This window comes from Corvus cornix, chromosome 2 (genome assembly GCF_000738735.6).
Source record: "Corvus cornix cornix isolate S_Up_H32 chromosome 2, ASM73873v5, whole genome shotgun sequence".
NCBI classification, from domain to species: Eukaryota; Metazoa; Chordata; class Aves; order Passeriformes; family Corvidae; genus Corvus; species Corvus cornix.
This window is the reverse complement of record NC_046333.1, coordinates 87050285-87122373: the sequence shown is the minus strand read 5'-3', so window position 1 is coordinate 87122373 and position 72089 is coordinate 87050285. Positions and strand designations below refer to the sequence as shown.

General features: G+C 41.7%; 1 protein-coding gene across 1 annotated transcript; it reads right to left on the bottom strand.

The window, feature by feature from the left end:
* Positions 1–38027: 38027 nt before the first annotated feature.
* Positions 38028–68509, bottom strand: INO80C (INO80 complex subunit C). The gene is given in 7 exon segments (XM_039550173.1): positions 38028–38802; positions 43083–43150; positions 44838–44949; positions 47875–47985; positions 67970–68122; positions 68124–68201; positions 68204–68509. Coding segments are annotated over 7 exon segments (954 nt in total). The 5' UTR covers positions 68504–68509; the 3' UTR covers positions 38028–38670.
* Positions 68510–72089: the final 3580 nt, after the last annotated feature.

Genomic DNA, 72089 nt, shown 5'->3' with positions numbered 1-72089 from the left:
GCAACTGGGTTCCTCTGGAGCCACCTTCTTGTTTCAGGTATCTCATAAGATTATAACCACACCTTAACTAAACTTCAGCAATTTAGGATTTTTGGAAACCCTTTTGATCCACTCTTTTACCTTATGAAACCTTATTGCTGTTAATGCTGGAGAGATGTCAGCAGTTGTCTGAGTGAGAGCTCTTGCTTATTTTCTTATTTATTCCTAATCATCTTGGCTTCCTTTGGTTTGTTTTGAGTCACAGGCACCAGAGCACCTCAGTCTGTGGAAGGCCGAATCATTTCCACGACTTGGAGAAGCACAAATGAGAAGGATTGCTATGGGGAGAGGGGTTCTGGCCAGGTAGCCCGTGTGCTACCAGAACAGACTGCAGACAGCAAGAGGACCAGACAGAGCAGTAGTCAGTGCCTTGAATGTTGGCCTTTTAAGAGGGAGAGTAGTGAATGGACTGAAAGGGAAAAGCAGTGTGCTTTGTGATGATGGGAGAGGGAGGATGCAGGTGAGCACAGAGGTGGTGGCAAGGTGGGACCTTGGGGTAAGCAAGGGCAAGGAATGCAAGGCGGGATTGTCTGATCAAGAATAGGTGGCTTTCATTGAAATTCTTTGTTTTTTAGCTCTGTTAGAGCCAAGTCTTCCTAGTGGACTTTCTCCTCCATATTATCCGCTAGAATGCATTATAATTCCCTAAGGAAGCTATGTCACAGAGACACCAAGGCTTCCTGAGTAGTGACACTCACCTGCCAGAACTCCTACCTTCTGCAGACTTTCTCTCAGTGTGCTGGTCGGCTTCTGCCATGGACCTTACTTTAGAAAGATTTGCTCCTTTTAATCGTGTCGAACGAACAATCCCAGATCTGATAATCGGTTATTGATTCCCCTGGATCCATACTGTTTTTCTGTAATACATTGTGGTGTTGCCCGTAATACAAAACTGAAAAGTGGGTCTTGGTGTCTCAGTGTCTTGGCTCAGTCACTTTACCACAAACAGTCCCTCTTGCATCAGTCTGTGCTGATGGCTTCCACAAAGGGGAAGTTTCTTCAACAGGTACAGCAAGTTTGGAAGCTGAGTTTTAGCTCCTGTCTCCCACTAACAGACCATGGTTAGAAGTAAGGCACAATGTGTTTGGTCTGTGCACAGCTGGAGTTATAAGCAGCATAAATGATAAGTGATACAGATGGATTAAAGTGAAGTTTGCCCTCATTTTACAGCACAGTGCTCAAGCACAGCTTAACTAGATCTTGGGGTGCTTGTCTGCATTCTCACAGTTTCTGCTTCAGGGTCCTCCAGAACCTCAGCGCTGTTTGTGCCACTTCTGTGTGGGTATTATAAATAACACTGTTCTAGGACCTCTTTGGTTTCGGCACCTTCTTGAAATTTGATTTTAATTTTATATTCCTAACAGATTAGTGTTGCCATGGCTTTTACCCATGCTTCCTGAAGGTAAAAATTATGCTTTTATTAGGGCAGCTATCAGGATGACAACATCTTGACAACTTGAAAACTCTTCTGTTTGTTAAGGGTTCTTCTATCATAAACTCATTTTAACGAGTCCGGAGCATGGAGAGAATAGCAGCCTTGAATTTTCTGTCAGCTGCAGAATCTCATTGCAAGGATGCAGTAACAGGTAAGGGCAACAAGGGTGGGAAGTCCTGGGTGGAGCTTTAATTCTTTCCAGACACCATACTACTGACAATTCCAGATCACAGCAAATATTTTAAGTGACATCTATGATGCCACCATGGCAAATGAAAGCAGATGCATCTGATCATAAAGCCATGTGTCTGCTCCAGGAGGGCGACCACAAACAGTAGGACTTCTTTCTAAGCATGTTACACTAAAACCAGACATTTAATAAGGGTTTGCTGGTTTGGATTTTTTTACTTAATTCAAACCCAGGCATTATCAGTTAACAGCTGTTTTACAAGACTTGATTTAAGGGTTTTTTTATTTCAACATGTTGTTCCTGTGCCTATGTAACTGAGGAGGAGAACGCAGTGGAATTGACTTTTTAGCGTATTTTAGGCTGAGAAACATAGTGGATAGAAGAAGCACGTGTGTACATGTTTGTACCTGGAAAGTAGATAAGCCATTTCTCAGCTGGATCTGATCAATAATTAAATCCAATAGCATGATAGGGACTGGAGTATATTGTGAACAACCTCGTCCTGACTACAGGTCACTTTCTCTTCTGGTAGGTATGGCACCAAATCTGTTGTAAGGACACTGGAATTCATTCAAATGATCAAGTGATGAAACTTGTTTAAATTAATAAAATAAGCATGCTTTTAAAACTACACACGAGGTGCTTCTGAATGCTGCCACTAAGCCTACAGGCTGGGAATCAGGGAACATCTGATAGTTTATTAAAACTTCAAGAAAGGAAGAAGAATGATGATAAGACAGGAAAAAGCAGGTCCACAGTTGTTTTGGTTAGCTCTTGGGTTGCAAACTATTCAGTGTGTTGTTCTGAAAAAGTCTTTAAGCAAAGAATTGACCTCAGTTGTGAACTCTGTGACCCTCAATGATAATCACAGGGTTGTTGTAAGAGACAAAATTGTTGGGTATTTTTTTTACAAAATAACACAAACGGTGGTGTGTTACTCACAGTATGAACTGTTGATAGAAGCACCTACCTGCATCACTGGTTTGTGGACTGGTGAGGGACTTAACATTCTAATGTTTGAAAAAGGAACTCATTGTTATGTGAATCTAAAATTATACATTTTACTTTCCATAGTTCTTTGGTCTTAAAAATAAGCATGGCCTGCAATTTATAATTTATGGCCATCTTCCAATAAACAGTTTTCATTTTTTATTCTAAACCCCAGGTATTAAAACAAGAATATTAAAAGGGAGGAGGGAGGCCGATAATTGTTTTTATTTCAGTGTTAGCTTTAATTAAAGTAATACAGGTAGAGTTACAGTGTTAGTAACAATAAAATAGGTAAGCAAATAAAAAAATGTCATGCCAGATTTGTCTGTCCTGGGGCTATATATGTGTGTGTGTGTATGTATGTATGTCTGCAGTGGGTTGACCTTAATTCTATTTTCAACTTAAAAATATGCTCATCCTGATATCTCCCAAGGCCAGGATTTCCAAAAAGTTAAAGCTACAAGTTTCTGAGTGACTGCAGCTGACCTTGCCTGCAATGAGGAACAAAAGTAATCAATAGCCAGACACCTGCAAGGTTCATGTACCTGCTATGCAAAAAGCTCCATGAGCTGGGAGAAGGCCCTGCAGTGTCAAACCCAGTCTTTAATGCTCTCACCATCTGGAGGGTGCTCTCAGTTTCATATTCAGAATGAGAGTCATACCCAACACATCTTCTCCTTAGGCTGACCTCTTTAAAACTAAGTTTTTATAAAGGAAAATTAAAGTGATCACATTGTTCTGAGTGTAGTGTGCCCCTCTTTTGCTTCTACTCCACTGCAATTATGTGGGTGAGATTTACATACTGTAAGCTGCAGCTACCATGCTTCCCATAGTCTGAGGAAAATTTAATCATTTACTGGTGTAATGGATCTCAAACAGAGGATTCAGGCTTTTCCTGAAGCTTGGTAACACTGAGCACTTTCATTTTCTGCCTTCAAATATATGATTACTGCTCAAGCACTTTTTTTGTGGGAAATTCTTCATCCATTTTTATGTGATGGTAGTACAAAGATCCTGGCCTATCATCAAGTTAATATGTGAGAGATGTGATTTCAGCTATGTAATTTGTGTGCCTGCAGGAAATCATTTTCCTAGGAGTACCAGAGGCAGTTCTAGGCAGCCGTACCTTAAAGCCTACCTGCACTTTCTAATTTAAAGATAAAGAAAGAAGGCAGTTGATGGCAATTCGTGCCTTAAAGCTGGTACTTCAAAGGACAGGGTGAAACCTTTAGTGTTAAAAGTCTCTCAGGTCTCATCCCTTTGTGTGATATCATGTGTTTATTCTTGAAATATGTTTTACTTTATATGTATAAATGTGTAAGTTTGTACACATATATTTGCAACAAAGATGTTGAAAAGGATGAAAGTCTATGGACTTCAGATAATGAAACTATAAAGAGAACATATCACCCAGCAGTCATTTTATAATCACCTCAAAGTCAACAATATCTAAAAGAAAACAAAGCAAAATATTGCTAATTTCTCTTGGTCTTGACTCAAAACCTAGCTCTGGAGTTTTTCAAAGGCTTCTTCTATTAATAAAAAGCAGTTGTAGCTTTTTATTCATCTAGTAAGTTCTAATTTCTTCATCGTTTTATCTTAAGAGGTAACTGTTAGAGAACCTCCACCATGCTCATCCTCCGGGAACAGAGATCACTGCAACCTGAGCTTCCAGACTCATTGTGTTCCCAAATGCTGGGTGTTCTGAAATGAGACGAGTACATTTACAGTGCTTTTGAAGGGTGTGCAAATGAAATGAAGAAATAAATGAAGCAGCTGAATGAGTTTAGAGAAACAGCCCTGCTAAAATGAACCCTTGCCCCAGTCTCGAGGTGGGTCAGGTGCAGGGGGAGGCTGGGCCAGGCTGGACCCCATCACTGCATAAGGCTGTTGCTGCTCTTCTGTGACAAGAGCGCCGAAGTATCCATGCACAGAATGCAGAGCACACAGCTTAGGCTTAACCCACCCAGCCTAGGATCTGCAGTGATCTCGCCATTCAAACTTTGGCTGCAGAGGCTCCACAAGGAATTATCGAGGTTGGGTGTGATGCTTGAACTGGCCTGCTTGCCTGTGACCCATATAAACTGCAGTCTCAGCATTCCTGCAGCACACAAAGCTGGAAAGCACTGTATCTGCTTCTAATGAATGTAGGCTCTGTCCACACTTGGCAGGTTTCTTCAGCCGGTTAGACTAATAGAAGATATTATCTCTATGAGTTTTACCTCACTTATATCCTGAGATTATCACAGCTCTGCCACTTGGAGGTCAGACAGAGTAACTTTCTGAGATTAGGCAAAGCTACAGTGATATCAGAGGAAATAACCTGAAAATTACGTTCTTAAACCAACACAAAGCTTAAGGCCAGGGAGTGGGTGGTTGACAGGGCTTTGTAGTCCCTCAGGGTGCTCTGGTTTCATTTAGTGTCACAATGCACTGCCAGAGGCTTTCTACCAGTGAACTCCTTTGGCATCATGCTATGGAGTGTTTCTTCCTGGGGTGTGTGCTGTGTCTGGTCTTGGGCAGGAGCTGTTGTTTCTTTTATAAAAACCTGCCTATTTTTGCTGGACTTTGAAGCAAGCTGGTCTTAGAACAATACTGGCGTGATCTCTTGAAAGAATTTCTGTGGACGGAGGGGAATTTTGAAAGCTATTGTGTGCATTTGTTGCATGGATTTTACCTCTCTCTGCTTCCTCCTTGCTAAATCATAACAAATAGAGGATTGTGTTTCATACTCTTCACTGACTCGGTCATATTTTCAAAAGCTGTTTATTTTTAATGTAAACAAATGAAACGACCTGCCTTGCCTTTTCATATCTACAATCCCCCCTCCTCTCCGTGTTTGCAAAACACTGCAGCAGCCTAACAAAATACAGTGTGTGGTGTTTCCTGCTGTGACTCAAAATACCTCCTCGTGCTCTAGCCCAGCCATGCAGGTTTGCTGCTTTTGGCTACGAGCGGTGAATGCTTTATGGCAGTTAACTATTATATTCCACAGACGCACATTATCCCATCCACATTCCCTGCCAAGGCAGTTTCCTCTTGCAAAACTTCCTTTGTCATTTTCCCACATCTTTCCCATACTTTTTTTTTGGTTTCCTCTTATCCAGCACAATTATCCGGTGTTTTGAAACGCAAAACCAGCCCATTACTTGTAAACATTTCTTTTTTTTCTCTTCTGGTGCACCTCTGTTGGATTTGATATTTGTAAGTCCTCTTTTCCTACATTTTATTTGTCATACTTAATTTCTGACACACCTGTAGTTCATGTGTCTTGCAGAGCCATGAGCTATTTGTGCTATTATCTTGTTCAATACCTTTTTCATTTCTATCTTTGCCCACTTTTTTAGTAAGAGACAGTGGTTTGCAAGCATTACAGTAACAACTCAGCTTAAATGCACAGTATTATCTGACTTGGAAATGGGTGGATTTCCAGGCATGTTCTTTCATCAGGCTTATGTCTCAATATTCTGGTAAAAGTCTTTATAGTACGATGTGTCATATAAATGGCATCCTGCTTTTCCATCCCATGCCAATATTTGTTGTCCATTATAAAAAAAATAGAAAAACCAAAATAACAACACAAAAAAAAACCCCAAAGAAAATCAAAACCAGCTGTCAGTGAGCTTGTTGCAAGTTAGCAGTAGTCAAACCTCATACAAAGCAACAGTTTGCAATGTCTGTTATAGGTAGGATACGAAGTTTTTTCCAGGTGTGCTCTCCTTTGAATTGAGTTAGGCAATGGAATGGGAATTATTGGCTAAAATAATTTGTCCTATTATGGTGAGTTGCAGAGGTCTAAGCCATGTTCAGTCCTCTGCATGGGGATGGGTGTGGGAGGACTGGCCATAGACAAGAGAGCTGGAAGTTGCCTGTGCGGAGTGGCACACTTTCTTGAGGTAATCAGACATCAGGTTTCACTGGTGTTTCCCAATCCTCTCAATTTTAACTTTTTTTTATATAGTTCTTTAAGTTACCAAAACAAAACCCACGTCTCAAACTTCTTATGTGTTACAAAGCTGCTGGAGTAGAGAGAGTACATCAAGCATGTGTACTAAGTAAGGGGAGAGGAGGAAGAAGAGTGAGAGAGGCATAATCACAAATACATTCCCAATTTTTATTTGGAATAATATTTTTATTAATACATAAAATACATAAAATATTCTGATAAATTAATAATAAGTGTGCAGATTGAAAAGTCAAACCAATGTATTAGAAAAACTGAAATATTTTGTGAAACATGAGATGGAATTTGTAAGTGGTGGGAAAGTTAATTTCATACCAATTTTCAATTGATTGCAGAGCAATGGTGTTACAAAGTCTGTAGATGCAAGTCAAAAAAAATTATATGGGCGTTGCACAGGTCAGAACTGTTTTAGTCGTGAATTCTGAGCAGAAAAGAAATCAGACTGTAACACAAAAGCCCTCCACAACTTCAGTTAGGCAGTAAAACCAGAGATCAACAAAAGGAATGTCTGAGTCCTGGCTATCTTACATCCTGTGTCATTTGCACTGGTGCTAAATCAGAATGAAAATTTGTCAGTTTGGATTATTCTGTCCATTTCTCAGAGCTTCAGCAAGTAACACATTGTGTTATACACTAGCAGTTTCTACACCAGAATTTCAGATTCATTGTACCTTGCCTGTGAATTGTGCTTAATCTTAGAAATGGGATCCCAGATTCTGGATCTCTGTTTCCAGAGCGGTGAGGTGCCCTAGGAAATAAAATTGGAACTCCCTGTTCATCATTTTTGTCCCATTCAGTTACAGGGGCCAAGAGAAGGCAAAGTGAAGTGGGTTTCTTTTGCTGTGTGCCACAAAGCCCAACCAGACGTGCAAGGAAATCTAAGCCTCGCAGTAGCAAAATCCTTTCTGGTTTTACTGGCCGGAGGGGCAGAGGAGAGGCATGCCATGCCAGCAGCATTGTGCTGTGGGGCCTCAGCAAGATCTGGGGTCACTGAGAAATTTGCAGAACTGAAAGTCAGCACATCCTCCCCCCTGTACTGTGGTGTTTATGTGTGGTGGGGACGACAGTGTCTGTACATACAGGCTGATATACTGACTTTGCTTGCCAGATATCTAAAGATTTTGTACTTCAAGGCTTCAAGGGTTTCATTCCAAATTACCTTCCATGTATCTCAGGTCACAATTTGCATTTATTGACAGACTCTTCTTGGGAGAGCTGAGTAGAAACTGGAAGTGACTTATGAGGACAAGAGTAGTTTCTCCGCACCAGACCCCCGGTCACGCGCAAGGCACAGGAGCAGATGAAGGCAGGCGCAGCCTGATCAGCCCTGCCTGCTCCTGAGGGACCAGACAACCAGCCTCCACCTCCCTCCACTTCTTCCTTTCATCACCCTGCACTTCCATGGAAAAATAATTTCATACAAATTTTAGAGGAACATCCAGTTAATCAAAACACAGCAGGCTGCCAGCGCAGCCTGAGCAGAACGGTGCTATCACACACCATGGCACTTTCAATTCTGCTGCTTCATTCTCTTGACAGAGATATTAACAAAAAGAGGAAACAGGCTATTACTGTGACAAAGGCTTTGACAGCCCAGGGAAAATGGCATGTTAACTCAGCATCAGGCAGGCTCAAGCTGGCTGGTAATAACCATGCTCCACTCATGGCAAACCCTTCCTCACTGCTGTGTGGGTGGGTTTGTCTGCTGTGGAGCAGGGCACGTTTTTCCATGCACTTTTACCCATGTTTTACCCACCTGAGTACTCAGACATTGTAGCCAAGATCCCCGCTTATAATAGAATGGGATATTAAAAGATCATCTTTAGCCTCCTTTGTTTCAGATCTCAAAACCGCTAAGTTACATCCGCTGATGTCTGGAGGAAGCAAATCAAAAGTTACATTCTGTTTAATGGATGGGGGGGCTCCTATTTTAAGGGGGAGGCAGCTTCCGCTGTACGTGTAGAACCACTGTCATTTGATTTTATTGCAAGCAGATGTTGGAGTGTGCTTGACTTGGAAAAGCCCATGAGGCTCAGAATAGCTACACTAATTGAGGTCATTTGGTAAACTGTGTGGATTTTAATCGCTTCAAGATCCAATTCAAGATTGCAACAAACAAGGATCAGTTTTCTCTCAGTCTCTAAGAAAGCTCTGGCCATTGCTCCATTCATTTCTCCCTGTTTGAAATCCACTAAAGAGCAATGTTTGGGAGGCTGCTTTGTTTGGGTTAGGATTAGGGTTAGGGTGCTTGCTCTCTGCCAGTGCCAAGCTCCAAGGGTCACTGCAGCAGTAGCACACCTCAGGTAGCCCTGACACAGTGATTGGTCTGTCAAACCCCTGTCATTAATTTGGTCAAAATACGAGCAGTTACACCTTTGGATGGGACTCTGGCCATTTTTGAGCTATGACTTCAATTTCTATTGCTGTTCTCTGGAATTTGATATCCAAATAATTTTCCTGACCTCTTCCCTCACAGTCTATTTAGGTCCTAATTCCTTAAGCCAGGAGCTGCCCCTCTGCCCACAGGAACAACTGGGCTCACTGTGTTCTTCATCAGTGTGAATACTAACACAGAGACCACCCTTGTTTAAATGTGTAGCCTCTTCTGTTACATCTGGTGATATAAATGGGAAAGATAGATAAGCCTTGGGATGTTAATCAAGTCTGCCAAAGCAGCAGTAAAAAAAACCCCAAAGATTTACAAGGTCATGATCATTGGAGGGTATCCAACTACCCAATCCTTTTAAGTGATTTTCCTGGAAAATAGAATAAATGTAAGCAACTGGTAAGTCTCTTTTTTTTATTTTCCGTTAGTAATTGAAATTGGTTTAATTAAGCCCAAGGTGCTTGGCCAGACCCCTCTTCCCCTGCCCCTTATTCCTGCTTCTTCCACTGGGTAGGCACTGATGCATCTTGAGATCTGGTTCAAGGAGCTGATCTGTCTCAAAACATATCCCTGGCCCCCAGCTGCTTGTTCCTGACCCCAGAGTAGCCCCATGCTCATGCTAGCAGAAGTATTTCTGTGTCCATCCAGTGGACCATGCTGGGAAACTGATCCAGCTGAAGAATAAACAGGGAAACATAGCGCTTTTTCCTCCCAGCTGAAACAGTTTCCTAATCTGATGTGCTGACCTGCTGAGAAAGTGCAGCTAGAGGCAGAACACAGGACAGGGGCAAGAATGAGATCATTAGAGAAAAGGACAAAATGATCCTGAAGACATGTGGGTTGAGCTGTGTCCTTGGAGCTGTAGGCAGATCTAGGCTGCAGGGAAAGTAGGGCATTGCGACAGCTCTGGCTCATCCCAGGACGAGAGGGGACTCTCCTGCAGCAGCTCTGTAAGCAGACACAGATCTCTTTGAGAGACCCACTAATAAATACCTACATGCTCGGACACCAGGTCTTCAGAACAACTCTGGATACAAACAGGGAGGTGGTGATGTCAATTAAGAGCTCTAAATAACATCTTGTCTCCCTGTCATGGCCTGAGAATTGCAGCTGTGGGATTGGGGAACTGGATGTATTAGGACTCCTGCAAGGGAGGGGATGCATCCTGTGGCTCCCAGCTGTGTTCAGACAGTGGCTTTTCTGCTGTCCCCAGGATGTGATGGGGAGGTGCTGTTCCTTACTTGGCACACAGCTGTTGGTTTCAGTGTGTTTTCTTATGCTGCAAAACAGATGGGAGAGAAGGAGAGGGAACATGATCAGATGAAGGTTTAGAAAACATAAGGAAGGTATAGGAACAATCTTTGCTACAGATGGGAGCAAATGCTTTGACTGATAGAGGAGTTTATGTCTGCCATCAAGGTCTGATATGGTTCCACCACCTGGCCTCTGCCCCCAGGGCTCTGTGGGGCAGCACTGGGCAGCAGGTGTGGGTCTCCTCACAGTCTTGGTTCTCCAAGGGCATCCCAAGGTTTCCATCAGCAAGGAACTTGGGCTTGCAGCATTTTTGGAAAAGGAACCTAATGGCTGAAAATTAGCCTTCTTTTGATAGCTGTACTGGGTGCTGGTGTTGTCCTCTTAATATCAGCCCATTCCACTCCAGCACAACATCCAACCTAACAATCAGGAAGCTCTAGCTTCATGTCTTGTAAAAAACCAACCAACCCACCAACCAAAACCCAAACCAATCAACCAAACAAAACTTTTAAAGCTTTTTTTGAATGTCACTCCTAAGAAAAAAGAAGGTTAACTCAGAGGTAGTTAATGTTAACAACTGTAAAATGACAAGAGTAACGATGTAGGAGCCCATAAGATGCATTTTAATGTGAATGTTTATCTGGAAAGTAAGTCAGGGTATTTTCCCAGACTGGCAAAATTCAAGACAAAACTAATAGCATTTTCGTTTTATCTATTGCTTACCAAAGAAATAAAATATAGCACAGACAATACTGACTCTTCAGAAATACAGATGCAGCCATCAATATAAGAAGAAAGATTGGTAAGACACTTCTCCATTCTTAAAAGTGAGCTGTGAGTGGCTGCAAAATTTTTAATGATGTTGACATTCAGATGGTCACAGTGAAGCTTCAGCACAACTGTCTTCTGGAGATGAATGAAGCTGCTTATGATTCAGAAGTATTATTTCAGCATATGATAGGTGCTGTTTTCAGACACCACATCAATTACACCTTTTTTCATGATAAAGATTTTCCTCACAAGCAAAGCATAAAGGTTACACTAACCATCAACCAAAAAAAGTCTTAATGCTCTGAAAAAGAAATAATGGTGTCAAATGAAAGAAAAAAGTTTACTGAGGAGTTTTATTTTACTCTGGATGAAAGTTTTGGTTAGCTATAATAATTTCTCTGCTAGCAAATATATTCTTTCTGCTTTACTGCTGACACTGCCTCTCCTATTTTATTTCTCTGACCTTCAACTTCAGACTTTGTCTGTATAGTTTTTCTTTCTTCTGCTCCACGTTATTGTAGAATTTGTGTGTCTGCTTATTTCTGGTTAGTAATCCTGTGCCATCTGGAGCATGTTTTGGTTTTTGTTTTATGTCTCTTCTCTGTTTCCTTATAAAAAAAGACAATTTGCAAGTTAGTCATACAAAACATAAACTCTGAGCGAGTCCAGAGGAGGGCCAAGATGATGATCATAGGGCAGGAGCACCTCTCCTATGCAGACACACCAGGAGAGTTGGGGTTGTTCTGTCTGGAGAAAAGAAAGTTCTGTTGAGACCCTATAGCATCTTCCAGCACCTAAAGGGGGGTATAAAGAGAGATGGAGAGGAATTTTTAGCATGGTCATGCAGTGCTAGGACAAGGGGGAATGGCTTCAAACTGAAGGGGAGTTGGTTTAGATCGGATATTGGGAAGAAATTCTTTACTGTGAGCATGGCTAGACACTGGAACAGGTTTCCTAGAGAAGCTGTCAATGCACCATTCCTGAAAGTGTTCAAGGCCAAGTTGGATGGGATTTTGAGCAACCTGGTCTAGTGGGTGGCATCCCTACCCACTGCCATGGAGTTGGAACTAGTTGATCTTTAAGGCACCTTCCTACCCAAACAATTCTATGATTCTCATTCTGTGATTCTATGATCTTAAAGTTGTTGGAAGAAATTGCCCTGACAGCACTAAGTATCCATTGTCCTGCTCTGCTGACTCAGGGTTACTAGTGCAGGAGGGTGTGAGGCACTTAGAAGAAAAGGGGACTGCCACCTCCACCCCAGCAGCCACTGCCAGAGGGTTTTGAGATGCTCGTTTTAGGTGTGTGGAGCAAGGTTAGTCTCCTAACCTCCAAGAAACACTGCACATGTGGTGTGAATATGGCCATGTTAATAGTGGGAAAATGTCTCTCCTTAGGAGAGTTTGCCAAGATGCAAAGAGGTGTACAAAATTTCCAGAGCTGGCATCCATGAGAAATCTTGCTTTGAGGTATGCCATGAAAACCTCAACTGAGCAGCCAGCCTATATGCACACCAGAGAATAAGCAATTAGGGTACAATTTGTTTTGATTTATCTTTTTCTGGATATTCTGTTTGGGGTTTTTTTACACAATCATAGCATCTAAAAAAGGGATTGTATGCTGATGGTCAGGGAAGTAATAATTTGCATGATTACTGAAATTAGTTATTCAACAGTTACTTATCTCACCAATTCATCATTGTTTAAATTTTAATTCAGTGACAATGTAACCTCTGGAAAACACTACTTGCATCTATAATTAATAGATTGTTATGCTCTGTAGTTTAAAATTTGATATACTTCCCTCAAACTCCGTGAAGTGTTTCATGTGATCTCTTTCTAAATTCACAACAGATGAAAATGGCCTGCTAGGTTTCATACAAGGAGGTTCATTTGTAGGGAGATGCAGATCCAGTTTGCTGTTTGCTGTCTATCACAATTTAGTCAGAGCAGCACAGCCCTCCGTTTTTCTCCTGACAGCAATTCTCCCTCCAAAATAAGGCTCTGGCAGTCTGCTTTTGTACAAAGTAGACTCAAATGTAATTATGCTGCTATGACAACTTAGTCTTAGAGCACTCACAGTCCTTTTTCTTCTCATCTTTGTAGTGCTGCTACGAGTAGAAAGTGATTCTGTTTTTTCTTCTTCCAGTATAAATAGAAGTACACATCAGCGAAGTCCAAGTTGTACTGGTATAAGGTCAGGGTCAGTCCCAGTGTGTTAAACACTGTCTCTTAAAAATCATGTAATTTGTAGAGGGAGGAAATGTAAAGTGCTCAGTCAACCAGCCCTGTCTTAATGAAAGCCATGTTAACCACCCCTCTCCACACATCTGCATGGGGAAGGAAACTTTCTCTTTGAATAACTACACAGAAAGAGAGTAGCTGTGGCCACATCTCTCCCCACCTCACCTTTCCTCAGGAATAAGCCACATAAATTCTTCAGAGCCCTTGGTTTCAGTAGTCCTTGCAAGAGTCTTGTCTGTGTTCCCATGCAGGCTGCTACTGGGGCTGGGATGGCTTACAGCCCAAGCCACTTCCATGCAGGGAGGCCAGCAAGGAAAGGAAACAAAACCCAAAGAATCTTCTCTGGACGCTGCAGGGTGCCTCTGAAGGAAGGCAGACTGAGGAGCTGGGCTCTGCACAGGAAGAGCCAGTGAGGAGAAGCTGGCTGAAAGGACCACACTGGTCACCCATCTTACTGGAGAGATTGGCTGTTCTGGTGGGAGAACATCACAGGAGATGCTTGGTACCTGAGGAGTGGTTTATAGAGAGTGGGCACACGCTTTCTGTTCCCTCCTGCCTGTGTCCATGTAAGGCTCTGAACCTGACATCCCCTGCGCTGAAAGCAGAACCTCTGCTGTAACAGATTTCAGCTTCCCCTTAGACCTGCTCGTCCAGCCTTTGAGGTAGGAAGTAGACAGTGTCTTTTGAGGGTCACCTCAAATTTTGGAGCATGGTGCAGGCACACTAGGGCAGAATGCCTCGGGCCAGGCCTGAGGGAACATGTGGTTTTGCCATCAAGATGTCTCCGTTAATTACTACCAAAGCCAGAGGTTTTCCATGTGTTTACCTTCGATGAATTATGTCCTGCAAAAAATTGTAAGTGTAGCCAACATAACTTAATTCACGGTGACACCCAGGGAGCTGTAGAGAGGTGCCAGAGGTGTGATGGAGAGCATTTTAGTTTCATGTGGCTTCCTGAAGCTCCCTAGAGCACACTGAAAACAGTCCAGCCATTTTTTTCTTTTTATTTAAGGTAGAAAAATATTCCCTTTCCAGCTGTGAAAGCAACTGCATAGGCCAGAACAGAAGGTGTTTGCGGTAGAAAGACACACAGGCTTGGCCAGACTGTTTTGATCTTCTTTTTTCCTCCCTGAATTCTCCAGGGAGGAGAGGTGCCAGCATCAGAGGATAGGAGAGACACCTAGGGATTCTAATTTTTTTTTTTTTCCTTTTGAGCCGAGCTCTGGAAGAAATAGGAACTTCTATCACTTGATGTCCTCCACTTAGGCTGAGACCTGAGGTCAGAAAAAGACTGTTTCCAGTTGGTGTGGCTGAGACAGTGACCAGACCCAGTGAAGGGCAGGAGAGAGGTCATGTCACTGCTTCTGAAACTGCTTCTAGGCTCTTGTCTAGGAGCAGTGACCCAAATCATACAAGTATCAGAGTCCCTGATGTCCCATGACCCTCACTCCCATGCCTTTCTTCCTCTCCAGGCTGTCACCTTGCAGTGGAGATGTAATTCCCCAGCTTCTCCCACCCCAAAGCACCCAACCAAAAGGTGCCGCATCAGAACTGGGGGTAAACAGGGTGAGCACCAGGGTCTTAGAGGAAGCCTTAGGGTGCCTCAATAAAGCCTCAAAAACAAGCTAAGGAGCAGAAAGTGTTAAATTTTGGGCCTATGTAAACTGTGTGGATTGGCCCCTTGCCTGTGCAGGGTTGTTTCTAAGTGTAACCCTCCGTAGCCCTGGAGCAGAGGTGGGTTTTAAAAATACTAAAATATTAAATACCTAATTCCCTAGACAAGGGAGGTCTGACAGTCACAGTGGGTCTGGACTTCTGTCATGCTCTCCCACCCTCAGTGCTTGATTCTGGGTGATCCTGGGTGCTGCAGAACCAATGTCTGTCAGCATGGGCATCACCTAAATCCACGGGTGGCCTGGTAACTCAGACACAGAAAAGCTGCTTTCAAAATGGCATCTGTCAGCCCTTTCTCTTCCTCTCTCCCCTCACTCGGAAAGAGAGAACAGACACCACTGCAGGTGTTTTCCCTGTCTCATTTTGACATCTTTGTGAAGTGACACTGTTAGAGATATATCTTTCCTGTGAAGGAACACCTCTTTTTCCACTTGCTCCTTGACATTTCAGTGGATGAGCTAAGAAGATTCTGGCCTCTATTTTATTCAAGTAATACAGATTTCATGTACAGGCTGGTTGCCCTAGAGCTCAGTACAGCACACGAGAGATGTCTTGTCTGAAATAGAGACCTAAATCCAGCACTTGCTGCACAAACACTGTTTCTGTCTCAAGCCCCAAGTTTGCTTCTGTTTGTTTTCTGACCTGTCATAATGTTGCCTGCTAAACACCTCTCTGCCCAGACCTCACGTTTGCTCTGGTGGGTGGCTCTTTCTCTGTCTTGCTGTCTAGACTTCCTGTGTTTTTCAGACTAAGAGTTTGTCTGAAAGCCGAGACAGATCCTTGACAAAGTAATGTTGCTTGTGGGAACTGTCCATGGCTGAGTGAGGTGAATCTAGGAGGGGAAGTTTCTGTGTCTCCATTGACCTACTGGTCAGATGGTTGTCTGCTGCAGCCTATCTGCTGTAGAGATTCCTGGGGAACATTTCCTAGGGGAAGTCTTAATGCATCTCCATATGCATGGCAGCTGTTCTTCTCTAGGCAATCAGTGTTCCCAAGCTGATATTATATCATGTCTATTTTACTCCCAGCGTCCCTCCCCTCTTGCACATACTGCTCCCTACACCTCCCTATTGCCAAAGGGACACCACCACCCCCTCTACCACTCATCCACTTTGTTCTCAGCTCTGAGAGTACTTTCCACACGATCCCTGTGCACCTCCATGCTCAGAAGCGGGTCCCTGTCTGCTGTGCTGCAGCTGCAGGCAGAGGTCACTGTCTCAGCCCCACACATTGGCTGCTTAATCCTGTTCACATGAATGATTCCTCAGAAGTAGAACTCCTGTTTCTGTCTGAGATCAGAATACCTGAGCATGTTCATTACTAAAAGTGCACCACATTCACAAGAGAAAGGGGCATATGAAAGCTTTATGTTCTCACAGTCTTGATTCTTCCACAGTCTTGTACCATCAATCATATCCCTGCCGAGTACAAAACAATGCCCAATGCTGTCTCTTGTATTTACTTTGTGAAGATGTTAATGACCATGGGAGCAAAATGAATTGGTCCTTCCCTGAGGAGATAATACTATTTTATTCTGAGAGGCAGGTCATAACAGATGGGATGTACGTGCACTTACTTTCTTGTGTGCGCTTCTCATTTCTCCTTTCCTGTTTTTTTGCAGAAGCAAAGTTAGGAGTGACTCATACCAATTGATGGTTGACAGCAAGACAAATATTCTCTGTTTTGAGGGTTTTGTAGGAGAAGGAATGGGAATCACACTCTTCCCTCCTCTGCAGATCACATCACAGTCTCTCAAGAAATGGTAATTTTCTTCCAGATGATTTTCATACTTAATCTTAACAATAGCAATTTGTGATCAATTAAGTAAAAGTCAACTGATCCAGCATCATAAAAAGAGCTCGGAGTTCATTGGAATTCTAGTTTAGTTTCCTTTGTTGGCTTATATAGTAGTTGGACAAACAATGTTTCCTGGTTCTGATTCCATATTAGATTCTCCTGCTCTGTATTTCACAGCTACCATAAAAGCAGGTGCTGCAGTGATGGGAGCCATATAAGTACCTGGATAGATGATAAAAATATTGTTGCTGAGCGCTTCAGGGTGTGCTTTGTGTGAGGAGACACTTAATCTAAAGAATAAGGGATTGTTAAATTTTACTATATAGCATATGCAATACTAGAATTTATTAGTCTATTGTTCAATACAGTAACTGATGTGCTGTTTTAAGTATTCTTTTTTTAATTCGTGACATAAAAGAAGTTCCCAAACTTCCTGACTCAGTTTTCCTGTTTGCAATATGTGAATACGATTGATATTAAGTGAAAGTGCAGTAAATTGAACAGCAGAATAGATATATAGCACACAGGTGGAACATGATTCGTGTGTGTCCTTGAAAGGGTTTGGGCTTTCCCCAGACTAGTAAAGGACTGATTTCTAGTAAGGTAAAGACAGACAGCAGACACTGCTTACTTCTAATGTGTTTGAGAGCATGCAGGAGAGCTGGTCAGGGTTATCTGTCCTGTGGCACTCTTCAAGCTGCCTGTAACCATTAGTTAATAACACACTCTTGTGTGGATGTCCAAAGCTGAGACAATTCAGTAACTCAGTCTCAGAGGGCTGAGCATTCATTCATTACTTGCCATATACAATAGTAATTAGTAGAAATTATTGACAACCTTTTTTTTTTATATGTATGCCACCAAACACATTTTTGGATTTTTGCATTTACATTCGGTTTCTGTTTTAAATTGACAGGTTTAACCCATAGCTGCTTTCAGCACACTAGGAGGGGAGAGTGCCATTTCTTAACCTCCATGCTGTTTGAGGGAAAAGTAGCTGTTCTTTACACAAAATCTCTATCAGTGGCAGCTTTTAAAGACTTCCTTGTGTGATGTCTGAATTTTTAAAATTTTGGAGTGCCAGGTTTTTCTGCATAAAAGCTGCCTATCCCTCAATTGCAAGAACTTCAAACAGTTTGCTGACAGCACGTAGAAAGCCCCAACTGAAATAACTTGAGTTGGCTGTAGCTTCTCTTGGCAAGTGGGAGAGATTAAGGGCAAAATTCCGCAGTGGTGAAGATTGTTACACTGAAGTCCCTCTCCGCTCTCGATCCCTCCACATCTCCAGGCACGACCAGCACTTCCCTGCCTTGCAGTGAGTGTGCATCTCTGTTGTGCAGATCCATCTGCAGCAGCAGCAGCAGCAGCCTGTCCCTCTGTGCTCTCTGCATGCTGGAGCATGACTCGGCCAGGGGGTAGCCTGTGCTTTGCAGTGGTGCCCACACACGGCTGGTGGTTGTCTCACACTGCTTCCTGCTCGCTTGCAAAGCTGAAGTGGCTACTTCACCCATTTCGGTGTCTGACACTAATTCATCCCTCCTCCATGCCTCCAGAGTAGCAGAAGAGCACAGTCCATTTACGCTTTGTTAAATTTGCACAGGAGGCAGAGAGATGCATTTTAATTATTTTAATCTGGGTATGTGCAGCATAGAGGGACAGTGTATTGATTTTTCTGTTTATTTTTTCCACCTCTGAATGAATAAAGCTTTTTTCCTCAGCAGCTCTATGCTCATAACCTCAGGCTCACAAATATTTGTCATTTCAGTTGACTCTTCCCTCCAACTTTCACCTACCTGTTTCATATCTTGAGGATCTACCTTTATTGTAAATGATACTCAGAGGCATAAAATGTAAGATATGCATTTATATCAGCTCCCTGTTTTTTGGGATCTGAAAGGAGAAAACAACTGTGGGAATAGGGACCTGTAGCAGATGGGAAGCTGACCCTTGTGACTGCAGTGTGTACAAGATGCCTGAGTACCTTTGGGAATATAGACCCTGACGTCTGTGTAAATAGCCTGCTGTAAAAAAAGTACCAGGGTCTGTGGCATCTCTCTCTGTCTATCCATGCCCAGTTTGTACCGGAATAAGCGGACACTACATAGGTCAGTAGTTATGGGAAAGGAATTTTTTACTGAGGGCTTTTTGGATGCTGTTCTAACACAATTCCCAGCAGCAGGTGCTGGTAAGACACAGGGGATCCTCCTGTGCCTTACCATTCTGTCAGCACTCCAATCTGGATGCACACATAGGCAGTGGGTGTCAAACAAGCATTGTGGCCTCATGACAACCTCAACCTGTTTGTCTCCTTTTTAACATGGAGGCAAACACTGGATGCCTAAGGAAATGGAAACGCCTTTCTAACAGCTGTCTCAAAATACTGTTTGTATGGATCCCCATTGTAGAAACCATATTTTCACCTGGCTTATAGGGAAGTCTGCATTTTCACTGTAGAGTGAATCAAGATAGGCAGCTTCACAAACCTCATGAATGTTTTACTTAGCAGGCAGACCAAGGCTGTCACTGAACCCAGAAAATACTTTTGGAAAGGAGTAAAAACACTGTGAAGCAAGGCACTGGAACAGGCTGCCCTGAGAAGCTGTAGATGCCCCATCTCTGGAAGTGTTCAAGGCCATGTTGATGAAGCCCTGAGCAACCTGATCTAGTGAAAGGTGTTTATGCCCATGGCTAGGGAGTAGGAACTAGATATCTTTAAGGTCTTTTCCAACCCAAATCATATGATATCTTCTGGTTTTTGTGCTTGTGCAGATATTCTACACTGAAAATAGCTGACGGTCCCTGCCTGGCTCTTTGGCCCCCTGCAAAGCTCCAGCAGCCTTCCCGCAAGCTGTTGCTCTAAACCTAGAGAAAAACAAGTAACTGCAGGCTTTTGGGCTGATTTGGTAACACCTGCTGCTTGCCAGTGTGCTCTCTCTCTCATCTTGCAGCTATTTCTTTCCTTTTTTTCCCCTTTGGGCTCCTTTCTTCTTTCATTTTCATGCCCCCTCTGATTTAAGAGAATTGGTCATGGGAAAAGTTTGGTGGAGGACCCAGAACCTCTCTTTCCAGCACCCATATGTGCCAGTGCGCTGGGAAACCTTCGTGAAGACCTTCAGCCCTGTCAGATGGTAAAGATTTGTAAAGCACCAAGTACCACTGTGCTTCTCTCCCTTATCTTCCTCCATCCTGTGCATGCCATGGGGTCATTGGTACAAAGGTGGGCCCACGAGCAAAACCTTCTTCCCTCTGAGCGACCTGGTCTAGTGGAAGCTGTCTCTGCCCATGGCAGGGGGATGGAATGAGATAATCTTAAGGGTCCTTTCCTTCTGTGATTCTGCGATTTCTCCCCTCTTTGCTGGCAGCCCCATGTGCAGACAACCCCCAGCACAGCCATGCCAGTGCCAGCTCAGGGGAAATCCCTGCACTGGGAGAAGGTCGTTCAGTAGTGCCTTTCCTTGCCAAGCCCCAAAGTGTGCCAGTCACTGGTGGAAGCTAAGATTTGAAATGCTTCTCCTCTCTTTCTGCCAACACAGCATATGAGATGGTGGTACTCTTTGTGATATTTTAGTAGTTAACAAGCATTATGTGTGTGCTGTGAGAAAAATCCTACATGGAAATGAGTTAGTGCGTAATGCATGCCTTCCTTTACAAAACCTTTTAAATTATTTTTCTTTTTTTTTTTAAGAAGTCTGTGGAACTGGAGCATAACAGAGGAAGACAGGACAAGCTGAGAAGAACCAACTGAAAGGAAAATCTTCAAGTTTGTGGCTATCAGAGCAAAAGGCAAAAAGGTAGGATTGCATCCACGTGGTTGTTCATCTTTCACCCACTCACATTGACTGTAATGGGACTGCTGGCTCTGTGCTCCTGCCTATTGGACCCTCACTTTCTAAAGGTGGAAGGGGACATTGAACAGCTCCAGAAGTTCACAGAGATGGAAGCCAGACTAAGGCAGACTTCAGCAGGCTTGTTCTCCAAATGGTTTGGCTCCAGGCGAGCAAGCAAGGGCTTGTAGCACTCTGCATACGAGTTGGCCTTCTCCACCCCGTGTCACTGTCTCTGAGACCAGCCCAACTTCACCACCAACTCACATACAAATACATGAAAAAGAGCAAACCTTGCATTTTTTTGCTGAAGCAGCTACCTGCTTAGTATTCAAAACAGTGGCTTCATTTCCATAATGTTAGATGGCAGCATCATAACCTTTAACAGCACATGAATCAAAAGTTGTCAGCTTTTCCTCTTCTGCCATGAGCCTTGTGCTTTATTTTCTTGTGGTTAGCCCAAGCTTGCTTGCAATTTTTTCCGGTTTAGAAATGTCCATCATTTCCTGTGCTCTTTAACAACAGAGGAATGCCAGCCAAGGCAGGCAGCCTTTCCACACAGCTCCTTGCCCATACACACTGAGGTTGCTCTCGGTAAACAAGGTCACTGCCTCTCCCTGTCTTGAAGCAAACTGCAACAAGACTCTGCTTTGTGCACTTCTCCTGGCAGAAGTGGGAGACTGGGAGGCTAGAGGGGAAAACTTGCTTGAAAATGTCAAAAAACAAACCAATCCCAAACCCCAAACAACCAAAAAGAACTCCACAACTTTTTTCACCAGTTGTTGAAAAAAAGTCTTATATATTTATGTGGAAATTTTCCTATTACTGTTATTATTTCAGCTTGTAGTTGGCCACGGGAACGTTTCCAAAGAAACCAGTACTCTGGGAAACCTTTTGTTTTCCAGAAAGGCTGTTATTCAAAAGCAATTAGCATAAAAACATTAAAATTGTCTAACTTCAGAGACAGAAGAATGGAGGAAGGAAATGTGAGAGTGTGTGTGTGTGCATGGAGGAGGGAGTACCGCAGTCTGAGGTAATGTAAGAGGCAGGAGAAGGAGACAAGAGCACTTGGGTCAGCATGGGATGGGCGCAATTGCCAAGGAGGGTCAGGATGGTGAGACCCCACACCTGTGGGATGCAGCAGCTGGGAGGTCAGCTGGGGCCTGCTGTGACCTTGGAGGGAAGCACGAAGCAAGGAGACATGTGAGGCCTGGGGCAGCAGGAGTCCCAGGAGTGAGGGTGGAGGTGCCCAAGTGTTTCTCCATTCTTCAGGCCAGATATGAAATGTATGTTATGTGTTTTGGCAGCTCTGAGTGCCTGTTGTCATGAGGTGCAGCTGTGGTTTTGAGACCAGGCTTGTGCTCGGCAGCTCAGGGCAGTGCTCCCAAATCCTCTTGCTTCCCACTGACAATGTTTGGTGAAAGGCACTGGAGCTGCAGCATTGAGGGTTTTATTTTACATTTGTGCTGTGCAAGTTTTCTCCACCATTTCTCCAGTGGGTTTTGAACCAGCTGGCTGATTTCAGCCTCACTTGGGAGGGCAGAGGGTCACTAGGTATTAAAGTACTGTCTGCTTGTGTGGAAATGGAGTTCAATCAGAGGGAGTTTCCAGATGCCCCAAGGCAGATCCCTCTGCCTTTTTCAAAAGAGCACAACTATTTTGAAGGGTGAACAGCACCATATGCAGCCTGAAGTAAGGTGCTTTCTCTTGCAAAGGGGGTGCCACAGCTATAAATGTACAGATTATCTTTTTAGGCCTTTTGATGTTTCTATCAATTTTTTCTCCTCCTGTGTTACCTCATCCCTGCCCCTGCCCATGTCCCCATGTGTCAGTCTCAGACAGACAGAAATGTGGACATCTCAGTCCTCCTCAAAGGGGACTCAGGGGACTTGGGAGTCAGCCAGAGGTAACACATCAGGGAGGAGAACCGTGGAAAGGAGAAGTGGCAGTAAATACTGGGAAGCTGAGTTCACTGTGAGTGGAAGAGATGAACTGGAGTTGCTGGGGTAGAAAGGAGGGATGCAGAAGTTGATTAAATATCGCAAACTAGTTAGGATTCCTGAGATCAGTGACACTCTGAAGAGCCTACCTGTGTCCCAGAAGTACATTTGAAACAGAAAGACCACAAAAACCTTTGGTAAATAAAAGTCTGAAATGCAAAAGCTTGTTCTAAACGAGACAGTAGTCTCACACTAAAAAACCCAGAGAAGTGGGGCAAAAAGCACTGCAGAAAAAGGCAAAAGGCATGTGAGCTACAGGGCCTGCAGAGCAAAGACTGACTTCAAAAAAGGCTCAGGGTGGCATGTGGTGCCAGTGGAAGGGGAGGAGGCGTCTGGGACTGTCCTCCTGCCACAGAGGGAGGCTTTGCAGCTTTTCAGGGCAGTGTTTTCGTGCTGGTGTTTTCCTGTAAGCATTCCCTTCCATTCAAAGGGCAGAATAAACTTTTAATAGATCATGAGTAGATGGTACAACAGTGTTCCCCCACTTCCATCCTTCTGCCTGTTTCAAGATCAAATTTTAATTGAAACAAGATGTGGTAGACAGGATGAGTGTCTATAAATAGGTTCTAAACTGTCACCTTAAGAGGAACGTATGTGACCCAGTTCAAGTAACAATATGAAGAAAGAAAAATTGTTAAACACATAGTCCCATTAGACACAGGAAGGTCCCCTTGTAGATAACTTAAATCTTTGTCAGATACTTATTTAGGCTGCTTCCAAATGATAACATATTTTCTGCTTTGGTGCCCAGTAAATGCATTTTGATAACAGATTCCATTCATACCACACTTTGTATTGTCATTGAATTTATGGCACAGGTAATATGCATGCTTACTAGTTTCTCCTTCTTTCACAATTTTCAGAGAGTTTAATTTATGTATTATTACCTGATATTCAGAGGAGATTTTGTTTGGGTTTTTAACCAAATCCTCATTTAAAATATGTAATTTTTGATTATATAATATTCTAGGTTGACCAAATGATTTATCTGAGAAAGCATTTAGAACACTGCAGAGGTTGTGAAACCCATGTAGGATGTTTAAGCCTCCACTTTCATTTATATAACACAGTATTTAAGTTGTCTGAGCCCCCAGAAGATTACCTGTATAAGTAGCAAAGACAGACAGGATTCAGCTTTTGTTATTCAATCTCTTTTCAACATATGAAATGCTTTTCCAACAGCTGGTTATGTAAAGTAAGGTTTATCGAGGTTATATTTTTCAGTACTTGACTCTCGGCACTGCATATTTCCCATTTGTTATTTGCCTCACTTTTTGACGGCTTGTATGTATCATCCTTGCAGCTGAAGTTCTGCAGCAGCCTGTACAGTTTGAGGAAGATATTTCTTTGAAGCATAAATATGTTTTCACGATAAAAAATACAAAGTGAAGAGTGGCTTATATGTGAAGTATGCTTATGCAAGTTTAAAAAAATGAAACATGGACTTCTAAACTTTATCCATATTCACAGAGCTTGATGCAGTGTTGCTCTAGATAGTCAGCACTCAGAGCCAGCTGCCATTTAAAGACCAATAACAAAATACTGTGTTTCTAGAGGTTTTATCGAAAGGAACTGCTCCTTATGTGTTCTGTGAAGTTACAGAAAACTGTCCTATACAACAGTGCTGGCTGCTTGTGTACACACTGTAGAAATGTTCAAATCTTTTTATACCAGGCAATGTTCCAGCTGGAAAAAATTTCCTCACTGAAAGAGCAGTTAAGTATTGGAACAGGCTCCCCAGGGAAATGGTAGAGTCCCTGGAGGTATTCAAAAAACAAGTAGATGTGGCACTTTGAGATATAGTTTAATGGGCATGGTGGCATTCAGTCGAAGGTTGGACTTGATGATCCTGGAGATCTTTTCCAACAATAACGATTCTATGAAATTGCTTGAAAGCAAAGTAGTTACTGCTTCAAGGTTAACAAACAACAAGTTCACCAGTCATAAATGCAGACTACAGGCCTTAACAATCAAAAGATATGTGTCTTTTTGATTGGTTTTGAGTTTGGTTTTTGGGTTTTTTTTGTTAAATTGACTGGTAGATTTAGAAATAACACTTACACTAATGGAAGCTGTGAGTTTTACTATCCTAGGCAGTCTCTAGCAGGAGAAGTCACAGAACTTGCATTACAAAATGAAATACAAAGTTGCCTGAAACCACAGACAGAAAACAGTTTGTTTTGATAAGGTTTTTGGGACAGGCTGACAGTTTAGTTCATTGACTTTGCTCTTGCTCGACTTTGGGCATTAATCTTGTTATCTAATGGATACATCTTAGGATGTGTTTTTAAACTTGTTAGCCTGAATACCAGGGTGTACAAAAGCAGGATAAAAGGATGGGTGGTAGAAGAGAAAGAGAGGTCCTCTGCCCAAAAGCACGTGCTACATCTCCTCTCCTTCAAGCATTAAATACACATTCTTTAGTAGCAAAACATAGAAGACAGACCTCTCAGGAGACAACAGTCTGCCCCTTTTTGACTTCCTCACCAATTTGGAGACTTCTCTCTGGGCACCACATCAAAGGCCCTCAATTGCTTCCATCTCATCATGGGTCTTTGAGGTGGCAAAAAAGTGAATGAGAGAACTTTGAGCTAGGTGAGGCCTAGAAGTTCCCAGGAACTGAGAAGGCCCTTGGGCTCCTGGACCCTCTTACGCCCCTTACACACCCGAAGTGCTGTACTTAGCCAGCCACACCATGGTATAAAGCAGACAACCCCACTCACAGAACCAGTAAATAAGTAAAGTAGTATGAAGTATGTGCCATATGAAAGTAAGCATCTCTGTGAACTTTCAAGTTGGCATTTATATTTCAAAGCAGTAAATTCACCTGTTTGTACCTTTTGCAATAAAAAACTTGAGGTATACATGTACAAGGCAGGACTTGGAGTAGATGTCTTGAGTAAAGCATCATCTCAGCAGGTATATCTGCAAGCACAGAAAGAACATGGGTATTTTCAAGTCTGAACTGCACATGTCCAGTGTTATATGAGGTTCTTTCTTTTGCAAGAGGAGGGAAGACTGCTGAATTTTCTAAAATCGACTCTCTCCCTATATCTCCTTTCAATGCCTTTTTAAATTTTCCAGATAGTCCTGGCCTCTGTAATAATTTGGGTAGGGAATAGAAACCATACTGTTTAACACAGGTGACCAGTCACACAGCATATTTGAATCCTGAACAAAAATGCTTGGAGATATTGGTACCATTCAGTAACCCATAGGCAAAAAATGCTTTTATTGAATCTCTTCACCACATGTTTATAAGAAAAGACTGTAAAAAACATTATCCATTTGTGGTCAGAAGTATCAAGTACAACAAATTACACGTACTGAATACTTCAGTTACTGTACTTGGCAGTGAATTTGCTTTAACTCCAGGAGAGCATTACAAATGAAATCTTTAGAAGAGATTTGAACCAGTTGTGCAATACTGGACTTTTTGTTCCTCATGCCATAGTCCTGCTCCCAGTCCCAGATTCACTGTGCCTACCAAGAATTACATTCTATTAAGAAAACAGAAAATTTGAGCAGTTCCTAACTACAGAAGCCAGCATAGCAGCTAAGCTATTTGGGATGAAACCACCATGAGACAACTGCAGTTCTAGCAGGATTTGGCTCAAGGATCATGTGGGAAGCCTTTCCTCTGCCAGAGCAGTGATGAAAAGGAGACAGAGGGTGAGGGGGACACAAGTTGCAGGTCATGAATCGCCTCTTGTGTTGGCCAAAGAGTCTGCAGACAGAAATAGGAGGGAAGCAACCACTGAGGCTGAGCTCTGCAGCTTTACTTTCCCTGGTCCCCACTTGGAAGAACTGTGCTTTGTTTCCCTTTCTGAAATATGCCTTCTCATACAGCATTTGCCATCATTAATTGGAGCATCTCCCTCCTGCATCCTAAGCAAACGGTGCTGGCAAAGCAGAATCAGTATTATGAGTGATGTCTGACGTGCTGCCCAGTTCAAGCCGTGAATTGCTTGCCTCAGGCCTGGCAGATAGGGGTCTCCGTTTAATTTCATTCAGAATAAAATTACAGCAATGAAGCATGTGTGGACCATCCAGAAAAGGAAAGAGCCCCTGTTGCTGACTGAGAGTTTAATTCTCCGTTTCTGTTTTTCCCTCAAATACATTTAAAACATTGACACTTTCTCCCACCAAGGGAAAATGTCACCAGGTGAAAGATGGCAGCAAACACGTTGAAATTGGTGTTACACCAAAAATCAAGAAAAGGTGAAAAACAGCTGAGAAAGAAGAGTTCAAAATCAAAACTGCACCCATACAGAGGTGCCCCATATCTTAGCAAGTATGTCTTTCAGTCAGGGAGTTCCTGCTTCAGGGCACAGATACCTGTCCTGCTCCATGCCAGACCCAAATGTCCTGCAACAGGAGTCAGCAGGGAGTGGGATTTTGGCCAAGCCTGCAGTGGAAATACATGTCAGCCACAAAGAGGCTTCCAAGTCTGGGTTGTAATTTTCCCCAAATGTGGTACAGAAATGAGATTTTGCTACAAAAACATGTTGTTGGGAGCCTGGGCTGATTTATCAAGAAATGCCAGGGAGCTGCACGGGTACTTACAGAGTGAACTTCACTAGAATTTAATTCCAGCAAGGGGTCTGCTTTTCACCCTGTCTCCTGATCCCTAGAGAAACAACTGGGGACAGTAGCAGCCTTTGCGGCAAGTCTGACCCTGCGTCGCAAGCGATGGAGCCACCTGTGCGTGTGTCACTGTGCCCGTGTCCAAGCCAAACAGCTGGCTTCCTGGAGTCCCCGGCGGGAGCGGGGAGCGGGAGGCGCGGCTGCGGCGCTGCTGCCGGGCGCTCGGCGCTGCGGCTGCGCTCCGGGCCCGGCGGAGCGGGGCAAGGGACGGCTCTTCCCCGCAACCGTATCTGTCTGCCAGATAGCGAGCCCAGCATCCGTGTGTTCTGGGAGGTTCAGATAGACGTGCTACACCGCTGAATCAGCCCCTGCGCTCCGCAGCTGCTTGGCTTGGGGTGGCTTTGGCGGATAGTCCTGCGTGAGCCTACTGGAAAAGTTAAAAGGGTATTTTCTCAGTTCTTCCCCCTTCCACACCCCCTGCCAAGGCAGCAAACCTCTGGTTCGTTTCTCAGAAACTACCTGAAGCTTTGCTCCACTAAAATTTGGCGACCTTGGGGAAAAAAAAAAAAAGAAGAAGAATATGTAAAATACAATGGTTAATATAACAAAATGGCTTTTCTCTGGAGAAATAGGTTGCAGATTGGATGACAGTCATGTTCCTTTCCTTTTTCTGTTTTTCTCCTTGTTAGCCTTGCATATACATTTCTTCTGTGGTAAGGTTCCCATCACTGCAGTTTTAGGCAACCTCCGTCACACGGTGCTGTGCTGGGGCTGGGCTAGGACAGCAGGCCAGCTTTCTGGGATAAAGCATTCCCCCTGTATGGAGAGGGAGGGGAGAGGGACAACACACCTCTCTATTTTTCTCGTCAGCATATAGCTGCTGATTTAGATAATGATAAGGCACATTGTAAAAATGTGTGTGTCTTTTAATCCAAGCTCATCAGTATGGTGCGTGTGAAATAATGGCTTTAGTGAGCTACGCTGGCTCTGCATGGAAGGGAAAGGATTTTGCAGTGCTTCTGCCTAGCCTCAGTTAACCCAGCCTGGCTCCCTGCAGGATAACTTGTTTTAAGGTGGATTTATGAACAGAGATGCCACCCCCTTCTTGCAAAGCTCAGTAGCTGCTTGATTGCTTTTTAGCGTGAGAGTTCAGAAAAACATTCTTAAACCATGATGTCTCCAGAGGTTTGTGGTAAGAAAACAATGTTAATTTGCCTAGTCTAGAAGCAGAAAAATGAAAAAAGAGTAAAGTACACTGTGTTCTTTGTTCCAAATACCTGAAATTAGTTATCTTTGCTGGAGATAAGTGCCATAAATGGCTTTAACATTTTCAGGTTTTTCTGTCATTTATGGAGCAGTGCTGTATTGCTGCCACAGCACTGCTGCACCACACAGCACAATCCACCTATTTACACTTTTTAATGACCAGTGACTCTACTGTAGCTATTGCATTAGCTGTGCATCTATGCTTTATTGTAGTTTCCAAAGGAGAATGTGTCATATCAGCTTCTGGAAAAGTTCAGACAGCTGCCTGTGTCATGGAAAAATAAGACTTGGTTAACAGAGGATGTAGGAAGCCAAAGTAAATACTAGAAATGTGTAAAGCAGTTATGGCCATGTAGATTAGTATGTAAGAAAGGGATGTGTAAATCTGAGTGCTTGACATGATTGATTCTTACATAGAAAGGGAAGTCATTGTGTTACTATGTTTTTAGTTGGAAGTCCTGGCTGGCAGTGTTGGAGCTGCTTCAATGTCCCACTCAATTAAAAATCTCAAATGTTGTGAAGAGTTGGGCCTGCATTCCCATCTTTCCTGAATTTTAAATATGGAAGGACAAGTAGCAAGAGAGGAAATGCTAAGTTCTGAAAACTGCCTGTCAGCTAAAAGCACTGGTGCACTCCTCGTTAAACCATGTAACTCATGTTTAAACTATCACCAAGAGAGGTAGATGTGATGGTAGCTGGGTGACAGGACCATCCAGAAGGCAGGAGAGGAGCTTTTTGAGCCTGTGAGTCTTGCAAAGTTTTGAGGTACTCTCACCTCTCTCACACATTGCAGACAAGTGGGCCAAAAGCTGCAAGTTACTTAAATCAGTCACTGAGACACATCCAGTTAGATTGGTTACGAAAAGGGCATGAATTATGTTCTACTCTGTCATTTAAAGATAAATGTTTTACAGCACAGACGCCATCATTATGTGTTCATATTAAAGAGAAAGATTGTGTTTTGTTTTGGGTTTTTTAGTTTGCTTGGTTGGGGTTATTTGGTGGGGGGATTTTTTGTCAGGTTTTTTTACAGCAATATTAAGACTTTTAGACTTGCTAAGAGGTAGGTCCAAGTTGTGGTTAAATCCTGCAGACAATAGTCTTGCTGATCTCAGGATTTTCCAAATACTAAAATACATGTGTGGATTTCTCTAAACCCCACAAAACTTCAAAAACATTAGACCCATTTCACCTTTCCCCAGATAATCGAGATGGCCATAAACTGCTTGAGTGTCCTGCTCCTGGCAAGATTTCTTGTAACAGACAGTCTCTTGAATAGTTCTTAGTGGCTTATTAGTAACTTCAGGTATTATGTTTTAGCAAACAAAATAAAAGTTTATCCCCTAGCTTTTTGCTTAACTACAATAAATTATTTATAAGGTGCAACCCTATGTCATGCAGATGCTTTTTCCAGTCATGTTGTTTATATAACAGGAACCATTAAAAATATTGTGTGGGGAGGGGTTCTGTATGGAGATGTGCATAAAGTTGGAGCCAAAAAAAAGAAATCTCCCAGAAAACCCTGGCACTCTTGTAACTGTGATCACCGTGCCTTCCCCAGCTGGCAAGGCTGGAGGTTGGTACCTGCTGGCTGCACAGCTCTGGGTGTGGGCTGGTCCAGATGAGAATTAGTTTTAGCAGAATCCAATGAAAGTCCTTACCTAGAGATAAGCCTGAAGTGCTCATGCACTATTAAGTTCCTGGCAAAATCTTTACAATGCATATATTTACACTCAGGATTTGTACATACATTTACACTCGGGGTTTGTAGATACAGTTATGGCATGACAAATATCCCTACCTAGACAAGTTGGCAGGAAAGAGACAGTAAAAGAACAGAGTAAGTGCTCATGTGCCTTCTTAAGTGAAGTCTGGAGGGTTTCAGTGTGTGCGTGTCCTTCTTTTTATTTATTTAAGTTGGTTTAAGTTTCTCAAGTGGTAACTGCAAGCCTTGGGCAGCAGAAGTACACTTGCTGAAGTATGCTTGCCCTATATTAGGACAGTGGGCTGGCCCCATGGCAAGCCATTTTTTTATTTTCAGGTGAAACTTCTGGTTTTGGCCCACCCTGGCATTTTGTTTATCCTCTGTAGAAGTCCATCTTTTTTGGCAACATGGGCCATTAACTTTCCTCTTGTGGTTTCAGCTTTTCTTCTTGCTTTTCACCTGGGAGTGTTCTTCTTCTAATGGTTCTTTTCTCTTTTCAGCAAGCAGTTTCTGCAGATCTGCAGGTGAATTCTACTCATTCTCTATAAACACCTTCCTGTTATTAAATTGGTCATGTATTTTTCAGTCCTCATTCTTAAGATGAACATCACAGTTGTGGTGGTTTGTGAAGGGTTTTGATTGCTTGCTTGTTGGGTTTTTTGGAGGAGGGAGGAGAATTGAGAGGTGGAGGGAACCACATCTCCCAGGGAAGGCACTGTTACTAATTATGCCTTGGAGATTATTAGTTCATGGCTAATTAATTAGTGCTTGATCAAACTCATATGTGCTATTTAGGACAAAAGAAAGCCTCTCTTTCTGGATGACCCAAAAAGCCAGCTGTTACTTCAAATATTCATTAGTAGGGGTTCAGGAAACTGCATCTGTAATTCTAATGTGTCCTAACAGCCCCTGAACCCCTTCCCACAGCTGCCACGCCTGCAGCCCCCCTCTTACCAAAACTTTGCCACCTACAGCAATACAGAGATGCAAAGGAGTACTTTTAGGACACCACTTACTCCTGGATTCTGGTTGTCTTTTGAGAACTCCTTAGAAATGTACGTCGTAGGACAGGATTTTTAACCTTGTCCACGTCTCATTCAAGTTGGCAAAAGCTGGAGGTAGAGGGTAGTGCAGCCCAGATCATGAAAGTAATGGGGACAAGGCCTCAAATGCAGAGACATTCTGGGAGAATGAATGCTCTGTCTGACCTTGATTATTTTCTTTAGTCCCCTAAAGCTCATGTTTTCACCCCTTCAGATCTGGTGCTGGGAGCAATACCAGGTGCCTCCTGGTGACAAGAAGTGTGTGTTGCGTGAGCTGGTCAGGTGATAAAGGTGTTGAGTCAAAATCCACCAAATTCGTAAGATTCATTCCTGAGTCTTCAGAGAGCTGCAGATCCCCAATAGGGATCTGGGCTGAGTTTAGACAGTCTGTGCCCAAATCTCTATTCCTCTGTGCTCACACAGCTGCTGACTGGATCCTGGGTGGCTACCAAGACATCTGAAGCTATGCCTTTGAGTGTGCCCAGAGCCCTGTCAGCCTCAGCAGAACTGAGCAGCTCAGTGCCAGGTCTGTCCCCCAGCAGCAGATGCAGCTCTTCCAGATTGCATCTGCAAAAGGCTGTTGTAGGCTATTGTCTTTGTTTGAAGTACAGCAGGGATGCTGCTGCAGCTGCTGCAGTTCCTGTTCTCCTTATCCCACCACCCAGGGTGAGGATGCTTCCCTGCACCCAGCCTGGTCCTCTCATATGGGCTCAGTCTCTTCTTCCAGCTAACAGATTCAAAGAAGCTCTCCCAGTCTCTGGCAAATGTCTGAACTTCCAGGGTTGTGTGTAACTGTTTTGCAGTGGGTGCAATCCTGATTCATAGAGTTGGAGGGATTAATCAAGAATCTATTAAGTGCAGTAAGCAAGGCATGTGTGTGAAAGGTGGAAGAGCAGGATTCCACTGCTTCTGCCAGAAATCATCCCTGTGGCTTATGCCTACTCTTTATGAAAGATATAAACAGACCTTGGGATAACAGTCACTGCCTAAAGGCTCTGGAGAGGTCTGTGTGTCCCAGTGGCATTGTATACAGGAAATGTACAGCAAGAATGGCATTTGCACTCTCTGTCCCAGTGTGATGCTTCAGAAGGACATTTCAAGGTCCATAGAGAATTTGGCTTCCAATTCATTATTAGGTAAATTATATCCATGTGGAGAAAGCTACTGAAATAAACTGTTGCAGGGCTGTGTTCACAGTGGGGATCGATGTGCTGTTTCCCAAGGGTTCAGAAAGCATGGGCCAAACCCGTGGACACGGAACAACTTGTACCTCACTGAAATGGTGGTAATAGTTCCTCAGTTTACAAAGCTCATGGGAAGGGCTCACATAACACTGGAAAGGAGTTGCTGGCACTTATTTCTTAGCTCTCTGATTTTGTACAGCCTGGTAGAAGAGAGGAAGCATAACAAACAAATTATTTTTGTTTTGTTGTTAGAGGCCAGAAATGTTTGGTTGATTGTGCTTCACCACCAGTTTCAGTAACATAGGCTTCTTTATTTGGAGGAGAACAAGGCTTGAGCCTATTAGCTGCTGTCACTTGTGTACATGAGACTGATGGCAGCCATTGACTCCCCATCACCAGCTATGACATATATACACCTTCTTGAAAGGCACAGTTTGAAGTAGTCATTTAAGCTCTATTTATATTCTTTATTTCAAATATAAGGCCACCATAATGCCACATGTATTACTTCAGAGGATTGTGGATCATACCACAGAGTGTTTTATAAACTATTTCTCTTCAACATAGCCTTATATTGTCAGGTCAATTGCATCTACAGTCCCACTTCCTGTCCTTCCACCTTAGTCTAAGTCCAGCTCTTGCAGAAATTCCTGAGATTCTTCTTTATTAAGGTTATTATCAGATCCCACACTGCCTCTGTTGCAAGAACAAGTTTTGGGCCCACAGACAATTTATTAAAAGATCCTTAATTCTGTCCCCTCTGCATCGTCTTCATCCATTAGTCATGGAACTAATGAATAGACACACAGTATGTAGGCAATGTGTGTATGTTTATCATGGTGCCGTTTTAGAAGCATCTCCTCCTCCTGGGAGAAGAGAATCAAGAGAAGCTGCTGTCCCCCAGGATATAAGTGGGATCACAGCAAAAATTCAAAAACTCCCATTACCCTTGCTTGCTCAGTGCCCAACTCACGCCCAGGTACCAGCCAAGCAGACCAGGCCTGCCTCTCTGCTCACAAGGGTTTGTTGCTGTACATTTATCAGATCTATACAGTGGCACTGAATGCACACATATGCCATTATTTCAATAAGATGAGGCAGGAAACACTTTCTTCCCATGCACGGGTAGGCAGCTGTCTTCAGAAATTCCAAAACCTGATGCTGAGAACTTGCTTGTGTGTGATCTGTGCTGAAACAGAAGAACCCACGCGAGGGGCACCTTTTCTCCTTTACCATAAACTGTGCTGCGGATTCAAGACTTGCAGAGCAAAGGGACACTATTTACATGGGCTCTGACTTGTAAATGATTTCTTCACTTGAGGGAAGAGTAGTTTTTCCATCCCAGACTGGGGATGTTGGAGAAGGCTCCAGGTAGTACACCAGCCAGATGCAGTTTTCTGGGGCGCGGTGCTGCGTGCACTGGAGTCAAGTGGCACAGCCACAGCAGTCAGCATGCAATAACTGAGGGGAGCCCTTGCCCAGAGGAGAACGTGCTGGTAAACAGAAACCACAGCCAGCCCCAGCTCACTGTCTAGTTCACTAGTACGATGGTTTTTGTGTAGAGATTATTGATTTTAGGCTACAGTGTCAAGAGACAGTAATGGTCTGTACACATGACCTCGTAAGTCATAAACCATGTGCAATTACACAGGCAGTACTAAATTGCCACAGTACTTTAAACAGTGTTTGTTAGTTGTTGTTTTTACCTCTCCCAAGAGCTTAATGCTATTGCTGTCTGTACACTGTGATTTACAGTAGTGTAATCACCTGAAAATACTGGGTTTGTTAAGCTTCTCAGGTCATACAAAAATGAGTCAAGCAATACTTACAGATACCAAATGGACTTAAACAAAATGTTTTTCTTGCCTGAAGATGTATTAATTATGTTCCACCCATCCACTTGCCAACAGACAAAGTGGTCTTTCATTGGGGGACACTTACTAAAAAAAGAGAATTATGAAGGAATTTCTGTGACTTGTAATAGTGGTATGACCATCATAGTGTGACTGAATGTTCAGTAACAATACAGGTACCACTTGACTCTTGTTTAAAAGAGCACTAAGTCAGGGTTTTCCTCCTAGAACCTGACACCAAGTCTGTGAAAGTCTTCTTCCTTGAAGTGATTCAGAAAGAAAAGCTATGTGCCATTTGAGAATGTAAGCCACATTGTTAGAGATTGTAAGAGACCTTAAAATCCATTGGTAAGTTTTCTAGTAAGAAATTATTGTTGTATGAATTTATTAAAGATTACTTAGCCCTTCGGGAAAATTATTGTAATCATGCTTTTCAAGCTTTTTTTCTTAACAGGGTGGACTTGGAATAACCTTTCTAAGCTTATACTAGTTAATTTTTAGTTTGATATTTTTCACCAGTAAAAAGCCCTCCCCTTTGCTTACCTTCATTTTCCTCTGTCAAAGGAGATTAAGGCACATCTCCTTGAGTATGACTGCTACTCCTGTCCTCTACAGAAGCCCATACATAGCAATTCCATAGGGATCTAGAACGCTGTGATGGGAGCAAGCCAGGAAATACAGGACAGTGAAATGGAGAGGCTCCAAAATGAGCTGGCCCAAGGCCTCTGTCAATTGAATTTTGCAGCTTTCCAGGATGTGGGGCCAAGGTCATTCCTACTTCAGATGGAGCAGAGGGAAGGGCTGGGGCAGGAAGTTTCCATGGGCACACACCTGCTGTTTGAAACAGCAGTGAATAATCACGGGAAGAACCCTGGAACCCCAGTGCCCTGTTTTTCCATCCCCTAAAGAGCGTGGCAGCAGCTGTGGCTGTTGGTTGCTTCATTCCTCTCATGGTTCCCAGCAGACCACTTCCCTTGGGAGCAGCTGCCTCTACAGTCCGTGACCCCAGGTGGCCCCACATGGCCCAGCCCCTGCCCCAGCTCAGCACAGTGTCCTCACAGCACCAGGGTTTAGGGCACACCAGGCAGTGCAGCTGCACTGGTTCTGCTGCCGTGGCAATGGCTGCCTGCTTTGTCCTGGCCTTTGGGAGCAAGCAGATCCACCCAAAGTATAGAGTAAATACAAGCCACTGCAGTCTTAAATAAAAACAGAAAACTCCATAGTAGGCTGGAGACAACCCCCCATCTCCAGTGTCTGCTGGACCAGTGGTGTGTGTTGGGCAGGTAGCTGCACAGGAAAACAGGAGCTTGGCCTCTGCAATAGGGCAAATGAGGCATGCAAAATGTGATTCCCACCTGCCAAAAAGACTAAGGCTAAAACTTTGCCAGTTGGATCACACCTTGAGAGTTGCTGGACAAGCTCACTTCTCATTAATGTCAGTGGGATTTCTGTGGGCGCTCAGCAACTGGTGTGCTGTAAGCCCTCAGAGGGGATGACAGGGGAACAACGCAGTGCAAATGCGTGTGAGGCTGAAGCCATCCATGGTCTGTGTGAAGTACTGCACTCAGGTGATACTTCCCCGTAATGGTTGTACTCTAACAGACTGCTGGCTTTCTGCTTTAGAGATATGGCAGTGCTATTAGCCAAAACACATTCTCCCCAAGTCTGAAATGGCATTCATTGCCACTTCTCTTTTCAAATGCTTTTCTTTTGTCCTCTTTTCAATTTAAATTCAACTTATGTATGTTTATCTAGATAATATCCTGTAAGTACTGTTACATATAAATGTACTACTCAATTTTCACTTCTTCTAAAGCTACCAATAAAACATTTTAAAACTGCTCTATGGCACAGATAAGCTTTTCACTCATCCATATTTTCTCTTATATACAGCAAGGGAGGTACTGCTCAGTTCTCTCATAGAAGGCACTGATGAGAGCAGCAGGTTCACGTGCTGCTTTCAGAAGGAGTGCAGCAGGACTGGACACCACAGCACATGTTGGCCACTAGATCTGTTCTGTCCTCAGCTTCCTGCTAAAACAAATCTGGTTTGATTGTTTCACACAGTAAACTTGTTGATTGATGTAATGCTGAATGGTGCTGGTGGCTGATTCATCACTCTTGGCTTGACCACTGCACAACCTAATGAGTAAAAGGGAGGTACTACTGACTAGGAAAAAAAAGCCAACAAAGGAAGAAACAAGGAAAAGAAGAAAAGGGAATCTAGTAGCCATCATACAGGTACAGAGCACTGAGAGGAGTCACTAATGTTTTAGCCAAGTTTAAGATATATTTGCTTTTCTGATGCTGATTTATTCAGAAAGACTCTTAGATTTTGAAAACGAAATGCATAAACGCTGCACGGGAGAAATTAGTTGAGAAGCAACATCTTAATATAGAGTGCAGGAGTGCATGGAACACTTCTGGCAGTGGAGGAGCCTGGGCTCCTACACAGTCATTCCCAAAGAATGTTAAAAATATTTGTGGGAGAGAACAAGCTTGTGAAATCGATTTTCTGAGCTGCTGTCTGCTTATTTAAAACAAAAATGATCTTACAGCAGTTCTATGTGTTTCCTTTTCATATCAGTGTTAAGCTTATCTTATAAACACGTGTTCAGTATGTAATGTAAGTTAAAAATATCCATTATAAAACTCAGTGCAAAGAGAATGTGGCTTGGATGCTTGCTGGCATGCAGAGAAATATCCTGTCTTATTCTTTTTTGTACTGTGATACAGTTGTAGCATTATCAGATATCTAGAGCTTTGAAGGATCTATTGTAAGCATGTCAAAGACTTTTAGAATTTGTTTTTGGCAATATTGGATCACAAAAAGTGAGGAATGAGTCCCACCGACTTTCATTAAACGAAGTATCCTATTATTGTTTTTCCTGCTTTGGAGATGAAATTAAACTAGCATTAATAACACTCTGCATATTTATTCTTTCAATCAGAAAAAAATTATCTTAATTATTATCATGTCTATAGAAAAGTGCATTCAAAGGACATCTTAGACACTAACTAGTCATTACTGTGTGCTGCCTGTGCTGGGAAAGAGAAGAGTGTGCCTTGCACAAGATCCTGATGTCCATGGTGGAGCTTCCTGAGTCAGTAGTGCTGTCTCCTAATCAGCACCTCACCTCCCCAGGACTAACACACTATGGCACAAGTCTTCCACTTGGTAGTTTTGCACGTGGGGAAAGAGCATCCCCACAGCAAGTGGTAACTTGTGTAGCAGCCAATTCTAGTGCCACCACTGCAGGACAGCTGATGGAGTGTGGGAGTGAAGGCTGTGTGACTGGGAGCTAGGAACAGTTGAGCCTGAACTTGGAGTCCAGATTACAACCTAGCAAGAGTTTAAGGGACAAAGACTCAGAAGTGGGAAGACCTCAAATCAGCAGCTTGTCATAAGAAAGAGGAGAGAAAGAAAGAATGGGCAGAAAACTCTCTGCCCCCTTGCCCCTAATTTCAGGGTCATTGTTACATTGGCACATTGGCATATAGCTGTCAGCCATCCCCCAGCAAGAGTCCAAACTCTCTTTCAGTCTCCTTCTTCTAAAGTGTGACAATGTTCAGTTGCTCTCAATTATTCTTTTGGTGTCTCATGGTGCTAAGTTCAGTGTTCTAATGCCGAAGGTCTTGCCTTGCTGAAGGCCATCTGGGTGTCAGAATGCCAATGGACAGTGGAACTCCTACTTTTTAGCATCTTTTTTAAAAGTCTGGGAAATTGGTACTTTTTCATACTAATTAGCACTAATATTGTAATAACTAGGAGAGGTAGAAGAATAGTCAGGTTGTGAAATGAAGCACTCAAACACTGAGAAGTGCAATGATCAAGATGATTTGATTGGATCCTGTTACACGTGTTCATCAGGGTATTTTACAAGCAAGTTTGAGTCCAACTTTATTTATGTTGGCAGTTAATTCAATACAAACATTTGTGTGAAGGTCTTCATTTCCGCAGTGCCACGGTACCCTAAAAAGTCATCACAACAGCAGCACTTGCTGGGTATTTTAGCTTCATTTTACAGATGGGACAAACTTCACAGCCAAGTGGCAAGCACATCTGGTAAGGCAGGTTTAGATATTTGGATATCTTGTTACCTTTTCCTTAATTGAAATGACAGTTTCTGCTGAGCCAGGGTAGTACATAAAATATACAGGGTGGAGATGAAATCCTGTCTTTACAGAAATTAATACAAATGAGACATTATGGTCCAGATACACATCCTTAAGGTCTAAGTTATTCTGTTCACCAAACCAAATTGCTAACAAACTGGCAAACTAACAAATATCAGCATTTATGAAAATTAAATCCATATGTTCTTCAAATGCATGTATCATCAACTACTTCCAGATGTAAAAATCCATGGATAGTTTTAAAGAACCTCAGTCCCACAGTCAGTTTCCATCATGACACTCCAAATGAGCACTGTTCACAAGCAATATACAACAATATTCAGTCTGCTCAGGAAACAATACTTGTTGCTTTCCTTAGAGCCAGGTATCCTGTAACCACATCTGAAGGGAGCATCCGAATATAGGCAAATTCTTCAATAGTACTAAACCTTAGCTTGCTCTGTGGATCTGTGTAATTTGCCTGAAAAAGAAACAATGTTAGAGACACTATTCAAATAAAATTTCTAACCATAACAGTAAAAGAAGTATCTCAATTACAAGACCAAAAAACAGTGAGTTTCTCTTCCTAGTAAGAGCACTGCTGTTCTACCACATGGCCACAAGTCTTTTTTTCTTTCTCCTCATGCCAGAACTTATGAGAAGTTAACAGAGCCCTATAAAATCACATTAGAAATTCATTAAACATAACAGAGGGCTGAGAGAAGTTTCCTATAAGACACAGAGCAAAATAAATTCCTCAGCTCTCTAAACTCACCCTAGAAATTCTGTGCCTTGTGCAGTCTCTCTCAAGGCAGCTCTCCAAAGAGTCAGGCTGCTGCCAATAAATTACCCACAAAGAGGCTGAATTATGGGTGCTCTGATAGCTTTGGACTGCCTTTCTCTTGCTGCATAGAACTTAGCTTTTAATTTACTTTAAAGTGGTTTTTAAAGCTAGGGAGTCTCAGCTTATGATTCTGTGACTGAACTGGTAAGAGATTTGAACCCAGTGTTGTGGTTTGCTCCAGCTGCCAGCTTTCAGGATGGCAGCCTGGCCAGCTCACCCTGGGCTACACTTGTATCCCCTGCTATATTTGGACCCTGGGTGCCTGGGAGCAGTGCCAGTTTCCTTCTATCCTCTCCCCTTGTTGCTGCAGAAACCTGGAGCTCGCCTGAGCTCAGGGGTAGGCCAGGAGGCTGCACTGGGAGCAGGCAGGCATCAGGGCATTGCCCCTCCACCTTCAGCCTCCAGGGCAATCCCTGCCTGTTCAGCACTGGATTACCAAGTGCCTGCCAAGGCTCCAAAAGTGTCTTCTGTGCCTTTCTTTAGCACGAGATGGTGGCAGGCTGCAAGGCACAGGCAGTTGAAATCCCTCAAGACATTGCTACTAAAAGTAGAAAAGGCCAGGAAGAGATGGAGTATTCCCCCACACCACACAGCTGTAGTGCAGAACTCTCTACATTTTTATGTTGGAAAGCACCTCTCAACCATGGTAACAATCCAGCTAATCATTTGGTCTGATATGGCTTAGAAAATTTAGTGTTATTTGTAGCTCGGTTTTCTTTACAAAGAAACACCGCTAGGTTAATTAAACGTAGTCAGCTAACAGTTCAAGCCATCAATTAAGTTCCAAACAAACGGCAAAGTTAGAACATTAGGAGTAAATTTATCCCTGGTGGTAACTTCATGGTTACAGCAGGTACAAATTTACTTTTATTTCACTCTTTACATCTGGCCTCATGTAAGAAAAAGCTAAGCAATTAGACTGCTTTTCAAACGTGCATGATTCTGTAATAAAGTAACCAAGCAGTATCTGCAATTTGTATTGTGCACCGATCTAGGTTTAAAATATTATGGCTGCTCTTCACCATTCTGGTGTTATGTACTGGGCTGTACTCTTTGCAGACACTAATGTATGGTAACCTGCCATTCATGCCATGGCTTCAGCCTGAAAACAAACTTTACCAGTACTTCAGAAACAATTAAAGAGATTAGAATATTGAATTAGATGACTTTGCGAGGAAAAAACTCTGTCGTGTTTAAAAACTAAATCAAAGACCATAGACACTTGCTCTTAAAATACAATAAACTAGCTATCTCAATCTGTTTCTATAGTAACAGGGCTGATCCATTTTCAGAGAAGGAAGAGAAATATAAACATTTGAAGGTTTGGGTTTGTTTTTTTTTAAATCTGCTTTATGGTAAATTACTCTGTTTTTGCACATTAAAATATCTAAATATTCATCTTGCAAGTTTGGAAATAATAGGTTTATTTTGCAGTGTCAATACAGTAGATAATAGCTTTAGAATTCTAGGCTGCCTTACAAATATAAATTGGGTGCTCTGCTGAGACCATTGGTAAATTTAATTCCATTTGTGTTACACACAGAAAGAGAAGGGGATCAGTAGAATTTAATTGTGGCATCTAATATAAGAGCAAGTATGCTGATTGAGAATGTTTTAATACACTTCTCTTTTTGTACCTACTAGACAATTTAATTCTTCCCCAGATGGGTAATGCTAAGGAATTTATTTTTTTTTCCCTTGTGTCCAGCTTTTCCTACAGAAAATACATTCTTACACATATGCTTTTATATTTTACAAAGAAAATACAGGGACATTTTTCTAATACTACATTTCTACAATATTCTATTGTCCCACATATCCTCCTACTAGGAAATGATCTTGAAAGCATATTTAGTGCTTCTTATGAAACATTTCTAGTCTAGCAATTTAAAGGACACACTGTCTCAGCTATTTTAATAAAAAAGGGGTTTTTTTAAACGTGGTAATTTTTTCATAGTCTGGAGAAACCTTGCAGGCCAGGTAAAATAGGAAACTATTCACAATGCAATTAGAGGATGTAAAATTAACAAAAAAAAAAAGTGGAAAGAGAAGAAAAGAAAACAAAAGCAGTACTGAATTTGTATATGGATTTGTATAGAGAGTATCTATACTGAGCTAAAATAGTTATAGTACATAAATCACTGATGGAAATGGTAGGGATGTGGCCTCCACTCACATCTATACCCTGCATCATCAGCTCACTAGAGGTGCAACGACTGATTAGTTTTGAAATACATCAAAGGTTAGTGCTGGAAAGCATTATTTGGTTCCTTGGAGATGGGGCAGGGTCTGCCTGGCTGGAGGGAATTATCTTCCCTGGGTTTGCAAGCAGTCTCTTCCATTTGCTGTCTGCCAGTTCATCTGTGAGGAACATGTTGCTTTCCTACTCCGTCTTGAACACCAAGAGTTACCAGCCTTTATCTGAGCAACTCACTCCCTTTCCAAACCACATTCAGAGGCACAGGCTGGACACATGTCACCCCCGAGGTGCCTTATTTAAATGTGTTACTTAAAAAATAAAGTCTAAGAAAACATGTTACCACATCAAGATCAAATGTAGGATGTGCAGGAACACAGCTGGTGCTACAGCTATTCTTTGATGCCTTACACTAAATATCCACTATAAGGCAGCCCTTGGTTAAGTGCTCACCCATTTTGTGTCCTAATGAGGACTTTTTGCCTAATTCAGTGTACAGAATGCAAGGTGGTATGCTAACCTGCATCAGCATAATAAATATGTACCAGGAGGTGATATCAAGCCTGTGAAGGTGGGCTAGTGCCCTATGGGTGAGAAACAGATTAAACTGGGGGAAGTGACACAGAAATTCTGTGCAAGGCTCTTTGACATCACAAAGTTTTCACTATTGTAGCTACTTAGTGTAACCATTAATTAAGCGTTTTTTTACTCCAAAACACAACATTCCCATTGATTTCAATTGTAATAAATGCACAGGCTTCTGAAAAATAAACCACTGGCGTTTGAAGGTGAAAAGTGAAAAGATATGCTGTTACTAACACCTGTTTTAAGTAAAATTATTCATGTAACATAGGAGCACTTTCAGCAGCAGATACAAAATGTTTGTTGGGCAGAATTCAAGGACTTTACTCCTGGTTTGTGCCAACAGAATCCTTGGGGAATTCGGGCACCAAACTGTAACTACCAAGACCTTCTGGAGGATGTGCAAACCGTATCTAAGTCAAATGTGGTTTGGGATTTTTTTTTTCCTTTCTCCTTTTTCTTTAACAAAAACACGTAAAAGAGCCCATCTGTGACACACAGGCTATACATCTGCCAAACTCCAACTTGCAGCTCTGAAGCATAGGGGTATTTGAAATTCTCAACAGTCTATGCCAAGTGTCTGTTTCAGGCTGATTTGTTTGAGGCAAAGTTTGAGAGCAATGATAACAAGGTTTGTTTTTTTTTTAACCTGGGCCAAACAATAAAATTTTGCCTAATCTCATTATTGAAAATTGCTGAGCCATCTTTTTAAAACTTCTCTTATAAGATACAATGACATAAATCAGCCTCAGGCAAACAGCATGGAAAGTTTCAGTCATTGTGGGTATACGTTGCAAAGTTAACAGTCATGGACACTGTGGACTACCAGCTTTTCCTGCCCCTATCTTAAGAATTAGAAATTATGGGCACCAATGTAGATTCTACAGGTGACAAAGTTGTGTCATTGGAGCTGCTTGGCAGGACAAGGTATTTAGTCTGTCCCAGCATCTATTAACAACCTAAGGATTTTGTGATGCAGTGACAGTATTTGGGGTTTGGTCCTAAATCACTAGATAATTATTAAGCCCAAGTCTGAATAGGAACATCAGCATATACATCTTTTACAAAACAAGGCACCAGCACTACTTCACTGTGAAAGGTGAGATGCCAATTTTGAAGGGAAAAAAAAATTACTTACTGGAAGTCCTGAAATGTCTGAGTATTTCTTAGCAGGCTTAAAGGAAGGAGGAGCATCAATGTTAAAATCTAAAGAGAAACAAAGGCATAAACTCAGTGTCTTATATATATATTCTACAACATAAACCTACTCTCTGAGGTCTCTATTAGCTAGCAACACTAAGGCAAAGAAATATGAAGCAGAATTACCTCTGAAAACATTTAGCCTGCTAGCACTGTAAATCACAGCCTGATCCTGCTCACCTATTAACAGAGTTCAGCAAGCAGAACTGCCCTTCCCAAAAGGAAAATGCGAGAGCCATTTGAAATATGTCCATTTCTTCCAAGTCTTAATGAATTTCCTTGCAGTCAGTCACGTGCAAAGAATAGCCATTATCATATGCATGTTGTATGTTCAGACCATGAAACATTGCTCAAGATTGCAGCTCTGAAATGCTATAATCCAGAAAAGCAAAGTAATCTTTTAAATCAGTTAAATCTTTAAGCATGTACCACTTTAAGCCCAGTCAATGACCTAGAAAATGGTCTGAATGTTTAAACTGAGGGTTGGAAGTTGCTGTTCTTTGGTGCCCTTTAAATAGCAATTATCATTCATAAACATTTTTTAAGATACAGTTGGTATGCTTAAGTAGTTAAATCCTCAATTTTGGATGTTTATAAAAATATCTTGTACCTGACTGATTTCTTTCCTCTTTCCTGATCTCCCTTGCAACTCATTCAGATTATATGTTCAATTCAAACACTCCATCCATATCAAATTTCTAACTCATCATCTCATAATTCAAAAGATCCTAATGGCACAGACAGCTGGTTTTAAATACAAAACTGAATTTATTTTCCCTCCTTCTTATAAAAAATCCTGTAAATTTCTGGTTGCAAACAGAGCATAGTAGAAATAGCAAAATCAGCAGACTGTCAGTTACAATAGCCAGGAACACACAGTAGTCTGCATTCTTCTGTAACAGTTGCGTCTAAAACACCTCAAAAAATGGCAAGCTATTTTTGGATAAAGCACCAAGTCTGACAAAAAGTATATGCATATGCTCAGTTTTGAAATGCCTCCACTTGCTTAAATAAAATCTGAGGATTGCATTCTGCTGGCAGCTACATTCAATAGTATCCTGCTTTACAAGTAGACTTGAAGAATATCTAGATTAAGACCACTGCTATAACTCTGCTCCTGTAGATGTAACCAGCTAGGACTGCTAATCAGCACTGCTAATAGTGTAGTTTCAGCTGCGCTGCACTAAAGAGAGGATGTAGGATTTAAATCTCCCAAGAATCTAGGATAAGGAGCTGGATAGGAAGCTTGAGCTGAGGTCTAAGCCACTGCAGGTATGTGGCTTAGCAGAAACTATTTGAAAATTACTTAAATATAGCTAATCAGGCAGCAGCCACCCACCAAAAGACCTCTGAACTGTACACAGAGGAGGAGGCAGCTCCTAACCAGTGAAAGGGTGACAAAAACCTCATGGGAATAAGGGCTTCTGACCTGGTTTGGAAAAATACTTTCTCCTTATTATACTCTCTCCCCAAATGTATTTGAACTTTGCCACAATACTCCAAATTATTTGTCTCCCCCTATTTTCGACATAGGGCTAATGAGTGTGACTGGAGTAATCTTAAATGTACTACTGGACCCTGTTCAAGCAGGATACTGCATGCACTGATGAAATAATTTAGGTTAGTTTTAAAGAAAGTTATTTGTGCACATTCTATTATTTATAAATGCACGCAAAGCGTCTAAGCAGCTTACAGCTAGGATCATTTAGTTGCCATGGCAATGCCCTTTCAGAAGCAAGAATTTGTTTAAGGTTCTTCCAAGTTCTGTTCTTCTTGCCAGCTGCTGCTCCACCAATGCCGGAGTGCTAGAATTAAAAATATGGTGTTTAGAGAAAAAATAAATGAAGAACACTATTTCAGAGCATGACACTTCTATTTCATCGTCTTTCTGATATGTCTCATCTTGTCATGAACCATTTGTTATTCTCACTTATTTCATCAGCAGGCTACTATACTGTACACTTTAATCTTGGCTGCAAGCAAAAACAAAGCTTTTTGGACTGTGTCAAAGCTTCTACGTTTCCGATTAACTGAAGGAAATTAAAATCTGCTTTTTACATGGAAATAGAAAATCAGTGTGGTTAGGCTTAGCTTGAGATTACAGGATTCTGTATGTACTTCCTATCATATTAGAACTTATTACTATTACCATGAAGTTGTTCCTAAAATTGTGATTATACAGCTAAATTTTCTCTCTCCTTTTTATGGCACATTACAGGTGCAGCTCTAGCTCTTTTACAAATTATCCATGACTGTAGAAAACACAACTGATCTTGGAAAATGTAATGAACACTATGAGAAATTTTCTGGAAATTTTATTTTTCTTTCAAAGGCTAGGAGACAGAATAATAGAAAAAGAATAATAAATAGAATGTTGGCTGCCAAGACAATTTTGCATTTTGAAAGGTACACTAATGGAAGGCTTGCCACAGGTACTATAATGGCAGTCTCAGTTATCAAATGTGATTGCTACAGAGTAATTTATTTATGTCCCTCCAGAGATAGAAGCTGCACAACGCACTGTACTGCTTCTAAATGATCAAAGGACACAGATTTACAACTTAACTTCACGAAAAGAAAATGTTCTTACAATTGAGGAGTTGTTATTTCTGTTCATTATTATTTGCCCCATGAGTCTCATTGAAACTCAGCAAAGTTCTGTAAACACACTTCTGCTTTAAATGTTTATAAATTAACCTGTTAAATTGATGAGGATGATAGGAGGAAGGATTCAATGAGAAAGCTTTTTTTTTGTAGACATATGTTCAGAAAAGTTATTCATGAGCTGATGATATACTGGGTTTTGGTGATGGATATCTGATTTAAAATGTAGAAGCAAATATTTGCTCTTGGGGTAACACCTTAGTCATCTAAAGAACATTGTATAATAGTGACTGCTACAGCATGAGATGAAACTACATGTACTACCACACTACTAATTCAAATTCATTGCATGAATTTTCCCCCAAATCACTGCATAATGATTTTTTGTTCAGTAATCTCAAAAGCAACCTCTGTTTTTATATGAACTTATGCCTCCTAGGAATGGGGCTGAGCATCACCTCACACACCTACAATAAAAAGGCAATGACTGCCAAGCACAAATGAACCAAGCAAAATTCAGAGAAAGCTACAGCTAGGACAGGTGGAGCTACTGCTCTACAGCAGCTATTGCTCTACACAGCTGTCAGAAAGTCTTTTTCCCCTTCCCCACTGCTAAGGGATGTAAATTCCAATCAGAAAGTTTAGGAAGAGGTCAGTTCTTCCTCCTTCTCTGCTCTTAAGTCTATCCTCTGCAGTGAGCTAATGGTTCAAACTTGGGCATACGTATCAGAGATAGACACTATTTGATTTATTTTCTTCCTTTTAAGGCAAATTAGGCTGAAAAGATGCAAAAATCCATCCAAATTGTTACTACCAGGTCATACCAATGAAATGCTGATTAACACTCAATGCATTTCTTCTCAAATTAGTTACTGTATTGGAGGGGACAATTTCATGGTTTTTATTATAAATGCCTATTATTTCTGCAGCAGTTGGCAAAGACCCTGTACATTCATTATTTCAAGCATGCAGACATTAGTATTGCCTCTTTGGAAATGGCAACATCCCTCTAAGAACTGAACAATCATCTCAGGGCCTCATGGATATTTAAATCCTATGTGGAAGCTACATGGGATGCCTCTGGGCACAAAAGGAGCTTTTGCAATAAGCTCCATTTCTCAAAGACACTGGTGCTTGCTGGAGGATTAGTGAGCAAAGTATATGGTTGTTTGAATGCCCCTCTCATGGCTGAAGTTGTCTGCAAAGCAGATGTAGAGCAACTCACATGTCAGAGATTAATTTCATACCCCCTGCCAAACCTGTGCTTAGTGAGCTGTGCATTGCCCAATTACTCGTTATGTGCTGTGGGATATTGTATCTTGTTCATACAGAAAGAAATCTGGGATAAAATCCTTCTTTCTAAGTACTGGCTTAGGACCAGCAGTCTGAGAAGTTTGCTTGTCTAGAAAGCGTTTGTAAAGTGTGCCAATGAGTTGGCCTTGGCACAGCAAGATAAAAAGATATCAAAAACAAACCCAGCATTACTAACTTAATCTTCTTCACCTTCTTTCCCAGTCTAACCCTCAGAGTGTTTAGGAGCCTGCATTTCATCAGCTGTCAGTGTTTACATGACTGAATGCTGGCAGGCCAGACTTCTCAGGAGCATGGACCATTTTGCTTCTAAATCTAGCAATGATTGGAAGAAGACACCACAAATCTGTTAAGAGTTTCAGGGACCAGAAGAGGTGCAAAATGCCATTTGCTAATGACTCTCTAGCTAATTTCTAGCTCAATTGCTTTGCAGCCTGCCTTGACTAGGAAGTGAAACACGGGATTCCTACATTCATAGTATTAATTGCTCCTCTCTAGCTGTGGTAGTTTGTGAGATACCATATCATAAAACCGCCACACTTACCTGCACCTAACAGGTTTTCTCACTCTGTTCCAGAATTTAATATAACAGTTCTGCCTCTGGACCAGTGCCATTTTCATGCTATAATACAGTCTGCACTTTGGACCATGATGTTATAGGGATTGAGGTGAATTTCTTAAAAATTGTCAACCTTTTATCTGGCTGTTAAGTTGATTTTCTTAATATTTACACTAGGAACATGGTTAAATAGAATCCTAGTAAGCATTTTATGGGAAAAGTATGGAATTTCAAATTGTTAAAATAATACACTTACGATGAAGTTTGGATCTTTAAATGGTAACGGCTTGGCAGTAGTTTCCACTGATCCTGTGCTGGAGTCTGTGTTCAGAAATTTATTTTCATTCACAGCCTCTCCACCTGCACCCTGCAGAAAAAATACAGTCTTATTGCTTGTTACTCTGAGCAAGTTTAACTGGAGACAGAGCCATCTGCTGTATTACCTACCTGTTGCCTTTTTTGCTCTCCTCTCTCTTTTGAATCTTTAAAGATGTTGCATGCCGAGAATGGGGAAGCATGAAACAGAGTATTTCTCAATCAATTTACAACTCGCACACAAAAGGGAGGAGGGGAATAGAGTGGCCAAAGCCCACTGAGTAAAAGCCACATAGGGTTTATTGCAGTCTTAATGAAAGCCATCTCATCTCACTTTATAAAGTGCAAGACAGCATGGGCAACCCAAAACAGAAAAAAGGTATACTGGATCTGATTTAGAATGTTCTGTATAAAGTATTAACAGGAATATATCAAATTTATAAGAAGGTTTTTCATCAACTTTCTAAGGAAAAACTGATTAATCATTTTATTTTTCATCCCTGGTGCCAGCTGTGCTTGAGTGAGGACTGAGAGAAAAAGTATTTAATTATATATTATTTTTATACACAAGCTTCACAAAATCTTCATGGATGCTAGTTGGTGTTTTCTAGGTTTTCTTTATGGTTTGTTTATTTATTTAGCAGGAAGAGCAGTTGGGGAAGATGTGTGTGACTGGAAAGCTAAAAAAGTTGTGTGGCAGTCTAAGCAATTTCTGATAATTCTACATGGCTGAGTTTATGGGGTTTTTTTTAAATTTGTTAGTGGCCCATAAATCTCCGCGTTACCAGAACTAGCCCATGCTACATATATAAATGTTTCTTTGAAATCGTCATCTACCCCGAAGCCAGTGCAAATTTTGCCACTGAGTGTGGCAGTTTAGTCAATAAGAATTCACACCTTGATTTTTTTTTTACTTGGAGAACTAAAAGCTTGGCTAAAAGCTAAGTCAATATTTACTGAGCGGATGGTTAAAGTGTTCTTTTATGTTACCTTCAGAGAGATAATATTTAGGGGGAAAAAAAGCATTTTCCTGTAAAAAACTTTTGTGTTGATACAATACATATTCAAGTAGGAGAAATTTGTTATTATTTGTGGCTTATGGGAGGACCTCTACGAACTGAGACTATATAGCAAAGGCCATGATTCAGTATATCCTTCTCCATGTGACTACAAGGGAAGTGTTTTTACTCTTAATACATGCAAAAGTAATTACAGGATTAGGGACTGGGAAAGCTGAACTCTTCTTAGGGGAAATACTTCCGTCATTCTACGGTGCCTGTTTTCAACATAGCAAAGAAAGGTCTTAAATATTGGAAGTATAAAGTAAAAAAGCAATGTTTCTAGTGCCTTATTAAAATCAAATCTACTAATAGAAATAATCTATTTTCAAAACAACACTCAGTCCCCTGTAAATTCATATTACAGGGGTAATGCATAATAACATCAGAAGAGGCAACACTGAAGCTTGTAGCTTAAACTTGATTCTTCCACTGAGGACAGACATTAAAAGGCAGTGACTGTCAGAGAAACAGAAGAAATGCAGATAGATGTTTAGAAACATGTACATTATGTGGCAGTGAGCAGAGAAAATATCTTCATCCATCCTGAGTAAAGTGGCTTAATACAGAGTTCCTAGGTTTCAAAGTATATTCTTGCACATGCACGCTGCCAGCATTTCAGATTTCAGCAGCAAACATTAGTCAGTCTTGAGAAAGACAAGGCTTGAGATACAAGATTATTTTTCATGAATTCATTATCTCTAATACTGCTCATTATCAGTGTAAATTCTCTTAAGTGGAAGAATCAGCACTCAGATTTATTCTTCAAAGCATTCTTGCCTTTTCTTTGGTACCATCTGGTTGGTTTTAAATTCAGTTCTACAGATAATTACTTTATCACTTTTGCCCCTTCAGTGATCTTCTCCTAAGTATTCTGGTTTCTGTGAAACAGGCTCTGAGTAGCATTTCAACAATATCTCAAAACCGTAACTTTGAGACTCAGCAAATAAAAATAGTTAAATAGTAAAGGGGAAGAGACTTCCTTATACATATAGTCTGTTATTTCTGCAGCTGGATATACTTATATATTATAGTCACTGTCTTCAGTGGCTTTTTTTCTTTGTGGATTCAGTGCTAATCTTGCTGGTGCAGTGGGAAGGAAAGTAAGGAATTGTTCCTGGCAGGACAATTCCTGAATGTAAATACTACATGTCATTTCTTTTCCATACCAGCCCCTAAGGGATTTCAGGTACTTGAGCTGCTAGGAGTTGGGCTAGTTCTCATTACAGGACAGATGTTGATTTTGTTGGTGCCAGTATCCCTTGCATGGTGGCAGAGGCAGCAGGATCTGGAGCAGCAACTGCTGCTGTTTGGGTTCATGGGATTGCCCAAGTCATTCTCCAGTGCCAGTGAGACATAATTCCAGCAGTAGCCTCCGGATCTATCATGGACAATTTGAGAGCAGTGGCTTCCTCTCCAAGGCAAAGGGTGCAGGCTGGTGTGCAGGGCTGTAAAGCAGCTTTCATACCAGTGGGGTATGCAGCTGATACCATGTTGTCAGAGCCCTGTGACAGACTGGGAAGCAAATAAGACTGAGTACTGTGATTCCAGTTAAATGATGGCAACTGAGATAAAGACGTACATTTTTTTCTAGAGGCATGCCAGTTCCCTCACTCAGCACTGCTTGTATGAAAACTCTGATTTTTAGCAGTGGGACCATGGCAGAGAGACACTCAGCTAATGTGGCTTTCTTTCTGGAAAAACATTAAAGAGTTGAGCAGAAGCACTGCTTCCAGAATAATGTGCTATTGCACAGAAGCATGAGCTCTGGCAGTACAGAGCTTTGAAAAGCTCTTCCTGTGCAGCCTGCAGAAGTCTCAGCTGATATCCTCTGCAGCTTTATAGCCACAAACTGCAAGTGCCTCCAGAATCTACAAATCTCTCTGGCCTGTGTTTTGAACATAAGGATTTAAAGCATAGGAAACATCATGTAATTTTTCAGGTTTGTTTTCTGAAAGTTTTTTAAAGGCAGGTGATATGGATCTACCTTCGTTCTGCAAAATACATGTTTCCTGAAAGTGAATAATACAGTGATAGTACAAACCATTATTCACAGCCTGAAAAGAGATTCCTCAGTGAACAATTACTGCACAGTAAAGGTAATCTTTAACTTTTAACATCAGTTGAACAAATCTCTCCCAAATGTGCTTGTTTTCTTGGTCGTTTAGATTGGAAGACAGTTCATTCTTCACTGTCATATGTTGGGACAAACAAACAGGAAGAATTCAAATACCCTTTGTAGTCCTGTGAGGTGATGGTGGTGTTGTGAGCACAGTGAGGAAGTGTCTGTCACCAGGGAACATGTTCTGCTCAATGTGTGCTGTAACCCAGTCACGTGTGGGGCAACTTCCCCTTCCTGCCCAATCCACAGCCCGTCCCCAGCACATTTTCCCTACCAAGCTGCTCTCTTAGCTAACTCCCTCACCCTCAGATTCCTGGGATAATCCCAAACGCTTTGCTGTGGGGCTAAAAAGAAGGTGCAACCATGGGCTGAAATGCTCAAAAGCTTCTTTAAAGCTTCCTTTTAACTGATCTTGTAAACAATCTTTATGGGGAATTCAATATACACTTCAAGGAGAGAGCAGCTTTTAACGTGCACTTTGTAACTAAATTGTGTCTTTTAAATGGTGGTTTATGTAACTAGGGCTACAGGGAATTTGTGCTACATTAGTCACTAAGCAGTATGTTTTTCTCCATAGTCTGTGGAAGATTAGAGCAAACAAAGACTGCGGAGTGGCTTTACGTTTACAGGGTACACCTGGATGGGAAAACGAAGGTGTGATTTCAGCACAGCCGAACATGCTTATGCTAGTTTTACCTCAAATAAGGGTAAAATCACTGCAGTAAGGACTGCAGCTAAGTCATCAGTAACTATGTTCATCCTCTCCCAGTACCTCTTTCTGTGCCTGTTAATCTCCACTGAAGTCCATGTTGCCACTTCTTCTCATGTTACCCCTCTCTGTTCTTCTCCTCCTCCTCCCAGTATCCCCCAGGCACTGAGCAACCTTGACTGGAATGGCACGTATTAAAAGTCATAGGCAGCAGGTCAAATACTTCCTACAGGAGCACTTGTGCAATGTTATTCCCTCTGTAAAGTTGTGTTTATGTGCTTTAGCTGAATTTTAACTACAACCACAGTATGGCAGGTTGGCAACCTCTATCCCTCCTAGGAAAGACAAGAGAAATAGTGAAGGGATCAACTTATTTTGCGTTTCTTTTCACACAACCATCTATCGAGTATTCAGAGCATGCCTGCTGGGTGGGACTCTGCCCTCCCTGTTATGTCCTAGGACTGGGTGATAGTCGCCCAAGGAAGGAAGATGGCAGAGGACTTGGTAGACAGCAATAATTTGGGAGAGACTGAAAACCTGCAGCAAACACTTGGGAGTTTGTTTTAGGAGAAGCCAAGTCTGAGGAAGAGACCTGAGCTAAGCTTTGCTACCTTAACACTGGTTTCTTTAGAGTAAAGCCAAACCCCAGGAATGAGCCTAGTTTGGACCCTGCTGTATATGCTGTCTGTACTGGGAGAAAACACACTGGGAGGCTGCCTATTCACATACTACTTTCAATATTAGGTTTTGGTATATCTATTAATTTTTTGTATATATTTTGTTCCAAATTCCCTACCGCAGATGTTTGCACATGATTTCCAAAGACTGCGCCATCTGTCTGGTTCTATTTAGAGAGGACAAGCAAAACTCGTAGACCATGGAAGCTGATTTCTTTGTTTTGGCTATTTCTAGGTGGAATCAGCATTGTGGGGTTTGGGATGGGTGTCTGTGATGGCACTAAATACCAGGTGAAATTAGCTTATTATGAAAGTGCTTGTTTCACTCATAGTTTCCTTTTTTTTTCTTCCCCCAGCAAGGATTAAAACTGCTCAACATCTGTATATATCAGAATAGCTGATATATACTGAAGTAAAATTTCTTCTCTATTTACTTTCAGGTTATATTATATAACATTTTTTTTATTATTTTAGACTAATGGGATTTTACAATGTATTAAAAAACCCATGAAAACATGAAACATAAAGTAAAAGATGTAAATACGTGCATTTCTGGCATCCTGTCACCACATACCATGCATGTCATGGCTTAGGAAAAAAAATGGATTTGCACATCACTGAAGGTATTTTACGACCATCAGTAGCCAGTTTCACTAGGTGTTACAGTTTTACGTGCTAAAAACAAAATTTAAAGCTAGAAGGTAACTGAATAGCATGTTGGTAAATCAAAACTTAAATGTGTAAATAAATTCTATGAGAACTGGAAAGGGAGTTTCTAGTTTAAGAATGCAAAACCAATACTGAAAACATTGATTCTGCAAATCATTAATTTGTTCGTTTTAACAATATATTGAGTGCAGGAATTGTAGATGAAGGTGATTACACATGTTGGGGTTTGGTTTGGTTTGGTTTCTGCATTCAGTATTTCTGAAGCGCTGGCTTTGTCTAACAGCAATGATGAGGGTGTTGTATGTCACTATTGAAGAAGTAATAAGAGGGGTCTGGCCCCAAGCACCCACTTTACCGAGGAACCCACTTGTCTTCAAACTCTCTATGTGAAATTCAATAAATAGTTTAAATTACTTTTCCTTTCTTTTGGTAGCTGATTTTCATAATCACTATACTACTACAATGTTGCTTTAAATCAGCTTCAATAATGGCACGTGTCCAATTATTCCTGTAGTCAGTTACTTCTAAAGCAGCAATATCCAACTTGTAGCAACTTACTTGGCTTTTAGTTGTGTGTAAGTTCTGTGATATCCTGACAGAGCTGTGGCATGCAGCCAGGGAAGAAAATGGTAATTTATAAAATCGATGGATAATACCTGTATTTTCACTAGCAGACAATTACAGTGAGTGAGAATGCCATGTGGAAACAGAGCACGAATGTTTCTAGCTGACAGCAGCGATGATATGAGCAGACTTTTTAAAATTGGGAGTAGATCCTGAATGTCAGCTATTTAACACAGTGCCAGCTAATACTGCTCATACTGGAACATATATTAAGCTGTTTGATTAATATATTAGCTCTCACTATAACAAGGCTGGCCTGGGCCCTTGCACATTCTGAATATTTAAATCATTTAACTTTGCATGATGACATGACAGGGGCCATTAAAACTTGAAGACGTACCCTGTGGCAGACAAAAATGCAGCTCTTTACATTGCCGGGAATAATTCACTGAGAAAGGTGTCAGAATTAGACATGCTTAAGCTCAAGTTAAAAATGATAGCTAAAAAATTTCTCATTGCCAACATTATTACCATAGTATATTTCTGAAAGCAAACTCACTGAAGACTCAGTAACAATGCAGGACTGAAGGAAATAGCACTCTCTGGAACAAGATTAACTCTATCCGTGTCTGTGACAGAAGGGTTTGCTGGAAAGACTTATTCAGTAAGATGTATAAACATGTCTTCCTCATCTGGTTGCATTTTACTAGTTCTTGGATTCAGCAGGAAAAGCTTTTTCCCCTCTTCCTTTCCACTTACTAAAATGAAGCCCAGTACAATTTCCCCAGCCTTTTCTCTTTCAGCATTCTGGTAAATGCTACTATTTTAATAACATTCTCCCTTCACAGAAGGTCCTACCTTATTTTGGCATAGGACAAAAAATAGTTCAGCTTGAAAATGTTCAAATGCCAGGAAGGGAAAAAAAAAAAAACCTACCCTAATCTTGCATATTCACAGCAAATTTTGTTCCACAGGGCACTGAAAAACTGAATTTACTTAAAAAAACCCCCAAACCCGAAGTAGTATTCAGCTGAAACTAGCTATTAAGTATAGTGCAGATAATTTCCCTTGATTTCAAACAGCTACTAGGGTTGGCAAGTCATTCGTGTATACAGTGTAAATTGGGAGTAAATCCATCTAAGTCAGGGGGTTTCATCATTGTCAACTCGTCTTAAAAGACAAGAGTCCTGGTATAGGTTTCTGCTTCCACTGACATCAAAAGTAAATACCCCAAAGGCCTGACAACAAAAATATTTTTGCTTAAATTATCACACTGTCCTCAGATGCTACTGCTGTTTTCACTTATAAAGAAAGCTGAAAGAGGGTTGTTAAAAACAAACGTAACAACACAAAGCTTGAAATTAGATTGTTGGACTATTATAATAATAGTTTTTAATTCCAAGTACATGTATCACTAAATGCACTTCTTCTTCTAACCATTTCCCAGAGGATTTCTGAGTCATGTATCAAACTGCTTACCTGTGCAAGACTTACAAAATCTGCCTTTCCTAAAGCAGTGGTTCTTTCCCTCTGACTTGCTAGTTATTTCTGCTGAGCATCAAGAGTTAATCAACTGTGCAAATGAACTCCAAACATATGACTAAAATTTAGATATAATCTCTGCTGTTGATTATATAAGAGTATGGGGAAAGGTGTTTGAAGCAAGACATGGAAAATGGTTCAATTGCAATTTAAATAAATAAAGGTAATACACAAAGACACACAAGCTGCCCAGATAGCAATCTGGACATTATGCTTTCGAACTTCTGCTGTTCTGAGGCAAGTTAAACATCTCACATTCCAACTGCCTCAGAAAGGCTAAATAAAATTTTACTCATGCACTAAAAGATTGAACTGTCACAAAGTGATGGATGGCTTTCCTATGCTCTCTGTAGGGCATTTCAATACCATAGACTCCAAGTGCTCTTGATTAAAAGGCGACATTCTCATTTAGGGTCCTGTCAGTGCCTGAGCTTCAAACCATTATCATTCACCTGCACTGGTGGTTCCAGTGACAAAATACTTACCAAAATGCATAAAATATTAATTACTTTAGTCACTTTGATAGAGGTATAAAACACCCTAATGCAAAGCTCTATTATGATGTGTGTGGGTTAGAATTCAAAATTAAAAATGCAACCAAAGGGAGAATAAGATTTTAATTACTTTCCCCACCTCTCAAGCATTAAAAACCTAGGGGAAAAAGACATAGCAAATTCGTGACACAAGATCTCCTTTCATAATGGTACTGCTCACTTTAAAAACAAAACAAAACAAAACAAGAAAAACTCAAGTTTACTTTCTTCTCTTCAAAATTATTAAACAGTCAAAACACAGAAAAACATGAACAAGCCTCAGTAAAAAGCTTGGATTTATTCTCAAGGGATTTCAGATGCCAAACATGTTTTCCCATTTAAGAACTTTCAAGTACTGTGATAGGCAAAGTTTTATAACTTACAGATATTTAAAGGGAAAAAAAATTACTATTTCCTGTGAGGAAAAGCCTCAAATAAAATGTAATTGGGACACAACTGTGAATAGCTTCACACTGTCCCAGAAAAGCTTGGTTTAATTTGCATTTGCCACAAAGCTCCCTTCGGCTTAAATAATTGCAAGGGAGCTCTCACTTTTAGATTTCATTTGGTGGATTGGGACTACTCCTTGTTTATAAAGTTTGACAGTTTTCTTTATTAAGAAAATTGTAACTTGGACAAATTCATAAGCATAAGCTGAATGGCATTGCTGGAGTGGCCCTAGACCTAAAACTTTCAGTACAGATAGAACCCAAAAGCATGTGTTGGGTCATACTTTCATCAAGAGTAAAAGTGAGCTCAGCTAACAGAATATTTTGATCCCTCTAGAGAAAAAAAAGTCTCCTAAATTGATGGGTTTTAAGACTGAAAATGGATGGAAGCATACTAGCAAAAAAGACTACAGTCAATCACAATTGAATTTTTATAAAAAAACTGCCCGTGTGTTCCTTCCTCTATCAGAAAAATTCAGTTCAGTCAAGGACTTTGGCTAAACTGCAAATTAAAAGTTTAAAATACATCATTTGATACAGAACAGTTAAGGTCAAAGTACTTCTGGAGAAAAGAGTGGAGGATTACAATATGCTCATGTGCCGTTAACATTGTGTAATGCTGCTCAGGGAGCATACCAGAATCCCTGTGCCGAGTAACAGCCTTCAGCCAAGGTAGGAGAAGGATCCAAGTCCATTCATCTACACGTGACTGAATCAAGGATAAGGGAAGTAAAAAGTTATCGGCTCCTATGACTGATGGGAGAGCAATTTAATTTAAAAAAAACAAAAAAAAATATACTCTGCTTCCTGATTGTAGTTTATTCTGTCAAACATTATCCATTCTGATGGGAAATAACACTTGAGTAACAAAGAAAAACAGAACAACATTTCTTCAAGGAAAGGCAATTAATTAGTTTCAACTGAAAACAGGGTGTATCTTTCTTTCAGAGCTCCTATCTATTTTGCTGAGGAAAAAACACACTTGAATTAGAATAGCTAAATTTTACCCTCAAAATGTTATGGACTACCTGGTAAACCAATACAGAAAAAGAAACTTTACTTTTAGCACTTGCTTCTGTCTTTCTTGTCACTTTAAGTAGATAAAAATTCTAGTTTTATTTCATTTCTGCTAACCACACTACTTTTGCCATGGTGCATTGCAGTCTAAAGTTACTTAGAAGAAAGTTTTTCCATTTGTGTACAGATACTTAAGACTGCCATACTGAAACACCATGTCAGAAAGACAAAGGTCAGGTACACTGATCTATGAAACATTGCACTTCTACAGGAACTGAGAATAAAAACAGTCTTTCTACAAACCTTCAAAAAGTTACCAAAGGCATAATGTATCAGAGAGGAGTAATTTTATCAGATGCTCCAAAGGTCTTTTAAAGAAGACAAGAGAAGAAACTATACCTTAGATTTTAAAATTCTTCAAACTAAATCTGTCATTTTTATTGTTTGTCTCATATTATGGGACTAAAAAAAATCTGGTTGCACATGCCCTGAATACTGCATTCACTTTCCTTTATCTAATAAACTCAATACCAACCATTCCAGCTTTGAATAGCACACCAATCTCCCGTACTCAGCAAAATTGTAGGTGCATTATTCTGTGGATACCTACATTTAGCTGGATAATGAACCAAAACGCCTGACAACTGAACCAAAATAAACATATGGCAGATTCTAATTTAGATGAAAATAAGGTAATACAAGTATCTCTTGTAGGCTATTTTGAGGCAGCTCAGGAGGAAAAGGGAAGAGAGAGTTGTATGGCAGAGCTAATTTCAAGGCAAATTTCTGAAATATTTCTGCAGAAACATTTGTACAAGTAGGTGGTTGTTTACTCAGCTATGCAAGTTCTGTGGCACTTCACCCTGATACCACATATTGAAGTTGAGGAACTGCAGAAGATCGGAAAAGCGCCAGACAGTTCAGCATGTTCAAATATGCTTCTATCCCGACTGCCTTTTTTACTCTAAATAGAACAGAACTATTAAAAGACTTGACTTTTCCACTACATTAGAATTAGTGATGTTTTGGTATCACATCCACAACTGTAGGTGAGAGAGAAACATAGTATTTTAATACTTTGTGGTGGGTTTAACAGGATCCTATTTTAAGACCGTTCCCACAATAAATTATTCAGCAAATAAAAAAATACCTTTTGGACAGATAAAAAAGGACAAGGATAAAAAGGACAATTCTATAGCTGTAAAAAAAAAGGTAAATCTGGCTGCAACAAATAGGTTTAACAAAAATTCAGGTGAAAATGGAATTTCTGACTTGAGAAAGTTCAAGGTCATTAATGTGAGACTCAAACTAGCACTTCTAGTTCTAGACTATGTAAATAATCAACTTAAAGAAAAAGGCCTTTCCAGATTACTGCTTTGGTTTCAGGAGCCTGAACACACTGTGCATGCATCAAGGAAAAATGGCCTGCTATTCCAGTTTGTTGACTTCAACAGTTTATTTTGCTCAGAACATTGTCCTGTCCTTTCAAGGGAAGAGCAGTTCTACTAAAACATAAACATTGTTACAGTGTAAGGAGAACTAATACTGTCTAAATGTAGTCATTGATTTTCATGGTAATTTTCATGTTTGAACCTGCCCATGACATTAGTGTAGGACTGTTTGTTTAGGGGACACACCCATCTTAGTCACACAATTCAGACATCTGAAAGCTGACACAGTAACACAATCACTGAGGCTGGAAGGGGTCTCAGGAGGCCACCAGCTCACCTCCTGCTCAAAGCAGGGTCAAAACTGACCTTGGACTAGATTCTTGGGGCTTTGCCCCTGCAGGCCCCAAACACTTCCAAGGGCAGGATTGCACGGCTCTCTGTGCAGCTCTTTGTCTCCCTGGCTAGAAATCAATATCTTACAAAATAGAAAATACTGGTTTTATTAACAAAAAGCTCTTTTGGTCATAAGCAGTCATATAACTCACATTAATTACTGCCCTAATTTCTGCATGTTCCAATTCAGCAGTATTTTGCTGTAGTCCTGATGGTTTCAGGGCATAAATGTAACAAAGTTTTTAGACAGAGGAGTCATCTTTTATTAAATGTACCTGTTTATCTGGAAAATTAAGACAAGCTTCTGGATGGACTGCATGCCAATACACCACAGACTCAACAGAAAGACTTTTTATGGCACATAACTTTCAAACAGTTTCCTAGAGGGTTTTAACTCCCTCCTCCTTTATCCTAAATGATGAGTGTTTTCACAATGCATTCTCCTTTGCTTGATGAACATCCCCTATACGCCTGAGATGCCAATAACCTTTTCTTCAGATATGATCTACTTGATTCATATCTACCCAAACTCTAAGCAGTACTTCTATATTTAGCTTGAGAAGTTGCTGTTTCACTTTCAAATATGGAAAAAGACTTAAATACCTGAAATTTGATTTGAGTTTTCCAGCTGTACCACTTAAGTGACACTAGCCATACCTGTCAACCTTGTCTAATTTATGCAGAAACTATCATAGGTGTCTCAGCCTTTCCTGCCCTTCTTCTTGTTCTTTCATTACCTCAGAAAGGCATAAATCTGAGGAAGCAATAAATAAGGCAGTCATGATAAGCACACTGCATCCTTATGAACACCAGGGTAAGTAAAGCTACATGCATGTCAACACTCCGAGGGCAGAAAAGTCAAACATTTAAGTTGGTTAAAACTTTGTAGAAGGTTTCACCTCTAGGCCTGTGGATGTTTGCAAAATGAGCTATCTTTTTTAATTACATCAGATTTTATGTAGTACACATATTAGGTAGGTTGTACACAGAAGCATGGAATTTTGTGTTTACTGAAAATTAAGGACATATGATCAAATCATATTTCTCTGTTTAATAAATGAAAAAAAGGCAGATATAGTACTAAAAGTCTCTTTTCATGTGGTAAATTCCAGCAATAGTATGCAATGCTTTATAGAAGGATTTTTCTCTTTTGATTCTCAAAAACACTCCTTATCCACGGCAGGGTCTTTTAATCAGCAAGGACAGTTTTTCTTCCTGAGTCAGCCAGTAGTTACATCCTTAGGCAGGACAATTACAAGACATGTAGCCACAGATATTCACCCCTCCCAAAACGATGGGCTCTGCTACAGTATAAGTATGTACTACTCACAAAAGAGTTTCCTTCTATCCATTTCAAATTTGTTTCTTGAATTAACAGTATTGCATTTTTACTATAACATAAACACGTTATTAAGTGGCATGACTATTTCACTTTTTGTCTAGAGTTTAGAAAGGAAATTATTTCTGATCCCTGTTTGCACAACTGTGTATTAAAATTATCATAAGACAAAACATGTAACAGAAATAAATACCTAAAATACATAAGCAGACCATTCTGATAACCATGTTCATTACCAAACTATGGATTTCTTCTCTTTGGAACAGAGAGAAAACCTCCATCCTTGGCTGTAGAGGAGAACACCTTTCCACACTCCCTATACCATACCAGAATTGCTCTTAGCCCAGTGGTTAGGGTGTGCTTGGGAAAAAGAGGGTTTGAATCCCCTCAGACACTGGCAGGAACAGGTGACTACAAGTGCAGGACAGATTAAGCAATTTTAAGGACAGATGATATAAAAAGCAAGTGCATAAGTGCGTAAGTGTGCTTCTACTTCTGAAAAAAAGGATTTAATATCTGTTTTCAAAAAGGCAGATGTTCATGGTTCTGAATCCCAAGTAGGAGATGCCTAAATCTTCAGGGAGAAGTATATTTAGGACTAGTCCATATTTCTTGATAGCTTATTTTGGTGGCATCTCAGAGTTAGTAGAATCAGCTAAGGGACTTAGAGACTGACAGAAAAGCAATATGATGGCAGAAGCTGTTACTTTCCAGGCCTTCCTGCAGGATCGAGCACTTCATTTAGTCTGTTACAGTCAACTAATGAAATCTGGAATTAAGTGTATGTAAGCTCATGAAATAGGTTGCTCGTAGTGGAAAAGTGGTTTTTCTTGCCACGTGATAGTGCCTCTTCCTTGTGCTACACCCCACAGCTGTTAGACTTTGCTGTGAATCAGTCCAGTTCACCAGAGCAGCAGGAGACAATGCAGCTTCCAGGAGAGGGAAGTTTGGCAAGTCCTGACTGCTGACATCTATCAGTGGGAACAGGTCTCGGGAGAGCCAAAGCTGGCATGATGCAGGCAGCAGGAGCATGCAGCTGAGACTTGTGGAGGCGGATAAGAGGGAAGAAGGTAGGAGGAGACTGAGACTCTGATAATGAGAAACTAATACATTTGCCTAATTGAGCCTCTTAAAGTTGCAGGTGTGCTTTGCAATGAGGCAAGACACGCTGCTCACGGATTCTTGTGTCAGGTCCTGGCATACTTCATAACACGGAGCGTCACAGCTTTTACGGCTTTCTGCAGGCTTAAATAAACAGCCAATCTCTCCATCCTGTTTTCTTGGAATGTTTGAAAAATATGTTCACAACCCTTCCTGGCTAAAAAATTAATATTTCTATTAGCCTTTCTAATCCAAAATGAACACATTGCTATAAATGGATATAATATATAATTGATATAACTATCAATGCCTTGCTACAGCAAGAATTGAACTTACTACCAAATACAATTATTGCACTTTAGAAAAATGTGAAAAACAATCTGACAACTCTTCAAATCTGCAATATCTAGACAGTCAAGTTATTGGAAATTTTCTTTTGTTAATCTGAATCTTTTACAGCACTAACTGGATTCTGAAATCGCCTTTTAGGAGTACTACCTCTCAGAAAAAATGTCATGCTAAAGTACATGTATGAGGTGTTTTAGATTGCTCTTTCTCTTTCAAAAAAATAACCCTTCCTATTTTATCTCCTTATGATAGAAGTGGCAAACCACCTTTATTAAATCTCCTAAATTTCCTGCATGTTTATTATGAATCCTGAAATTAGGTGTGATCACAGTAAGACTCCATTTTCTGTTAGCTAAAGGAAAGATTAAAATTGTCTGCTAGCATAAGTGGAGAAGGGTAAAACCCCCATGACACCAGCATACTAATGCCCATAGTAAAAGCCAACAGACATATGCTTTTGCCTTTCTTCAACATAACACATCTGTGTTTACTATAAATCTAAAATCTATTCCCATTTGGTTGGGGGAGGTAGGTAATTCTCTAAGATTGGCATAGTCTGCTTTAGAAATTCACATACTTTTACGATTACAGATCATCTGAAGCCTTCAAAATGTGATAAATGTCAAGGAAAGTTAATTCTTAGCTCTGTTTTGACAGTTTCCATTTTAACCTAGATTGCTTTATAAAAGCAATTCCCTTTTTAAAATAAAGCTAAGCTTAAAACACACATAAATTTTGCCATATTTCTGTAGAAAATCTGCTTATTGTCTTTTAATTACCATTTTTCCCCATCAGGGACTGGAGGGATTCTGGTTCTTTAACAGATTTAACTTCAAATGTGCAAGTGACAAAAACTGGCGCTTCAGGATAATCCCAATTCTCCTTAGATGACTGCCTGAAAACAAGATGTATTTTGGGAAGTGTATTCCAGCTATTCACTATCAGCTTTGTTGCAGAAAGTATCTTTGTGGTGCAGAGTCTGAAAGGATTAGGAGACGTAAGCAGTGACCCTCTGAGAGCTTAATTCAGAGAACTGCAGGTCTGGAGGATTTTCAGTGCTCTGTGGTCTGGTGACATGCACTGTGATGCCAGAGTATGTGAATACGTGTGGCACAGTGCTGCCAATTGAAATGCTACCTGCTAAAACTCTTGTTAAGACACGACAATCTGTTTTGAACTGGCTGCTGGTTTTGTAAGAGCCAAAACTCTTGGGTAGGGTTTGGTATAATTGTGCAAGTGGCTGAACTCAAAGAGCTCACCTTAGCAGTTTTTATCAGTAACCAGCAATCACCTGCAATGTATCATGGTATCTATATTTTATCCAATGGAAGTGTCATTTAAATCAATTTAATTAGGTTTGAATTAACATCCCGTGGGAACACACTGTATCTTTCAAAGACACCATTCCAGGCAAGCAGTAGTTTCAGACTGGAACTGCTTCATTGGTTAAATTCACATGTTCTCAGTTACTGTCATAATCTTACAGGATGAGAGAAGTTTTAAGACAAAAAGTGTAGTCTAGAGCATAATGACATGATAGCTTTTTAATAATCTGGCAAACAGATATGTACTTATATCGCCTTCCTATCCTGGCGTGTCAGGTTCCTTCTGTCTTGCAGGGCAGGTGGATTGGTGAGAAACGCTACTTGTTTTTTAAATTTCTAACGACAAAGGAGAATCATGCCTTTCTGTAGCAGAAAGTCTAATACAGAATAGTATTAAAATAATTAGAATAAGTTTGGTATTATACTGATTGGAGTAAACATGGTCTGAAGTGGTAAGTAGGTAATTTTTAATTCAGCTCAGAAAGTTGTTACACTGCGCCACACTGGAGGAGGTCCTCTAGGATGTTGACCCAGAACATGATGACAGCAGCAGCTCAGCTCAGCAGCTGTAGTGGGGCTTGCTGATTCTGTAGTTAAACTCAGCCACCCTAACCTTGATTTTCAAGAAATTACAGCCAGATCAAATGGGCTCTTTAAAACAAAGTTATTTTTAAATTAATTTGATGGTTTCCTACTATGAGTGCTAGGCTTGGTAAAATAGCGTAAAAAAAGAATTGATTAAATTTACTGATGTTTAGGGTCAGATTCTGTGCTGTTTATTTACTAGTATAAGCTTCCTGCCTTTAGTGGCCAGCTTTTGAGTACATAACAGTAACCATGTTAATATGTATATATTTAGGTCCACCTGTTGAACTTACAGCTGCCTATCAGAACTATGAAATCTGATGATCTTCAGTTTATGATATAAAAACATCATAATATAGATACATCTAAAATAAAAATGGAGCTCTAACTGTATCAGAGTCATTCCATTTATTTTCATGTTGTGCATTAGAGGAGTTTAAGGCAATGGTAACTTTAAACCATTTTGATTTTATTTTTTAACGTTGTATAGTTTTTGCTTTTAAGCATAGAATGAGAAATACAGAAAGCGTTAAGTCAACATACCAGTAGTACTGCTGCAATAATAATAATTATAGATAAAATCAATATAAATACTTCACCAGGTTAAGTCTGAAGTTATTTCACAAATAATGTAAGCAAATTTAGATTTACCATAATATTTAGCATATTTTCTCTCTTTAACTGTCCTATGACAAAATCAGAGACTTTTTTCCCAAAACATTCTCCTATCTTACTGCAAATTTTATCTTTAAAGCTTGTTAGCTGTCATGGAAAAGCATTTTACTTCATTACTTACACCCTGATCTAAAATATACTCTTTTGAAAGCTTCCCGTTGAGGTATAATTTATAAAAATAATGGTGTGAACATTAAGGTAGAGCAACTGGTGGCATTTTAAGATCAGTATCAAAGATTCTATCCCAGGTTAAGTGATAGTAATTAATGAGACATGAGACCTGGAAACAAGTCTGAACAACAGCCAGCGATGGAGCTGAATCAGCACAGCAGCTCCTGGGAACCACTGGGCAGGGACATCTGAGGGAACGGTGCTGTGTAAATCACTACACAGCATTGGTTTTGACACATTAATGTTACCATTTAATATACATAATAATCCTCAACATGGCTGCCACAAAGGCTGAGGCATTTTTCAGTGGCACAACAGCATGGGAGGAATAATTGCGTAATGTTAGTGGAAGTGAAGTAATCAATCTGCAATCACGCTTTCCTGTAAAGTCACTTTTAATACTACGTTTGGTAAATACAGGCATTATGTCCAAAAAGCATGTGTCTCCTTCTACAGACATGGCTGACAAGCCCTATGAGCAATGTGCTTCCAAAACAAACATGACTCAATACCTTTGGGTTAGTAGCTCACACAAATCACACAGAATGTTCTGGGTTGGAAGGGACAGACAAGGATCATCAATTCCAGATCTCAAGTGAATGGCCCATATGGAGATTGAACCTGCGACCTTGGTGTTATTAGCACCATGCTCTAAAAAAAAATGAAGAATGTTTTTTGGTAATGTTCCTAAGGTGTATTTTAGAGAAAGTGGGAATTCACATATTGGAGAAACAAAATCAAAACGGGGTTTATAAAAATGTGTATGCTCTGTGATAATTCTGCCTTCCTGTAGGATATACACAGTTACTCAAACTAGTTGATTACATTGCTACGCTTAACCAAATTTGTTATATAAAAAATGAACCCATTTTTGAAATTTACAGTTTTACCAGACCAGCATGATTTTCAGGGTGAGCATTGTGACAGCTGCTTCTGACATAGAGCATATGAGAGAAGAACTAAGTATACACTTTGCAGAACTAACAAAAATCCCTTTTTGTTTAATTTCACAAAGATGGAATCAGAGATGTGGGGATGTTCACAGTTGGCACAATGTGAAGTGTGTTTTCATGTAGGCTAGCACAAGGTTCTCAGCAGAAGTTACAACAGGCAGGGTCCCCAGATCCCAAGCTGACTCCTGCAGGTAGTTTTAAACCTCCCAGTAGGGATTTTCTTACCTGCAGTTTGCTACTTAACCAAAGAAATAATGTCAGTTTAGAAACCATTTAATGCTGAGCTATGGCACGATATATTTTGCTGAGCTATGGCATGATCAACATTTTTAACTCAAGACATGCAAAGCCTTCATTTCATTTGTTTGAACTGCCTTGCTCCAGAGCTGCTCAGCAACATTGAATGAAATAGCTAGAATGAGCTGTTTCTTGACCCATTCCTGAGATTACACATTTTCTGAGACTCATTTTTTTCTTTCCCTTGTGGGATTGATCTGCACTGCTGAAGTCAATGAATGTGTACAATGACTTGGACGTAGTGTTGAGAAATTACTTCTTTCTCCACTGAAATAACTTGTGAGAAGAATTACAAAAACTGTTTATCACACACTATTGAAACACAGTTTGAGTAAGAAATCATGGATTGCCTCATAACACTGGAAGCTGTCCACAAGCTTAAGTTTGGTGTGAACTTCGGAAAACAGTTTTAGAGGCTGAAGGGTGTGGGGAAGTTTTTAAAATATAAATTATTTTATACACATTTAAGTTATATATCAATATATAATGCTTTATATCTGCATACACACACACACACACACGCACATGCACAGAGCAGACTGCTCCACGCTGGAAAATCCAGATCATTATCTCTATCACACCTTGAGAAAGCTGTCAAACATGATCATGTCAGGCAGTAGTTTTTCACAGTTGCGGTGCAGTTTGTTAGCGACATTGGGCACTATGCTGTGTACTCCCTGTCCTAGGGATAAGCCCGCCAGGAAAGAAACCATGTAACCACCATGGGGTGAAAACAAGAGCATCATTCAAATGAGGAAGAGTTTGTGTCTGTGCTCTCGTGTGTGCACAATGGCTTTTATTTGCCTGGAGAGAAGATCTGCTGAAAAATGCATAAATAATCCCCTGATCTGATAGCTCATGTGAAAATAAGCAACCTTACCGGCAGTAGGGCATTTGTAGCTATGCTACTGTTATAGCTCATGAAGTATTACTAGAAGAATCATTTTTAGAAGGAAGAGACAGCCATTTTTTCCAACCCTCTTTTCACCACTGTAGCTACCAAAATCTTTCTATAAGAAGTAATCTACGACATAACAGCATCTAAAGTCTATACAGATGTCATGTACACGCTGACTCTGAACATCTTCCAGGACTTAATTTTGGAGCATGAGATGCTACCTCATCCTCAAGAGGCTGGTGAGAAACAGAATGCTTTGAGTGATTGCTTATTTGTATAGTGGTGTGATGTACACATCATCATCAGGAGGCAGATGACATCAACTGAGGATGGGTGCTGGTGCCACACAATGCAGAAATTGAGGCTGCACAACCTGCTGGGATTGAGGGTTGGAGTTTAGGACTAACTCACATTCATAGCCCTTCTGTCTCCCTGATTGACCCTGTTCCCCAAAACTCAGGCTCTGAGGCTACATCTTCATTTCATATGTAAGTCTTCTATGCACTTAGTCCAGCTGAGAGAAGGCCATGTGCTCTGCACACAGCAGATCTAGCAGCTGTTGAATTGTGCTCTGTCCAGCATCAGTGCCTCCTCCGCGACAGCTCAGCTGCCTCACACTGAAGTCGGCATCACGCAGGATCAGAGGTTTGTGCCTGTTGGGGTACGCACGGAGCTCAGGCGCGGCACAACCTCGCGTACAGAGCTGCTGCTGGAGGCGAGCGCAAGGAACAGTGAACTGTGGGGCGGCTTGGTCAGGAAGTGTCACCACACACGGTATCTCGGTGGTCACAGACGCAGCTTCCACGGCTTCCTGGTTAAGCTTTGCCTCATCCGGCCGCACACCCGGCCGGGGAAGCGGGAAGAACGACACCACCGGTCCAGCTGAGCACATGGAGGGGAGGGGACACAAACTCCACGCTACAGCGGGATGAAGGAAGGCCCGACAGTCGGGGTCCCGATCCCTGAAGGGCCCCGCTGGCCCGAGGGACACCGCAGCGGGCTCGGCAGCTTCCAGCGCGGCCATGGGCAGGACGGGAGAGAAGGAGGCAAGGGGGGGCGTGGGGCGGCAGCGGCGTGTCCCGGGATACCCGTGGGTCCCGGGAGCCGGAACAGTCCCGGTAGGAGGGGGTGCGGGACACGCTCCCAGCACGGCGGGAAGGGGCGGGGAAAAGCAGGTCACTACCGCGCATGCGGGCTGCCCGACCCCCTCTCACCATTACCTGCGAGCCGCCAGGCGCCGTCGCCTTCTTTTTCTTGGTCGGGCCGCCACCGGTGCCCGGGCTCGCCGGGCGCTTCTTGCTGCGGGACGCGGCGCCGGCGGGAGACGAGGCGGCGGCGGCGGGGACCAGGCTGGCCATGCCGCCCCGCTGCGCGCCCGGGCCCGCAGCGCTCCCCCTCCGCGGCCGCAGTGGCGGCGCTGCGGCCGCGCATGCGCAGTGCTGCCGGCGCGGCCCCGCTACTCCCGGCCGGGCCTGGTCGGGGCCGCTGAGGGCGAGCCGGGCTTGGGTGGCGCTTGTGAGGCTTCGAGCTCGGAGCAACCGCGTCTGGGGGGAGTCTCGTAGGGAGCAGCTCTGCCGCCTCCTCGTTGCTCTGCTGTGTCGCGGGCCCCTTCTCAGAGACCTGCCTGCGGTGGCAGACTCGGCCCCGGGTAGCCGCTGTGCGTCGGAGGTGGCAAAGTGTGAAGTGTGTCGAGGTGTGGGGTTTCTCACCGTAGGGGGTGAGCGGGACTGGAAAAGGCGCTGGGTCTGAGCCATAGCACAGACGCCTTTGCAGTCGTTTGGGAGGTGAGCAGTAAGGAGCTGTGCGGGAGCACCTCAACACAGGGTGTAGTCCGTGCGTGGTGCGAGCGCTGGAGCGCTGTGTGCTCCGTGTAAACACTGCGCTGTGCTTGCGGGCAGTCGCTGTCTTAAGCCTGCCCAAGGGGTGATAAAGTTTTATGTGAAAGGCCTTCATACGATTAGAATGGTGTGCAGGTCTCAAATGTGTCGGTTTTTTCCAGTTGTCTCAATAAAATACGCAGAGGGGTTTAACTGCTCACTTCAGCTCTCAGGTGGTGAGCTCTGACAAGCCGAGCCAGCGCTCAGTGTGACCGGCCATGCTGAGCTGCAGCAACTCCCTGGAAGGAGGCTGCAGTGAGATGGAGCCCGTCTCTTCCACCGTGACTGCAGTGAGAGGACCAGAGGAAGTGGACTTAAAATGAGACAGCGGAGATTCAGATTAGATATTAGAAAAAAAAAAAAAAAATTCACTGTTTGGATGGTCAGGCATTGGAATAGGCTCCCCAGGGAGGTGGTGGAGTCACCGTCTGTGGAGGTGTTTAAGAGGTGCTTGAATCATGTGCTAGGTGATGTGGTTTAGGGGTCACAGGAATAGTGCCTGGTTAATGGTGGGACTTAATGATATTAAAGATCTCTTCCAACTTTGACAAGCCTGTGATTCTAACTGTATAATCTTTCAATATGCAAGTTGCAAGTTATTACAGTTAACATTAAAAATTTCAGACTATAACTCCAGCTAGCTGATACTGATTGCCTGTCTGGGTAATTCATACTGCTAAAGATTTGGTTGCTTCCACAATGTTTTGGCCTGGCTAGTGGCCTGGTCTAGTGATTTTTCCTCTTCTTGGAATCTGGAGCAGTTTTACACTGAAGAAACGTACCAGAATAGATTTGATGGATTTGGACTGTGGTCTAAAGAGTTTCCACAGTCCTCTTACTGTCTGTGCTGTTCCACACCATGCCCTAGAGAACTGGATGTGGTGTTGCACAGTTCTTAAGCTGCTCGATGACTGAGAAAAGTTCTGAGCTTTATGCTTGTGTTCACCTGCATTCAACATGCTAGGCAACTTACTGCCATGCTTGTTTGAGCTATTTCTATGCAATGCCAGTCTCCTAGGTTTCCAGCTGCAGCTGCATGAGATCCTGTCCCAGCACATGCCTTGCGGAGAGGCAGAGGTCCAAGAAGTTGATATTCAGGCATAAAAATTAGGTCACGTTTATAGACGGTGCTGTAATGAGGACTGAACTTGGGCACAGTAGGGGTGCCAGGCAGTGCTGTGTAAAACAAAAACTTTGAAGGTGGCCTGAAAGAGAGTTGAAGACAAAAGCCTGGACTTCCAGGCTGTGTTCCAGGCACCTGTGTATGTAGTAGAAAAGCAGGACAAGATTTGCTTTCCAGGGGCATAAGCAGGGCCTTGTACAAACATCCAAGTCCCATATTTTCCTTCCCAACTGTAGTTGCTGTCTTTCTGTCTGAGCACGCAGGCTGCCAGCAGCACCACAAAGCCAACTGGTAAACTGGATTGCATTTGCCCTTAGTGAGTGTTTCAGGCTTGTGTGTGCTCTGCAGTTCATGTTTCTTCTCGCTTCAATTGACAGCCTCCCCTTGCATGCTCAAAATGGTGGCCTGAGTGGAATTAGCAGGGGCACTGGGAATCAAAGGGGAGTTGTGTCCCTTGATAAAGCCAGATTTGCTTTGTTGTGTGCTCAAAGTGTTGATCTTGTCTTAGTCAGCCTTTTCTTGTTCCCAGGGCTGGGTCCCATCCCTTTCCCATGCACATGCTGCGTGCTCAGCTCCCAGGCATGCCCAATTAAATAGGAAGCATACCTTATCACAGGGATGTTTTTACTGAGAGGAGCATCTTTAATGCAAGTGAATCATGCAGAGAATTAACATGCTGCATCAGTGAAAGTTTTTAAATAGTGCTTAGCCAGGCATTTTCTTATCTGTACCCATTTTTATCAATTGGTTTACTAAAAAATCACAAGGCCCATGTGTATTGCAGCAATATTAAGTACAATGGAATTTTACATAGTACCAAATGTGCTACAGAATCCCAGAATGGGTCAGGTTGAAGGGACCACAGTGGGTCATCTGGTCCTACCTCCCTGCTCAAGCAGGGTCATCCCAGAAACAAGGCACAGGATTGTGTCCAGACAGTTCTTGGGTATCTCTGGTGAGGGAGACTCCACAACCTCTCTGGGAAACCTGTTCCAGTGCTCGGTCACCTGCACAGTGAAGAAGTTTTTCCTCACATCCAGGTGGAACTTCCTGTGCATCAGTTTCTGCCTGTTGCCTCTTGTCCCATTGCTCAACACCACTGAGCAGAGCCTGGATCCACCCTCTTGGCACGCTTCATTCAAATACTTACAGACATTGATGAGGACCCCTCTCAGTTGTCTCTTCTCAAGGCTGGACAGGCCAAGTTCCCTCAGCCTTTCCTCCTAAGAGATGTTGCAACCCCTTAATCTGTTGCCATCTCCTGGACCTGCTCCAGGAGCTCCAGGTTTCTCTTGTCCTGAGGAGCCCAGAACTGGACACAGCACTTCAGATGCAGCCTCAGTAGGGCTGAGTAGAGGGGCAGGATTCCCTCTCTTGACCTACTCACGTTCCTAATGCACCTCAGGATCTTACTGGCCTTCTTGGTCATGGCTTATGGAGAACTTGCTCATGGTCAGCTTGTCCACCAGGACCCCTAGGTCCTTCTCCACAGAGCTGTTTTCCAGTAGGTCAGCCCCCAGCCTGTACTGGTGCCTGGGGTTATTCCTCCCCGGGTGCAGGACCCTGCAGTTGCCTTTGTTGAATTTCAGAAGGTTCTTCTCTGCCCATCTCTGCAACCTGTCGAGGTCCTTCTGAAGGGCTGCACAGCCCTCTGGGGTATTGGCCACTCCTCACAGCTTTCTGTCATCAGTGAACTTGCTGAGGAGGCCTCTGCCCCTTCATCCAAGTCATTGATGAATAAGTTAAACAGTGTTGGGCCCAGTATTGAACCTTGTGGGACACCACTAATGACCAGTTGGACCCTGTGCCACTGATTGTGACCCTCTGGGATCTGCTGTTCAGCCAGTTCTCAATCCACCTCACTTACAATCCTGGAAGACCCATAACTCATACAGAAATAGGGACAATGACAGTGTAAACACTGACAGTGCCTGTGGGGATGAGTAATAGAATTAGGAATGAGAGAAGGGCTGTGGAGTTGCATGGTGCCTTCTCCTTGCTCCTTGAGTGGCTGTCTGCAACCACCCCTGCTGAAAGTGAAGAGGTGTTTTCCTGCTGAATAAGTGCCATACATATCTTGCTGGGTTCCTGTTACACACTTAAATAAGCAGTCGCTTTGTGATACAGATGAGGGCTCATTTGAAGAAGTGCAAATTGCAATTGCTAACCTGGCTTGGTGCAATAAGGCTGTTCCTGCTGTTAATTTTGAACCTGACTTGAGTTGAATGCCTTTCCCTTACCGGTATATTTTTATATGCTACCTTGCTAATTAGAAAATTAAATACAGCTCAGCAACAACTCTGCATGCTCTTTGATGTGAATAGTCACCAACATGCCTGT